At 38.8% G+C, this 72,089-nt stretch overlaps 1 protein-coding gene across 5 annotated transcripts; it reads right to left on the reverse strand.

Moving 5' to 3' along the window:
• Window positions 1-7,468: 7,468 nt before the first annotated feature.
• On the reverse strand, window positions 7,469-35,625 carry STRIT1 (small transmembrane regulator of ion transport 1). Of its 5 annotated transcripts, none has more exons than XR_005722267.1 (7): window positions 35,505-35,625; window positions 28,199-28,346; window positions 27,663-27,813; window positions 11,294-11,391; window positions 10,370-10,813; window positions 7,687-7,782; window positions 7,469-7,600 (listed from the first exon to the last, which is right to left on the reverse strand). XR_005722267.1 is itself a non-coding variant. In XM_040247323.1 (3 exons), exons 1-2 carry the CDS (start codon window positions 10,380-10,382, stop codon window positions 7,691-7,693), a joined length of 108 nt encoding a protein of 35 aa, XP_040103257.1. In that variant the 5' UTR covers window positions 10,383-10,478; the 3' UTR covers window positions 7,469-7,600; window positions 7,687-7,690. The 5 variants fall into 5 exon arrangements, 1 of the variants encoding a protein (XP_040103257.1); XR_005722264.1 differs by having other exon boundaries at window positions 7,687-7,785; window positions 35,505-35,624; XR_005722265.1 differs by having other exon boundaries at window positions 7,687-7,785; window positions 10,370-10,731; window positions 35,505-35,623.
• Between the last annotated feature and the right edge of the window lie 36,464 nt (window positions 35,626-72,089).

The following is a 72,089-nucleotide window of genomic DNA, read 5'->3' on the forward strand; positions in this document are numbered from 1 at the left end:
GAAAGATAAATGAGGAACACACCCAATGTCTACAACATGCTGATGAGCTTAGCATGTTTGTTAGACTAAAGAACTGTATTTTCTAAATCAAAATGCACCCTATCCTGAGTATACCTTCACATGGTGTAGCTGAGAGAAAATGTGGTTTTGAGCACATTACTATGCAAACCACTGAGAAGCCTATTTCCATTTACTTTTCACTTCCAGACCAATTGCACAGAATAAGTAACTTACAAATACTCAAAACGATTTCTCCACAATGCTGTTTCATTCAGCATCAAGATTCCAATCAATGTCCTATTTCTTTTAATATTCATAGGCATAGACCCCTAAAAGAACTTTGACAGATATATATTTGTGTTGTTTGGAATTTTGAATTTATAAGAGCATATATGCCCGGCCCAAGAAAATGACTGAAAATGAACTTAAATCTAGAATAATAACCAAAGTGTTCAACGCTGGACTATTTCTGACCTGAAAAAATCCACAAGTCTGAGCCCACTCCAGATTCATGATGATTTATAAGAAATTGCATATCCATCTCACTCTTCTCAAACCAAGAAATCACTTTCAAACAAGAGTGGAATGAAAGTAAAATATTCATCCCTCTCAATCTCTGGGAAATGACCAACTCAAAATAATATTCTTCAGCTTTTGGTGTCCTTTCTTTTCCTATAAAGGAATCTTAAGCTAGTACATATTTTTTTTTTAAATTTATTTATTTATTTTTAATTTTTACTTTACAATTCTGTATTGGTTTTGGCATAGATTGACATGAATCCACCACAGGTGTACATGTGTTCCCAAACATGAGCCCCCCTCCCACCCCCCTCCCCACAACATCTCTCTGGGTCATCCCCGCGCGTCAGCCCCAAGCGTGTCATATCCTGCATCAGACATAGACTGGCATTTCGATTCTTACATATTTTAAGTGGAATTCCTCTGTTTGTCCAAAAAGAAAAGAAAGGAAAAATGAGAGATCATGTCTGAGAAACAATAGTAGCAAAAATAAAGGATAGCAATAAAACAGTAAAAGTAGGAGATAATTTCCTCAGAAAATAAAAAGAGAAAATTCATTTAATTACAAGATCTACAGATGGATATTAGAGCAATCCCTGCATATCTGCAGGGGATTGATTCCAGGACCCCTGCAGATACCTAAGTTCACAGATGTTCAAGTCCCCTGTATAAAATGGCATAGTATTTGCATATAACTTATGCACACCCTCCTGTGTACTTTACTTTTTATGCATCTAATTTTATTTAATTTTTATTTTGGGATGTAGTCGATTTACAGTGTTGTATTAGTTTCAGGTGTACAGCATAGAGGTTCAGTTTTACATATATCCATTTATTTTCAAATTATTTTCCCATATAGGTTATTGCAGAATATTGAGTAAAGATCCCTGTGCTATATAGTAGATGCTTGTTGGTTATCTGTTTTATAGTAGTGTCTATATATTAAAACAAAACTCGTAATTTATTCACCCCCATACCTTCCCCTTTGGTAACCATAAGTTTGTTTTTGAAGTCTGTGAGTCTATTTCTGCTTTGTAAATAAGTTCATTCACCCTCTTTTTAAATTCCAATATAAGCTATGCTAAGTCACTTCAGTCATGTTTGACTGTGTGACCCCATAGACGGCAGCCCAACAGGCTCCCCCATCCCAGGGATTCTCCAGACAAGAATACTGGAGTGAGTTGCCATTTCCTTCTCCAATGCATGAAAGTGAAAAGTGAAAGTGAAGTCTTTGAGTTGTGTCTGACTCCTAGAGACCCCATGGACTGCAGCCTACCAGGTTCCTCCATCCATGGGATTTTTCAGGCAAGAGTACTGGAGTGGGGTGCCTTTGCCTTCTCCAAATATAAGCTATACCATATATCTTTTTCTGTGTGACTTCACTTAGTATGATCGTCTCTAGGTCCACACATGTTGGTGCAAATGTCATTATTTCCTCCTTATTTATGGCTGAGTAGTATTCCACTGTATATATGTACACACCTTCTTTATATATTCATCTGTCTTTGGACATTTAGTTTGCTTCCATGTCTTGGCTATTGTAAATAGTACTACAGTGAGCACTGGGGTGCAGGTATCTTTTAGAATTATGGTTTTCTCCAGATAACTGCCCAGGAATGGTATTGCTAAATCATATGGCAATTCTGTTTTTGGTTCTTTAAGGAAACTCTACTGTTTTTCATAGTGGGGTTACCAATTTACATTCCCACCAATGGTGTAGGAGGATTCCCTTTTCTCCACTCTCTCTCCAGCAGTTATTGTTTGTAAATGTTTTGATACTGGTCCTTCTGACCAGTGTGAAGTGATAGTAATATCTCATTGTGGTTTTGACTTGCATTTCTCTATTAGTGATGTTGAACATCTTTTCGTGTGCCTCTTGGCCATCTGTATGTCTTCTTCGGAGAAATGTCTATTTAGATCTTCTGCCCATTTTTTTAAACTTTTTATTTTGTATTGGGGAGAAGGCTCTTGAGAGTCCCTTGGACTGCAAGGAGATTCAACCAGTCCATCCTAAAGGAAATCAGTCCTGAATGTCCATTGGAAGGACTGATGCTGAAGCTGAAACTCCAATACTTTGGCCAACTGTTGCAAAGAACAGACACATTGGAAAAGACCCCAATTCTGGGAAAGATTGAAGGTGAGAGGAGAAGGGGACAACAGAAGGTGAGATGGTTGGATGGCATCACCGATGTGATGGACATGAGTTTGAGTAGGCTCTAGGAGTTGGTGATGGACAGGGAAGCCTGGTGTGCTGCAGTCCATGGGGTTGCAGAGAGTCAAACAAGACTGAGGAACTGAACTGAACTGACTGACAGCCAATAAACAATGCTGTGATAGTTTCAGGTGAACAACGAAGGGACTCAGCCATACATATATACCTATCCATTCTCCGCCCAAACTCCCCTCCCACCCAGGCTGCCACATAACACTGAGCAGAGTTCCATGTGCTAATCAGTAGGTCCTTGTTGGTTATTCATTTTAAGTATAGCTGTGTGTACATGTCCATCCCAAACTCCCTAACAGTTCCTTCTCCCCATCCTTCCCCCAGCAACCATAAGCTCATTCTTGAAGTTTGTGAGTCTGTTTCTGTTTTGTAAATAAATTCATTTGTATCATTTCTTTTTAGATTCCACATATAAGTGATGTCATATGATATTTTCCATTCTTCTACTTACGTCACTCAGTTTGATACTCTCTAGGTCCATCCATGCTTCTGCCCATTTTTAACTGGATTTTATTTTTTATATTGAGCTATCTAAGCTATTTGTGTATTTTGGAGATTAATGCCTTGTCAACCTCTTCATTTGTAAATATTTTCTCCCATTTTTCATTTGGTCCATTGTTTCCTTTGCTGTGCAAAAGCTTTTAAGTTTAATTAGATCCCATTTGTTTTTGTTTTTATTTTCATTACTGCTGGAGGTAGATACAAAAAGATATTGCTGTGATTTATGTCAGAGTGTTCTGTCTATATTTTCCTCTCAGAGTCTTATAGCATCCAGTCTTACATTTCAATGTTTAATCCACTTTAAATCATTTCTAGACTACTTATGATACCTAACACAACATAAATACAATGCAAATAGTTGTAAATACAATGTAAATCTATGTAAATTGTTACTGGCATGTAGCAAATTCAATTTGAGGAACTTTCTGGAATTGTTTTCCAAATGCTTTCTTTTGCAGTTGGTTGTATCCACAACGCAGAATTTGTGGGCACAGAGGGCCGACTGTACTTGAAAACTCTGCTACAGGTCTTGTGCACAGGGATCTCACCTCTAGCCTTCTGTTCTCTAGGGAATCGCCTCAGCTCTACCAGGTTTGTTTGCTCATGACGAGTTTCCTTAGATAGTTCAGAACTCATTGGAACTTCTTTCTTTTCCCAGACATAGTAATAAAAAGCTTTAAGAGGTTCTTATGTTTTATGTCCTAATACAGGGTATAGAGAAATTAACATTTTTAGCTCTGACATCAATATATACCTTGAGAGGGCGGGGCAATGAGTGAGGGCTGTGATGTAAGGTGGGAAGTTATGCAACCAAAATGATGAACAGTTAACTCAGAGTCGTCTTCTCAAATAATTACATCTGCACTTATGTAAGCTGAAGATTTTGTAAACTTAAAGCATATAAGATTCTATGCCTTGTGAAATCTGTATGCTGCCACCTACATAATCCTACTGTTCACAGATCACTAATCACTTCTTTGAGAATTCCAATCCAGCTTACATTGCTCCAAAGACATCTAGAAAGTTCAAAGTTAGAACATCAACACTGTGCATTCAAGAATCTTGGAAGGGGGAAATAATTACCCATTTATTAGTTGTATGACACATTTATTAGTTGTGTATTTTGATATTTTGTGCTATGACTTGGAGAGATGAGAAGTGTATTCATTCATAAAGGGCTTAAATTTAACAGAAAAAATTCACATGTATGAAAATATGAGTGAACAAATAATATGTCATTAATACTTCACGTAATTAAAAAGTATGATGTAATATAAGCTCATACAAAGTGCTGATTTTCTGTTGTAGCATTAAACAGAAACATGACTGAGGTTTACCAATATAAGCTGTCATTGATCAGGGTCTTATGTACCAAAGAAGTAATGCCTACATACACACACATATATATATGATAGGTATGTTTCTAAACTTCTGTGATGACAAAAATTACCTGGGGAATTTATTTCTTAATAGGCCTTCTCTTGACCTACTTAAATGAACTCTTCAGAGCAGAAGTTTGAGAATCTGTCTTTTTAACAAATGATTCCATTGTTTAAGTTCAGGCAGGCTTAGCAAACATTGCAGTCTTCACAACAATTCCATGAAAACATTCTTCTTCTTCTTTTATAGTTGAGAAAACTAAGGTTAAGAAGATTAATTAACTCCTCAAAGGACTCCTAAACTAGAATACAACAATCTGACTTCCAAAACTTTTGTTCTTTTCACTGCACTAAGCTTTGTTCTCTGAGCAAATGATCAGGTTGGATATGAAAACATAACATTAAAATAATTATAGAAAAATTCATTTCTACTACTGCTTGAAAACAACATCACAATCTGTTTTAAAGTATTAAAGAATATTGAGCTCTTGAAGTAAGAAAGTCTTTGTTCAAGGTGGAAAGTTAAGATTTGTGGGAATGCTGAAGCTTTTGTGTTTCAGGGGAAAGTTGGACACACATTTGAACAAGAAACGAGATATCCTATAGCTTCAAAACACTAAGGGAAAGGCCCAGCATGTAGGGAGGAAAAATACTCCAGACTAAAGAAAAGAAAGTTGTTCTGACAAAGTACATAGGTTACCTTGATCTTGTTTTCTAACTTTCTACTCTAATGTCAGAACTCTGTGGTATAGAGGTATAAAAATGCGAGAAACCGGACAGGTCATGCAGGAATGGTATCAGCAAAAGAAGAGAAAAACCCAGTCTCCAGGAATAAAGCTAAAATATGAGACGATGTCCTTAACCCAGGTGAAAGCAGAGCCCAGCTGTAAAGACGCGTGAAGCCTTCCGAAGGTTGGTGAGAGCCCACAGGCTGCTTCACCTAGCAAGTCTTTTAATGGATTTCAGGAAATCCATTGAAATAGCATCTACAGTTTTGTTTGAATGTATGTGTTCTGAGAAAGCTATGGCTTTCATGGGTTTCTCATTAAAGTCTATCATACAGAAAGGGAATAAAACAACCATATTTTTAATTAATTCAAACAATGTGAAGAAAGGGGCAAATGGTAGATGGTTTTGAAACCCTTACAAACCTGTCAGGGAAGTCTAGAGGATTCAGGTCAGCAGTGTCCTAGTGAATGTTTAAAAACTTGCTGTCCAGTGGGGGAAAGCCCTGATTTATAGTACTTGTTGATTTCCATGGCCAATTTAAAGCTGCCAATGAGATGGAGATTAACTTAGAAAATTCCTGAAAATTTAACAATCGGCTTTCACAAGACTACAGGAGCCAGATCCAGCGGTCCTCTGATTCAGGCTGAGTTCAATCTTCTCAAGTCATGAGAAAACTAAGATTAGGTCAAGTTGTTCATGAGAATAGTTGAGCCTAATTTTATATACATTTTCTGTTAGCATTTAAAAAATAAAACAGACTGCTTTAAACAGACTTTTTTTTAAAGCTTTTTTGAGATGTTTAATCAAGTCTATAAAAGTTACTGAACAAAGCCAAAGATTTCCCTAATTTTTTTGATAAGAGATTTTCCTTTTCTACAGAAAAATTAGTTGACTAGAAAAGGATGCTGTAGTTAATGAGGAAGAAACTGGGACACTGATCCCATTCGTGAGGGCTCCACATTCATGCTCTAATCACCTCCCAAACTTCACCCCCACTGCCAAATACCATCAACTTTAGGGTTTAGGTTTTCAACTTAAGAATCTTGAGGGGACACAAACATTCAAACCATACACTTCTAGAGCAGTGGTTTTCAAACTATGGATTTTGGACCAGGACCATCAGCATTACCTGAAAACTTGTTAGAAATGAAGTTACGAAGTCCTCAGCCATTTGTGGCTCCTCTGTTTTGGTATTTTTAATACACGCAGGTATGTGAGCATGTTGGTATAGCCCCTCCTTTCTTCCACAAAAGAGAGCATAGATTGCTTTGTACCTGTTTGGGGTTTTTGTTTTTTCCGGAAATGACATCATATCACTGTATAGAGACCCCCTTCATTCATTCCTTTTTCTACTGGAGTGGGTTGCCATTCTCCTGTGTAAGGGATCTTGCTGACCCAGGGACTGAACCCAGGACTCCTACATGGCAGGCAGATTCTTTACAATCTGAGCCACCAGAGCAGAGAAGCCCTTTACAGATGCTCAAATGCCACAATATGTAGATTGACTACAGTTTATTTGCTTGGTCTTCTATTAATAGATATTTGGCTTTTTCCAGGGTTTTGCTCTAACAAATTATGCTATAATGAGTAGACCTGTGCATATATGGTTTTGTATTTTTACCAGTGTATCTGAGGAAACATCAGTATTCTTAGAAGAGCAATAGCTGGGTCAAAAGTTAAATGCATGTTTAATTCCGGTACTTTGATTGCTAAATACCCCCAAAAGTATTGTATCATTTTGAATTTCTAAAAACAGTATACAAGAGTACTTATTTCCCCACAGCCTTACCAATATATACTGTCAAATATCTTCATATTCCCCATCTGACAGGTGAATAATGCCTCTTCCGTACAGAGTTAATTATAGTTCTGTTATTATGTAAGAGTTTTAAGGGACACGTTTACATTTATGTTGTGTTTTCTATGAACTATCTCTCTTATTTCTAGCTCATTTTTTTATGTTTAATTTACCAAATGTTTTCCTATTGCTTATGCATTTTAAGTCATAGTTAGGAACACTTTTCTTACTCTCAGGTGATAAATTATATTTTCCTATAGTTCTTATTTGTGCCCAGAATTTTTAAATATGTTTCTGAAGAGATTCTTAGGTTCAAAGTAACAGTTTACAAATGCAAGTTTATAAACTGATGTCAAACATTGCAGTTATTTACATGAGAAACATTTAATAATCTGTCATTTCATGCTTTTCTCAATTCTTCTAAATGATGTCAATCTGAAGTCTTCTGGCCTGCATGATAAAATGTTATGTTAGTAATTATTCCTAGAATAATGTATACTCTTAATGAATAAACATTCAATTATTGAAAACTGTACCTTTCTAAGAGAAGACAACATAAACCATTACGATGCATCCTACAATCCAGCCAATTAGGAGAAGAATAGGGACCACAAAGCGAGATAATGTAGCCTCTGCTGAAAAACAAGAGAAATCAGATTAGAATAGTCATGTTGGTATGAAATATTCTGAATCAAGAGGATAAGAGGAAATCTGATATAATATCAAGGGGAAAAATACACTCTCTAATGACACCCATACATGATTATTATTTTCTTTTCTACAAAGGGTACTTGTGACTCAGCTGGGTATTTGAAAGAGAAATGTGTGTTTGAAAGCCTGGTGGCTCAGACGGTAAAGAATCTGCCTGCCACGCAGGAGAGTCGGGTTCAATCCCTGGGTTGGGAAGATCCCCTAGGAAAGGGAAAGGCCACCCACTCCAGTGTTCTGGCCTGGAGAATCCCATGGACAGAGGACTGTGTTCAAACCATATGCCTGCCTTTTACAGTTAGGTGACCTTGGGCAATCCTGAGCTTGAATTTCCCGATTTGTAAAATACAGAGAGTGAAACTCATGATATCCACCTCCAGGAATTGTTCTAAGAATCAAATGACATTGAGTAAATGCCAAGACTTTGTAAACTCTAACCACCATGTGTGTGTTTGCTGTATACAGAACACATTCCTGCATTTGTTCAACAACACAGAGACCAGCTGTTTACATAGAAACATTGGAAAGTGAGGTAATTCCTAATAAATAATCATAAAGTAGGGAAAGGTGTTGAAAACTGTTCTTAGATTTGATAGCTGACTTTATCATAGGAAAAGAAAGCATTACACCTTACGTAATCATGTAATCATTCCTGAACAGAGCACAGGGATTCTACTTTTTCAATTGGTTCAGGATAGCAACCAACACTGATCCAACACACACAAAGAAGACAAAAGTATAATAACTCCTCTTGTGTTTCCTACCTATACCTTTACCTGTACAAAGACAACTTATAAAAGTATTTTTTCACTGCATCTCAATCTTATTTCAGGCCCCACACAAAATAGTTCAAAACACAGAAAGACATCATATAGAATAATGCCCTGTGTTAAAGCCTCAGATATATTAACTGAAAGCACAATTAGATTTTATGCAAGTAGCTAACAAAGAAAATGCACATTCTTAGCAACTGCATTCCTATTACAATTTCTATCAGTCTAAAAGTAAAGTTTTTTTGATGCTGTTAAAATCCTCAAGAAATGAGACACTTCTAAAATTTGGAGACATAATAGAAAATCTCCTGAAATTAATATGACTTTTAATAGCTTATGTTTCCAAAATTGTTGGAGTGTCTCAACTCTCACAAGCTCAACAGCTTTACTTAACTTCTCTGTCACACTGTGACCTTGAACAAAGCATTAACCACAACGTGAAAAAATTTTTCTCTTTACCTGCCATGTGGCATTGCCACATTATGATATGCTCTTTTTACTCTGATTTGGATAAAAGCCTTTTTATGAATCAAGATACCATTACACTGGAAGTCATAATAATTTTTTTTGAACTGTTTCTATATTGATTTACTATTTTTTCCTGATTTCCCGGAACTTAGAATTAATACCAATATTTTAACTGAGCATTTGTATTTTATATAAGCATATTTTAATACAATTCTAAAATGTTCATATATACCACTACTTTTAGCACTTTATAGTATCTCATTATTTATTATTCCTTGAAAAAAACCATTGATTGTGCTTTTAAATACTCAAAGCATACTTGAATTTGTCTTCTGTTAACATTAGTACTTTAAGTTTTATTATAATCTGTAGCATTGGTTCAAAATAGAAATATATAGGAACATAACATTTGCATATGTCACTTACATCAATAGTACAAATAAGCACAAAATCTCTTTTTAAATATGAAGAATAATTTCAAAATGCTTCTCTCCGATCCTGAGCATGCCCAAGCAGGTAGACTTATACATAAAAGAACACTGTGCTCTGGGATAAGACTATCCAGGTTTAAAACCTAGTGTCCCCACGCTCTTGCATATGATTACAAGCAAGTTACTAAATTTTGTTATGCCTCAGTTTCCTTATCTGTAAAATGGAAATGGTGATATCTCATGAGATTGTTGTCAGGTTTAAAAGCATTAATTTCCATAGACATTTAAAGCTTTCTTGGACACTATATATATTCAGCCCGTCTTATCAATTATTTTTCCTAGATGTAAAAAACATTTAAAAACCAGAAGAAAAGAAATGCAGATGTGAAGCATCTTAGAAATGACTAAGCCTATTTTATTTATTTCTGATGGTCAGAAAACAGACACAGAAAGGTAGAGGGATTTCCCCAAATTCACATGGCCATTTAGTCCACACATCCAACACAAAATTAAAATATCCTTAATTCTAGCCCAGCACGCCACCGTACTTCAAATCCAGTACAACACTGGAGAATAACCTGCTTCTAACTCAATTTTCAAAACAAGCATGAACAAATTAAACTGTTTTGTTTCTTTGAACCTTTCAAAGTTACTCATTTAAGGTATAGATACGGTCCATAAATTGCATATCTAATGCATTTCTGCAGTCACACTAACATAATGTGGTTAATGCTCCTTTAGAAGAGATACCATGCTCTTCAGAATAACAGGGAAACAGAAAATAAACCTGGGAGCCCAGAATGGTTTTTGCCAAGAGAGTTGGATGCCTTAAATCTTACCTTTTTCAGCCATTCTTCCTGTTGTTGGGTGGGCTGGTCAGAGCCACACTTACCTCTTTGTTATTGTTATCCAGTGTCTCTTTGAACTTTAAATAGATACGTGGAGAGCGTGGCAGCTGCCTGACTCCTGGCTGCCAACTGTCTGGGTGATGTAAGGCACTGGAAAGCAGAACTCCTCTGTCTTTTTCTTTATCCTATTATTATGGAGGAAACAAGGGAGTACAAGATCTAAAGTTAAGCTGAATAATTCTAACTCAGAGATATGCAGATTTTTTTACTCACTCAATGCCTCAGACAACATGAAGGAACTCTTCAGGGAAGTGGACGTACAGAGGAAAGATGACATTGCAATTAGACAGGTCCTATTAAAGAAGAAGGGTGGTATGATGGAGAGAAAGGACTTTGAAGTTGCAGAGACCTGGCTTCAAATTCCAATTGCTATTTCTGTAATAAATGAAAGTAGCTTAACTGAGCATCAGCTTCTTTAGTTTTAAAATGAAGATACTAATACCTACCCCAAGGAAGAAGTGTCAGAAAGATGAAAAAGCTATATGAAATTTAGACAATTCTTTATTACATTATAGAATGCAAAAGATAAAATAAATGGTGCCCTTTCCTATGAACCAATCTAAAAACAGAAAATTGTAATATAAATGTCCTAGAAATGAAAACAATAAAAAATTGTGGTATTACCTAGACTTTTCAGAGAGCAGTCATAATCTTGTTTTTATTAGCAATGTATCAAGATGGGACATCCCATTTTTCAAGTCCAACCTGGTTTATGTAACATGACCTAGACTATGCTCTAGATTCTTATTGGAGTAACTTTTGGGTCTGGATGGAAAAGTTTTGCAAAATGACCTATAACTGACTTTGAAAAAATCCAGCACAAAACTGAGTGTCCTCCTCTAAAGACAGACTTACCTGATCTGATCCACCTTCAGAGTTCCAAGAGTAATGTTTCCTGCAAACGACCACATCTTATCATTCATCAAAATCTACCAATGGTTCTCCACCATCTCCTAGAGAATAAAAAGCAGGTTTCTTGTTAAGATCCCTAAAAAATCTCACCCCTCTAATTTCCCATTTGCAATGATGCTTCAACCACACTGAACTTGCTATTGTATGAATCCAGGATGCTACCACCCACACAGGCAAGGATAACCTATGAATTTCCACCTACAGATTAGAGTGTGCAGCCAAAAAATCTGGTAAGTTTACTGCATGTTTAACATCACTTAAGCCAAGCTGTCGTCTCTCTCCAATTTAATATTGAAAGGATGACTGGCTTTACCAGATAAGAAGAGAGGTTACATAAAAAAATGCCTGGTAAAGTCAGGAGGTGTTTTCCCAATATTAAATAGCTATATATTGAACAAAACTTAATTGAGGGCAAGATAGAAAAAGAAGAAAAGCATAATGTTCGACCTCATTAAAAGCTGAACACTTTAAACAAATAGGCTCAGATGAATGCTCTTAAAAAAAAAAGATATTCAAAAGAAATAGTAAAGTACCATCCAAAGAACAAACAAAGATACATATCTATTAGGGTAAAATAATCTGCCTGAAATGGATAAAAATAGAATGTATGAAAGTATATACATTAAAAATAGTTATTTCCATGTCAGATGTCTTAAACTCTTTTCTAATGTAGTATATTAACATTATCACACAAATTTTGATTCTGAGGGTGGATTACTTTACAATTCATTATTTTCTATAGTTTTCTATGAGTGAGGGAGTGATAGTCACTCAGTTGTGTCTGATTCTTTGTAACCCCATAGTCTGTAAGCTTCCAGTCTCCTTTGTCCATGGAATTTTCCAAGCAAGAATACTGGAGTGGGTTGCCATTTCCCAGGGGATCTTCCCGACTCAGGAATCGAACATGGATCTCCTACATTGCAGGCAGATTCTTTACCATCTGAGCCACCAGGGTAGCCTACTATTAAGAGACACTTCTAAGTATAAAGACAAGTCAACTTATAAAGTATCAGCAGATACATGCTTGACTTCATCTTATAATCTATAGACAACATATTAGACCCAGGGATTGAACCCAGGTCTCCCACATTGCAGGTGGATTCTTTATCATCTGAGCCACCAGGGGAGCTAGTTTTCTGTAGAGAGAGCAAAAAAAAGAAAAACTAATTCAATGAACATGAATTGCCCAGATCTCAGAGAAAGGTTCAATCTAAAATCTCATTTCCTTGGTATCAGTTTTTTTAAAAGTTGTATAATATTTATTCAGGAAAAAATGTTTTATTCATTATTAGACTAGTTTTGCTTTAAACTCATAAACCCAAGGGCCTATATTTGACCATTTTCTCATCATCTTCTTAGGGCACATCACTTAGGTATATAGGTACATTTTCTAGTTTTAATTTGCAAGTTTTCTTGAATATTTAGATCTCAGTTCCTTTATTATCAAGGTGACATTAGTTTCTTCTAGGGTACTTGGCTCCTTATTCAAAGAAGGCAGAATTCTTCACTTTTCAAACATTTTTTAATATCTAGAATTATAGCTATAATATAGATATTAGCTATTATAGGTCAATATTATAGATCTGCATATGGACAAATTCCTATAAAGACATAAACTTCCAAAAGTGACTCAAAAGGAATAGCATATTTGAATAAACTTATAAAAGTAAAGAAGTTGAAGTCATAATAAAATATCCCACAAACCAAAGTCCTAGAATAGATGGCTTCACTGGTGAATACTACCAAACTTGCAGAGTTAATACTAACAGTTAAAAACTTTTTGCAAGCATAGAAAAGGAAGGAAGACTTCCCAACTCACCCTATGCTGCCAGTGTCATCCTAAAACCAAAGCCAAAGATCTTATAAGAACACTACAGACCCAATCTTGCTAGTGAAATTAGGTGCAAAAATTCTCAGCAATAAACCAACAAGTCATATCCAGTAGCATAAGAATTATACACCATGATCAAGTAGAATTTATTTCAGGAATATGTAGTCAATACAACTTTCAAATACCAGTTAATATTATATGCCACATTAATAGAATAACAAAAACCACATGATCATCTCAGTAGATGCAGAAAAAACATTTGATAAAAATCAAATACTATTTCAAGATAAAAACACTCAATAAATGAATTAGAAATAAATTCTCTTCAACTTCATGAAGAGAATCTATCAATATAAAAATCCCATTGCTGGAGGTGGGATGAACTGGGAGACAGGGAGTGACGTATATACAGTACTATGTATAAAATAGATAACAAATGAGAACTTACTGTATAGCACAGGGAACTCTGCTCAATGCTATGTGCTAACCTAAATGGAAAGGAAATCCAAAAAGAGCTATATGTACACATATAGTTGATTCATTTTGTTGTATAGCAGAAACTAACACAACACTTCAAAGTAATTATATTTTAATAAAAACATAAAGTATATCTTTAAAAAAAAACACCACTGCTAGCATCATACTTAATTGTGAAAGACTAGATGCTCCCCCTTACCCAACATCATAAATTTAACCAAAGATATACAAGGTCTGTAACTGAAGACAAACAAAACATTGCTGAGGAAAATTAAGGAAGATCTAAATAAGTGGATCAAGAGGGAAGAAAGAAAGAAAGTGAAGTCACTCAGTCGTGTCCGACTCTGCAACCCCATGGACTGTAGCCTACCAGGCTCCTCCGTCCATGGAATTTTCCAGGCAAAGTGTACTGGAATGGGTTGCCATTTAAGGGACATATGTATACCCATGGCTGATCTATGTTGATGTATGGCGAAACCAACACAATGTTGCAATTATCTTTTTCAATTTAAAAGGAGAAAAAAATAAGTGGAAAGACTATCCATTATGTTTTCCAATCTATAGATTAAAGCACTTGATAATGTTAAGGATGGCAATACTACCAGAAGCAATCTACAGATTCAATGTCTTTCTGGGCTTCTCTGGTGGCTCAGTCAGTAAAGAATCTGCCTAAAATGTGAGAGGACCTGGGTTGGATCCCTGGGTTGGGAAGATCCCCTGGAGGAGGGCATGGCAACCCACTCTAGTATTATTACCTGGAGAATCTCCATGGGCAGAGGAGCCTGGTAGGGCTGCAGACCATGGGGTCACAAAGAGTCAGACAGGACCAACTGACTAAGCACATATAATGTATTTCTATCAAAATACCAATGACTTGTTGCTTTTTTGGTGGTGGTTGTTTGTTGTTGTTGTTGTTTTGCAGAAATGGAAAACCTCACTCAAAATTCATACAGAATTGCAAGGGACCTTGAGTAATCAAAACAATCTTGAAGAGGAAAATAATGTTGGAGAACTCACATTTAACTGATCTCAAAACTAAACTACAAAGTTACAGTCATCAAGAATGTAGACATTGATCTACAGACATGTAGATCAATGGAATAGAATTGAGAGTTCACAAATAAACCCAAATACTTACAGATAGTTGATTTTCAGTGGGCTGCCAAGACAAAATATTAGGGAAGGAATAGTCTTTTCAACAAAGGGTGCTGGGACAACTAGTTTTAAATATGCAAAAGTATGATGCTAGACTCCCTACCTCATAACATATTCAAAAATTAACTCAAAATGCACCAAAGACCAAAATGTTAGATCTAAAACTATAAAATCAGAAGAAAACAGGGATGAAACAGGCAACTATTTCTTGGATATAACACCTAAGTAGAAGCAATCAAAGGAAAAATAGATAAGTTGACCTTCATCCATATTTAGAACTTTTGTACATCACAGAACACCATCAAGAAAGTCATAAAGCCATCTTTGGAATGGAAAAAATATTGCAAATCATACATCTGATAATGCTTTAGTATCTATAATATATTTTTTAAAAACCTCTTAAATAATTAAGAAAAACCAATTTTTAAATGGGCAAAGAATTTAAATAGACATTTATCCAAAGAAGATATGCAAGTGCCCAATAAACACATGAAAATATACCTAAACCCTAGTCATTAGGGAAATACAAATCAAGACCGTAATGAGCTACCACTTCACCTCCACTGAGATGAGTATAATAAAGACAATAACAAGCACTGGCAAAAAATGTGGAGAAACAAGAACATGGCGATGCTGGTGGGAATGTAAATGGTACAGTCACCTTGAAAAACAATTTTGCATTTCCTCATGTTAGGTATGGAATTAACCTTAAGCCCCAGCCATTTCATCCTTACATGTATAACGAAGAGAATTAAAAACAGGTGTTCAAACAAATACTGTACACAAACGTTTATAACAGCATTATCAAATAGTCAAAAAGTAGAAAAAAGCTGATAAATAAGCCAAATATGTTATAGCCATACAATGTGATATTGTGCAGCAATAAAAAGGAGCGAAGTTCAGGTATATGCTGAAACACGTCTGAACCTTGAAAATATTATCTTAAATGAAAAGAAGCCATATTCTATTATATGATTTCATTTTATGAAGTATCCAGAACAGGCAAATCTATGGGGACAAAAAGAGGATCAGTGGTTACTTGGCAATGAGGGAGATGAAAATGGGGAGTGATTGCTAAGAGCTATGATGTTTCTTTGAGGAGTGATGACAAAATTCTGGAATTAGGTAGTGGTGATGGCATTGCCTTTCTTGTCCCAAAGAAAGACAATGCCAAAGAATGCTCAAACTACCGCACAATTGCACTCATCTCACATGCTAGTAAAGCAATGCTCAAGATTCTCCAAGCCAGGCTTCAGCAATACGTGAACCATGAACTTCCAGATGTTCAAGCTGGATTTAGAAAAGGCAGAGGAACCAGAGATCAAATTGCCAACATCTGCTGGATCACCGAAAAAGGAAGAGAGTTCCAGAAAAACATCTATTTCTGCTTGATTGACTATGCCAAAGCCTTTGACTGTGTGGATCACATTAAACTGTGGAAAATTCTGAGAGAGATGGGAATACCAGACCACCTGACCTGCCTCTTGAGAAACCTCTATGCAGGTCAGGAAGCAACAGTTAGAACTGGACATGGAACGACAGACTGGTTCCAAATAGGAAAAGGAGTATGTTAAGGCTGTGTATAGTCACCCTGCTTATTTAACTTCTATGCAGAGTACATCATGAGAAACGCTGAGCTGGAAGAAGCACGAACTGGAATCAAGATTGCCGGGAGAAATATCAATAACCTCAGACATGCAGATAACACTACCCTTATGGCAGAAAGCAAAGAACTAAAGAGCCCCTTGATGAAAGTGAAAGAGGAGAATGAAAAAGTTGGCTTAAAACTCAACATTCAGAAAACTAAGATCATGGCATCTGGTCCTATTTCTTCATGGCAAATAGATGGGGAAACAGTGGAAACAGTGACAGACTTTTTGGGGGCTCCAAAACCACTGCAGATGGTGATTGCAGCCATGAAATTAAAAGATGCTTGCTCCTTGGAAAGAAAATTATGACCAACCTAGACAGCATATTAAAAAGCAGAGACATTACTTTGCCAACAAAGTTCCATCTAGTCAAAGCTATGGTTTTTCCAGTAGTCATGTATGGATGTGAGAGTGGGACTATAAAGAAAGCTGAGAGCCGAAGAATTCATGCTTTTGAACTGTGGTGTTGGAGAAGACTGTTAGAATCCCTTGGACTGCAAGGAGATCCAACCAGTCCATTCTGAAGGAGATCAGCCCTTGGATTTCTTTGGAAGGAATGATGCTAAAGCTGAAACTCCAGTACTTTGGCCACCTCATGCAAAGAGTTGACTCATTGGAAAAGACTCTGATGCTGGGAGGGATTGGGGGCAGGAGGAGAAGGGAACGACAGAGGGTGAGATGGCTGGATGGCATCACTGACTCAATGGACGTGAGTCTGAGTGAACTCTGGGAGTTGGTGATGGACAGGGAGGCCTGGTGTGCTGCAATTCATGGGGTCGCAGAGTCGGACACAATGAGTGGCTGAACTGAACTGAAGGATTCTTCAATTTATGCAAATCAACCAATGAGACACACCATATTAACAAAGTGAAAGTTAAAGACCATATGATAATTTCAATAGATGGAGAAATAGTCTCTTTCACTTTCATCAAGAGGCTTTTTAGTTCCTCTTCACTTTCTGCCATAAGGGTGGTGTCATCTGCATATCTGAGGTTATTGCTATTTCTCCCAGCAATCTTGATTCCAGTTTGTGCTTCTTCCAGCCCAGCGTTTCTCATGATGTACTCTGCATAGAAGTTAAATAAGCAGGGTGACTATATACAGCCTTGATGTACTCCTTTTCCTATTTGGAATTAGTCTGTTGTTCCATGTCCATTTCTAACTGTTGCTTCCTGACCTGCATACAGGTTTCTCAAGAGGCAGGTCAGGTGGTCTGGTATTCCCATCTCCTCCAGAATTTTCCACAGTTTATTGTGATCCACACAGTCAAAGGCTTTGGCATAGTTAATAAAGCAGAAATAGATGTTTTTTCTGGAACTCTTTTCCTTTTTCCATGATCCAGCAGATGTTGGCAATTTGATCTCTGGTTCCTCTGCCTTTTCTAAATCCAGCTTGAGCATCTGGAAGGTCACGGTTCATGTATTGTTGAAGCATGGCTTGGAGAATTTTGAGCATTGCTTTACTAGTGTGTGAGATGAGTGCAATTGTGCGGTAGTTTGAGCATTCTTCTATTGCACAATTCTTAGGGACTTCCCTAGTGGCTCAGACAGTAAAACGTCTGTCTACAATGTGGGAGACCCAGGTTCAATCCCTGGGTTGGGAAGATCCCCTGGAGAAGGAAATGGCAATCCACTCCAGTACTATTGCCTGGAAAATCCCATGAACAGAGGAGCCCAGTAGGCTACAGTACATGGGGTCGCAAAGAGTCAGATATGACTGAGCGATTTCACTTTACTTTAACTTTTGAGCATTCTTTGGCATTGCCTTTCTTTGGAATTGGAATGCAAAGTGACCTTTTCCAGTCCTGTGGCCACTGCTGAGTTTTCCAAATTTGCTGGCAGATTGAGTGCAGCACTTTCACAGCATCATCTTTCTGGATTTGAAATAGCTCAACTGGAATTCCATCACCTCTGCCAGCTTTGTTCGTAGTAATGTTTTTTAAGCCCCACTTGACTTCACATTCCAGGATGTCTGGCTCTAGATGAGTGATCACACCATCGTGATTATCTGGGTCGTGAAGATCTTTTTTGTACAGTTCTTCTGTGTATTCTTGCCACCTCTTCTTAATATCTTCTGCTTCAGTTAGGTCCATACAATTTCTGTCCTTTATCGAGCCCATCTTTCCATGAAATGCTCCCTTGGTGTCTAATTTTCTTGAAGAGATCTCCAGTCTTTCCTATTCTGTTGTTTTCCTCTATTTCTTTGCATTGATCACCGAAGAAGGCTTTCTTATTTCTTCTTGCTATTCTTTGGAACTCTGCATTCAGATGCTTATATCTTTCCTTTTCTCCTTTGCTTTTCACTTCTCTTCTTTTCACAGCTATTTGTAAGGCCTCCCCAGACAGCCATTTTGCTTTTTTGCATTTCTTCTCCATGGGGATGGTCTTGATCCCTGTCTCCTGTACAATGTTGCGAACCTCCATCCATAGTTCATCAGGCACTCTATCAGATCTAGTCCCTTAAATCTATTTCTCACTTCCACTGTATAATCATAAGAAATTTGATTTAGGTCATATGTGAGTGGTCTAGTGGTTTTTCCTACTTTATTCAATTTTAGTCTGAATTTGGCAATAAGGAGTTCATGATCTGAGCCACAGTCAGCTCCTGGTCTTGTTTTTGTTGACTGTACAGGGCTTCTCCATCTTTGGCTACAAAGAATATAATCAATCTGGTTTCAGTGTTGACCATCTGGTGATGTCCATGTTTAGAGTCTTCTCTTATGTTGTTGGAAGAGGGTGTTTGCTATGACCACTGTGTTTTCTTGGCAAAACTCTATTAGTCTTTGCCCTGCTTCATTCTGTATTCCAAGGCCAAATCTGCCTGTTACTCCAGGTGTTTCTTGACTTCCTAATTTTGCATTCCAGTCTCCTATAATGAAAAGGACATCTTTTGGGGTGTTAGTTCTAAACTGTCTTGTAGGTCTTCATAGAACCATTCAACTTCAGCTTCTTCAGCGTTACTGGTTGGGGCATAGACTTGGATTACCGTGATATTGAATGGTTTGCCTTGGAGACGAACAGAGATCATTCTGTCGTTTTTGAGATTGCATCCAAGTACTGCATTTCAGACTCTTTTGTTGACCATGATGGCTACTCCATTTCTTCTGAGGGATTCATGCCCGTAATAGTAGATATAATGGTCATCTGAGTTAAATTCACCCATTCCAGTCCATTTTAGTTCACTGATTCCTAGAATGTTGACATTCACTCTTGTCATCTCTTGTTTGACTACTTCCAATTTGCCTTGATTCATGGACCTGACATTCCAGGTTCCTATGCAATATTGCCCTTTACAGACAGCATCAGACCTTGCTTCTATCACCAGTCATGTCCACAACTGGGTGTTGTTTTTGCTTTGGCTCCATCCCTTCATTCTTTCTGGAGTTATTTCTCCACTGATCTCCAGTAGCATATTGGGCACCTACTGACCTGGGGAGTTCCTCTTTCAGTATCCTATCATTTTGCTTTTCATACTGTTCATGGGGTTCTCAAGGCAAGAATACTGAAGTGGTTTGCCATTCCCTTCTCCAGTGGACCACATTCTGCCAGACCCCTCCACCATGACCTGCCTGTCTTGGGTGGCCCCACGGGTATGGCTTGGTTTCATTGAGTTAAACAAGGCTGTGGTCCTAGTGTGATTAGATTGACTAGTTTTCTGTGAGTATGGTTTCAGTGTCTCTGCCCTCTGATGCCCTCTTGCAACACCTACCATCTTACTTGGGTTTCTCTTACTTTGGATATGGGGTATCTCTTCACGGCTGCTCCAGCAAAGTGCAGCCGCTGCTCGTTACTTTGGACAAGGGGTATCTCCTCACCACCGCCCCTCCTGATCTTGAACGTGGAATAGCTCCTCTTGGCCCTCCTGCACCTGCGCAGCCACCGCTCCTTGGACTTGGGGTTGCTCCTCCCGGCCGCCGCCCCTGGCCTCGGGCGTGGGGTCGCTCCTCCTGGCTGCTGCCCCTGACCTCAGACGTAGGGTAACTCCTCTTGGACACTGCCCCTCGGGCATGGGGTCCTCCTGGCTTCTACCCCTGACCTTGGACATGGGGTAGCTCTGTGCCGGTTGCAGCCACCCGCGCTAAGAAGAATCCTTACATCCCTGAAATAAATGGTGTATGGGCTTTTTGATGTGTTGCTGAATTCTGTTTGCTAAGATTTTGTTGAGGTTTTTTGCATCTATATTCATCAGTGTTATTGGCCTTTAGTTTTCCTTTTTGTGTTGATTTTGTTTGGCTTTGGTATCAGGATGATGGTGGCCTCATAGAATGGGTTTGGAAGTGTTCCCTCCTCTGCAATTTTTAGAAAGAGTTTTAGGATAGGCATTAGTTCTTCTCTAAATGTTTGATAGAATTCTTCTGTGAAACCATCTGGTCCTGGGCTTTTGATTTTTGCGAGATTTTTGATCACAGCTTCAATTTCAGTGCTTATAATTGGGTTGTTCATAATTTATATTTCTTCCTGGTTCAGTCTTGGAAGATTGAACTAAGAATCTGTCCATTTCTTCCAGGTTATCCATTTTATTGCCATAAAGTTGTTCATAATACTCTCTTATAATCCTTTGTATTTCTGCATTGTCTGTTGCAACCTCTCCTTTTTCATTTCTAATTTTGTTGATTTGATTCTTCTTTTTTCTTGATGAGTCTGGCTAAAGGTTTGTCAATTTTATCTTCTCAAAGAACCAGCTTTTTAATCTTTACTACTGTTTCTTTCATTTCTTTTTCATTTATTTCTGTTCTGTTCTTTAGGATTTATTTCCTTTTACTAATTTAGGGAGTTTTTTCATTCTTTTTTCAGTTGTTAGGTTGTCTATTTGATGTTTTTCTTGTTTCTTGAGGTACGATTGCATTGCTATAAACTTCCCTCTTAGAAATGCTCTTGCTGCATCCTACAGGGTTTGAGTTGTCATGCTTTCATTGTCATTTGTTTCTAGAAATTTTTTGATTTCCTTTTTGATTTCTTGAGTAACATGTTAGTTATTTAGAAACATACTGTTTAATCTCCATGTGTTTGTGTTGTTTTATAGTTTGTTTGTTTTTTTGTAATTGATATCTACCTCATAGCATTGTGGTCAGAGAAGATGCTTGATACAATTTCAATTTTCTTAAATTTACTGAGGTTTGATTTGTGACCCAAGATGTGGTCTATCCTGGAGAATGTTCCATGTGCACTTGAGAAAAAGGTGTATTCTTCTGCATTTGGATGGAGCGTCCTGAAGATATCAATGAGATCCATCTCATCTACTGTATAATTTAAGACTTCTCTTTCCTTATTAATTTTCTGTTTTGAGGATCTGTCCATTGGTGTGACTGGAGTGTTAAAGTCTCCTACTATTATTGTGTTACTGTCAATTTCTCCTTTTTTGTCTGTTAGTGTTTATCTTATGTGTTGAGGTGCTCCTATGTTGGGTGCATAGATATTTACAATTGTTATGTCTTCCTCTTGGATTGATCCCTTGATCATTGTGTAGAGTCCTTCCTTATCTTTTGTAATCTTCTTTAAGGTCCATCTTGTCTGATATGAAGATTGTTACCCCAGCTTTCTTTTGCTTTCCATTTGCATGGAATATATTTTTCCAACCTCTCACTTTCAGTTTATATGTGTCTTTAGGTCTGAAATGGGTTTCTTGTAGACAGGATATATATGGGTCTTGTTTTTGTATCCATTCAGCCAGTCTGTGTCTTTTGGTTGGAGTATTTAAGCCAGTTATACTGAAAGTAATTATTAATACATATATATATATATATATATATATGCCATTTTCTTAATTGTTTGGTGTTGATTTTGTAGACCTTTATCTTCTCTTGTATTTACTGACTATATAAGTCCCTTTAACATTTGTTGTAAAGCTGGTTTGATGGTACTGAATTCTCTTAACTTTTGCTTGTCTGAAATGCTTTTGATTTCTCCATCAATTTTGAATGAGATCTTTGCCAGGTACAAAAATCTTGGTTGTAGATTTTTCCCTTTCAGTACTTTAAATATATCCTTTCATTCCCTTCTGGCCTGCAGAGTTTCTGCTGAAAGATCAGCTATTAAACATATGGGGTTTCCTTTGTACGTTACATGTTGCTTTTCCCTTGCTGCTTTTAATATTCTTTCTTTGTGCTTAGTCTTTGTTAGTTTGATTAGCATGTGTCTTGGCATGTTTCTCCTTGGGCTTAGCCTGCATGGGACTCTTTGCATCTCTTGGACTTGATTGACTATTTCCTTTTCCATGTTGGGGAAATCTTCAATTATAATCTCTTCAAAAATTTTCTCATACCCTTTCTTTTTCTCTTCTTCTGGGACCCCAATAACTCGAATGTTGGTGCATTTGATATTGTCTCAGAGGTCTCTGAGGCTATCCTCAGTTCTTTTCATTCTTTTTACTTTATTCTGCTCTTCAGAAGTTATTTCCACCATTTTATCTTCCAGCTCACTGATTCATTCTTCTGCTTCAGATATTCTGCTATTGATTCCTTCTAGAGTATTTTTAATTTCAGTAACTGTGTTGTTTGTCTCTGTATGCTTAATCTTTAATTATTCTAGATCTTTGTTGATTGATTCTTGCATTTTCTCCATTCTGTTTTCAAGGTTTTGGGTCATCTTTACCATCATTATTCTGAATTCTTTTTCAGGCAGTTTGCCTATTTCCTCTTCATTTATTTGGACTTCTGTATTTCTAGTTTGTTCCTTCATTTGTGTAGTATTTCTCTGCCTTTTCATTATTTTTTTTAAACTTATTGTGTTTGAGATCTCCTTTTCCCAGGCTTCAAGTTTGAATTATTTCTTCCTTTTGGTTTCTGCCCTCCTAAGCTTGGTTCAGTGGTTTCTGTAAGTTTTATATAGGGTGAGATTTGTGCTGCTTTGTTTTTGTTTTTCCTCTAATGGGCAAGGCTGAGTGTGTGGTAAACCTGTCTGCTGATGATTTGGTTTGTATTTTTGTTTTGTTTGTTGTTTAGATGAGGCATCCTGCACAGGATGTTACTGGTGATGTGTGATGCCAGATCTTGTATTTCAAGTAGTTTCCTTTGTGTGAGTTCTCACTATTTGATATGCCCAATGGTTAGTTCTCTGGTAGGCTAGGGTCTTGGAGTTGGTGCTCCCACTCCAAAGGCTCAGGGCTTGATCTCTGCTCAGGAACAAAGATACCACAAGTGGTTTGTTATGGCATTAAGTGAGATTAAAACAAATACCCAGAAATGAGAAAGCAAAGATGAACCCCAGACAAATAACAGTTACAAAATCAGGCAAGTAATAATGAAAATATGGAATATACACTTATACATATATACCCATAAGAAAAATCAAAACAGTCCAACAAAAATAAAGTACAGTAGATTGACCTGGCAAACAAAGGAAATCAAAAATTATATCTACCAGTTAAGAACAAAACTAACTAAATGACAAACTAAAATAAAACTAGAGCAATATGCCAAGAGGAAAGGAAAGAAAGATAGAATAGATATGCAAAGTTAGAGGTAGATAAAGAAGATTTATACACATTAAAGATTAACTGCAAGGGGCAAAGAACAGTAGGAAAAGCAAACAAAGGAATAAACGTAGAAAAAAATGTTTTAAAAAATTAAAATTAAAAAGAGAAGAAAAAAGAGGAAGAAAGAAAAGAAAAGGAAAACCCCACAGAGCTGCAAATGCCCAATGTAGAGGCAGAGGTTTATAACAACAATAAAAAATGTGACTGAGGGGGAAAAAAGCTCAAAAGCTTAGATTTCATAGTGCCAATAAAATCGACAATTACACCAGAGGTTGGGAAAAGGGGAGAAAAGTAAAAAAAAAAAAAAAAAAATCTAAAACTACAGAAGTAGTCAAAACATAAGGATAATGAATGTTTTTCTTGAGTCACTGCTGTCAGAGTCCTTTCCCACGCTGGGAGTCACAGTCCACCTCACCTCCCTAGGATGTCCTCCAACACTGTGCTGGTCCCTGGACCTGCTGTGGGGGCAGACCAGATTCTAATCTGGTCCTACTCCTGTGTATTCTAGCCTCCAATGTCAACCACTATCAAAACTAATGTTTTCTTTTGTGGGAGCTCTCAATGGTCTTTTATATATTCCATAGACACAGAGTGGATTTAATCTGTAGCTTGTACAGCTGGTGGGAAGGTTTGGGTCTTCTTCCTTAGCCACACTGCCCCTGGGTTTCAATTGTGGTTTTATTTCCACATCTGCATGTGGTTCACCCACTGAGGTTTGCTCCTGAGGCTGCCCTGGTGGACCTGGGTTTGCTCCTGTGACAGCCAGGTGTGGAGGTGGTGCAGCTGCTTGGGTTGCAGGGTTTCTGGCAGCACCAGGTACTCAGAGGGGTTGGCGGCTAGGGCAGCAGGAAATATAGTGCTCATGCAGATGACACCACCCTTATGGCAGAAAGTGAAGAGGAACTAAAAAGTCTCTTGATGAAAGTGAAAGAGGAGAGTGAAAAAGTTGGCTTAAAGCTCAACATTCAGAAAACGGAGATCATGGCATCCTGTCCCATCACTTCATGGGAAATAGATGGGGAAACAGTGGAAACAGTGGCTGACTTTATTTTGGGGGGCTCCAAAATCACTGCAGATGGTGACTGAAGCCATGAAATTAAAAGACGCTTACTCCTTGGAAGAAAAGTTATGACCAACCTAGATGGCATATTCAAAAGCAGAGACATTACTTTGCCGACTAAGGTCCGTCTAGTCAAGGCTATGGTTTTTCCAGTGGTCATGTAGGGGTGTGAGAGTTGGACTGTGAAGAAAGCTGAGCACCGAAGAATTGATGCTTTTGAACTGTGGTGTTGGAGAAGACTCTTGAGAGTCCCTTGGACTGCAAGGAGATCCAACCAGTCCATTCTGAAGGAGATCAGTCCTGGGTGTTCTTTGGAAGGAATGATGCTAAAGCTGAAACTCCAGTACTTTGGCCACCTCATGCAAAGAGATGACTCATTGGAAAAGACTGTGATGCTGGGAGGGATTGGGGACAGGAGGAGAAGGGGACGGCAGAGGATGAGATGGCTGGATGGCATCACTGACTCAATGGACGTGAGTCTGAGTGAACTCTGGGAGTTGGTGATGGACAGGGAGGCCTGGCGTGCTGCGATTCATGGAGTCGCAAAGAGTCAGACACGACTGAGCAACTGAACTGAACTGAACTGAACTGAGAAGGGTATGGCAACCAGTATTGGCCAATACACTCCAGTATTCTTGCCTGGAGAACCCCCCTGACAGAGAAGCCTGGCAGGCCATGGTCCACAGGGTCACAAAGAGTTGAACATGAACAAAGCGATCCTGCATGCATAGATGCAAGACTTTGCCTGTGGCGGCTCTGCCCTACTGAGGGCTAAGCGTGCAGGTAGCACGGCTGCTTGGCTTGCAGGGACCCTGGCAGTGCCAAGAGTGCAGGGACATAGACTACCTCCACCACAGGAGTTATGACCTTATCAGAGTCTTTTTTCAAGCCTCTTGTAGCTGGCAATCAGAAGGCCTCTTTGGCCTGTCTTTCTCCATAGCTGTGCCTGTTCACGCACTTAGAGGGCTCCCTTGTCTGGGGTCCTTCTCTGTCGTTATGCATCAGACACATAGAGGAGCCCCCCTGGCTGGGGTCCTACTCTGTAGATTGGCATGTTAGGCACTTACAGGGGCACCCTGAGTGGGGTCCTACTCTGTAGTTCAGTGTGTCAGGCATTTGATAGGCCAACCTCTCTATTGTTCAGCTGCTGATGCTGGCTTATGGGGTGAGAGAGGCGATGGTGATGGCTCCACCCCCTACACGTGACTCAGCAGTATCACCTTGCTTCCATGGCTGCTTGGCTTTCCTCCACAGGCATTTCCTACCACGATCTCTTCCCTCACATCCCCTTGACTAGTCTCTCCACAGTCAACAGCAGCCCTAGCCCTGGGATTGCTCCACAATCCCTAAACTCCAGCTCCCAGCAGCTGCACCTTCTAGGGGACCTGCAGCCCTGTCTGGGGTATGTATGGCTGCAGCAAGGACTGTCTGATTCTCATTCCATTTAGGTTCCCACAGATCAGCTGTTTCAGCCTTAAATGTTTCTCCTTTGACTCAGATAATTGCCCCAATGTGGGGATCAGACTCCTGCTTCAGTTCCCCCACCCACCAAAGGCAGGTCCAATTCTACTGACACTCCTGTTTTCCCCCCTAATTCCTTCATCCTACTGAGTTTTGCGTGGTTTTATATTTTCTTTTCTGCTGGTCAGGTACTCCTATCTACTCTCAGCTGGTGTTCTGCATGCACTTCTGTGTGTGAAGGTGTATTCCTGATGTATCCATGGAGAGAGATGTACTCCATGTCCACCTCCACCTCCATCATCTTGTTCTGTCTAAATTTTTGTTTTTTAAAAAGATGTTTGCGGAGTACCTACTGTGGGCCAGACCCTATTCTAGGCACTTGCAAAACTTCAATGAAGAGGATCCCTGCCCTCCCAGAGTTATGACTCAGAAAGGTAATAATAAATGCTATGAAAAAAGAAAAAAAATAGGGCTAAGGTTAATAATTAAGTTGATCATAGGGCTGGCTTTTCCTGGCAGGACTGTTTGTGTGGCTCCAGCAGGGTGAACAAGGAAGTGAGCTATAAGGGAAGAGGTCAGAAGTGAGTAGGGAGGGCTTTATCAGCCATTGTTAGGATGTCAGATTTTTTTTCTCTCTGAGTGAAACACAGAACCAAAAGAAAGTTTTAAAGAGAGAACTAACATAATCTGACTTAACATTTTTAAAGTATCATTCTGGCTGCTGTGATTGAGAGCAAAGATAGAAGCTGCTGCTGCTAAGTCGCTTCAGTTGTGTCTGACTCTGTGCGACCCCATAGATGGCAGCCCATCAGGCTCCCCCGTCCCTGGGATTCTCCAGGCAAGAATACTGGAGTGGGTTGCAATTGAGAGCAAAGATAGAAGCAGAGAGACTTATATTGTAATAATCCAGACAAGGGTCAGGAGATGATGGAGATGCAGACCAGGGTGGTACTTGATTAATTCTCAAGAAGGGGGACTATCAATGAGGCCAAAGTAAGGTGGGCATTGTGGTGGGTCTGACTTTCCTCTATTATTAGCTGACTGAGTTGCTCTGTGGAGAGGTTTATATATTCAAATTCCAATCAATCAAAGAGTTTAGCAAACTGCAGTAGAATGTATTGAGTAAGATTTATTCAACCTGAGATATCAAAAGTGTGAAATGTATCAAGACTAACAAATAAGAGTCAACAAAAGATTACAGACTACCTGATCTCCTTCTCTGGGATCCCTTATTCATGTCACCAAAAGGGAAGGGTGGTTCAGAGCAGAAAGTGGCATTATGATGATGGAGATGCAGGAACTTGGGATCAATTCAAGTGCAGGGGTCCCCAACCTCTGGGCCATGAACCAGTACCTCCTGTTGGATCAGCAGTGGCATTAGATTAGGAAAAAGTACACAATAAATGTAATGTGCTTGAATTCTCCTGAAACCATCCCCCACCCCCACCCCCCCACCCCAGACTGTGGAAAAACGTCTTCCACCAAACTTGTCCCTGGTGTCAAAAAGGTTGGCAACTGGTGAAGTAGAGGGCTCATATCTGTTGACCCTCAGGCCCCAGCAGAAGGGGGTTGAAGGAGTCTATCTTTTGGCTTCTACTCATTCTTCCATGCAAATTTTCATTTGGCTTCAGCCTGCATCTCTCCATTGAAACAATTTATTTTGAAGACCACTAAGATCTAAGATCATGCGACTTCTGTGTTGCTAAAGTTCATGGAAATCTTTTAGTCCTGATCTCACTTACCTGATGGCCTCTTGGTATCACTTGACACCATCAATTACTTTATCCTCCTTGAAATCTTCTCTTCTCTTGGCTTCTTGGCATCAGACTCTTCTGACTTTTCCCATTTTTGACAGTTCATTCTTAGCCTTGTAGGTTTATCCTCATCTACCTACACAATAAATAATGGCTTCTTGATAAAAATATCAGAATTGAGCTTTGATGATATGGGAAGATGAATTGGAGAGAGGTGGTAAGTGAGATTTATCATGTGTATTTACAGAGCCTGAGACTTCCTCCCAGGGAGAGCTTACCAGGCATGCAACCTGTATAGTCACTTAGGACTCCAAGCTGAGAAGGACCTCATGTTTGTTTTAATACTCTCTGCTCTTAGTGCCTTGTAATTCTTAATAATTTTATATTTTAAGTTTTGTCAGCAGTGATGGAACAGTGGAACATGCACACAAGCATCGGTGGTACAGAGAGGCAGCACATCTGAGCTGTAGTGGTCCTCTAGCAGTCAGTGGGTGTGCAAGCTCAGGCTCCAGGCACTGCAAACTGTGTCCACAGAGAAGTCAGTCCTGGGTGTACATCAGGGCTTGGAATGGTCCAGAGATGCAGAGTGTAAGGATGAGGAACCAGGCCAGGACCTGGGCACAGAATGCCAGTAGGGATGGCAGCAGGCATGCCTGGATGAACTGCTGGTGGATAAGTGGACAGTTTCAGCAGTAAACCGTGAAATCTGTTTTCAAAATTGCTACAACCTTGAAAGACAAAATATTCACAGGTTTCAAAATAGAAATTAAATGTAGAGATTGCCATGTTCAATGGAAAATAACAATATTTTCACAGGAAGCTTTGGATGAACCAAATATTAAGAAGAGGACAAAAATTTTTTCTTATAAATGAAGATAAGACAATAGGATGTATAACAGATATTTTGAAATACATACAAATTGTAAAGCTACTTTTGATTTCTTGCACAACTTCCATAAATTACCAAAAATGTCAGAAGAAATACTGAAATGCCATTGTATAAATATACATTTAAAATTAAATTCAGACTTACACAGAATTGATTTGTATGGAGAGTTAAATCTTTATACTTTTTCTAGAGAATCAGCTCCAGATGTACTAAAATTTATGTTTTGATGGGTTTTTATATAAATTTATCAGAAATGTGTCCTAATACTGTCACCACCTCTCAAATACTCTTCATATTCTCCAGTAACAGTTACATCAGCAGAAAGATATTTTTAAAAATTATCAAAAGTTATTTGCAATCTTGCATTTGTCAAGAGTGACTAACGTTGTCAATTTTATAGTAAATGAAATTGCTTAAAATATAAATTCTGATGACCCAATGTATAATTTGCAGAAAAGTGAGCCAAAATAATCTTATGGTCAATAAATATATGAAATTATTAAAGTGTTATTATATATTATATTACATAAAATTATGGCATCTGAAATATTTTTTGCAGTTTGTAAGTTTATGCTAATACTCATATGTCACAACTACACCTTTACACTTAATGTCATCAAATATTTTTAAAGGAAAACATTTCATAGCACATTTAATGCCACTCTTTAATTTTTTGAACAGCATTTCTGAATTTTCATCTTGCACTGGGCCCTCCAGATCTTGTCATCAGCCCTGATTCTTCCCCTAAGGAAAAGAGACAATAGGGTAGCAAGGAGTCAGGGCCTTCCACATCTGTTTCTTTCTCGTTTCCTGTAACCATAGTGTTCCCCATGCTTGCAAAACTTAGATACCTCCCATCTGCTGCAATCACACATATAGGAAGAAACAAGCTTACAGAAGAATGAAGTGACTTTTCTGTTTTTCCTAACTTAGGGTCAGCCTCCTGACTCCCAACCTCTAACCTTCATGCTATTTTCCTGGTATTCATGACTCATCCTGGTGACATGACATGTTTAGTGATTACATGAGAGCCCCTTTTCTGGGAACCCAGTTTGGAAACCCTCTATTATTAACTTCAAACCCTCTATTATCTACTTCAAATGTAAAAACAAGAAAGAAGGTTGGCAGGAGAAATGCCCAAATATGAGCATCTATTTGTGTATTTCTTATTCCAAGAGACATTCCCTAAACTTCAAGTCACTGATACCAAGATCCCTACCTTGCAAAGCAGTTTATAGAATATGCTCCCTGCCTAAACCTTTCTGGTTCTCAAATGTTTTAATATCGATAAAGACAGAAGTAAAAAACAAAACAAAACAGGTGCCATTTAAGTGCCATTTTTTAAATTAGAGTATGGTTATTACTTAAAATAATAGCTTCAGGTATATTACAGTGGTTCAATATTTTTATAGATTATATTCCATATATAGTTATTATAACATACTGGCTATATTCCCTAGGCCATACATTGCTTCCTTGTAATCAAGGGGTTACTATCCAAAATAGATAATGAACTCATACAACTCAATATCCAAAAGAAAAAAAAAGATTGATTTAAAAATGGGCTGATGTCGAGGACCAACAGGCACGTGAAAAGATGTTCCGTGTCATTCTCACTGCCATGTTCGTGCTCCTGAGATCTATGTTCTCAGCCGTCTCCACTAATGTGGAAACAAAAGGTGCTATTACTTCAGATTGATGTTTATTGATTGATTCAGATGGTTTTGCCATCCAGAGGGCCCTTGTGCTTCCAAGATGCCTTGGCTATGCAAGATAACTGTCTGCACAGACCTGATAGATTCCAACATTCTTTACGAATAAAAAACACGTTAACATTACTGAATCATTACAAAGGGTTGGCTACCAGGGCTGGTTCATACAGTGACAGGGGTTCAAATCTTTGCTCCTCTAACTAATATTGCAGGACCTGGGGGCAGGCTACTGTCAGAAGAATTCTCCAAACTTGGAAAGAAAGCAAAGAAGTGGAGGCAGATTCTTTCAGTATCACAGCAGGGACAAAGGATCACCCAAGGAGTGTCAAGACCTGTACTTAGTTCATCTCATTTTTACTATTGATTAAAGTTTCCATACATAAAAAATTTACTTGCTAACTTGTAGTTTTTTGTCCGGTAGAGATACAAATAATTTCCATGCAGTAAAACAGATAACCCCCCAAATCAAGGGCCAGCTGAACATTAAATAGTTCTATGTCTAACTCTAGGGGCTTCCCTGGTGGCTCAGATGGTAAAGAATCTGCCTGCAATGCAGGAGACTGCGGTTCAATCCCTGGGTCAGGAAGATCTCCTGGAGAAGGAAATGGCAACTCACTCCAGAATTTTGCCTGGAGAATTCCACAGACAGGGGAGCCTAGTGGGCTACAGTCCGTGGGGTCACAAAGAGTCAAACATGGCTGGGCAATTAATAGATCTCACATGTCTAACTCTGCAATCTCACCCTAACAATTCTTTAAGTTACCAACAAATACACTAACTTCTTACAAGCTCTTTGAACTCATCACATCTTTTCCCCTCCTTAACTAATAAATTCAATAAAGTATTTGATACCTTGCCCTTTTTATATTAGGGCTTCCCTGGTGGCTCAGATGGGAAGGAATCTGCCTGCACTGTGGGAGACCCAGCTTTGACCCCTGGGTCGAGAAAATCCCCTGGAGAAGGGCATGCAATCCTCTAATATTCTTGTCTGGAGAATCCCATGGACAGAGGAGCCTGGCAGGCTACAGTCCATGGGGTCACAAAGAGTCGGACACAACCGAGCAACTAACCCTTTCCCTTTCCTTTCCTTTCTATATTTTCCCATGAGTTCTGATTTTATCTTTTTGAAAAGTACACTTTGGAACGATTAACTCTCTTGGCCTCAGTTACTTATCTGTAAAATTAAGATAAGACCTACAAGAATTGAGTGGTAGGGCAAGCCAGACACTTAGAACAGCACCTGTTGACAAGGAAATGCACATGAGACCTGGAGCTTTGGAGCTTGAAATCTGAGTTTCTAACGAGGGTATTAAGGCAGCTGGAATCAGGGCTATGGTCCAGGCCCTCACTGGTTGACTTCTGCTCCTTTCCTGAAACACATATTACAAACTTGCCTGAAATGACTCTTCTGCTTCCATAAGCACATTCTTTAAAATCTTATTTGCTGACTCTCTACTAATTATATACCTCACACCTCATGGAAATAATGCCCACTGGGAACTATGTGTAAGAGTTGGGTGACCTTCATCACTGAGAGCTTTCCAATGCTTGTTTCCAATAGGGCTCAGGCAGGCACAAGGTTTAAAAAGCCCACAGTGTTGACAGTGAAGTACTTTTAAACCAGAAGACAAGAAAGGATTTTCTCAGAAACTTTGCACTAGCATTTCCATATTTCAAATGGAAAGTTTTCAAGAGACAAAAGGGTGGCATGAGATATAATATTTTCAATGAAGAAATGCTGAGAAGATATATTCAGTTGAAATCATATGCTGTACAATGTTTTAACACTTTTCCCTCACTGAGAGCTCTCAAAACTACACTATGTGCTGTGCTTAGTCGCTCAATTGTATATGACTCTATGCAACTTCATAAACTGTGGCCCACCAGGATCCTCTGTCCGTGGGATTCTCCAGGTAAGAATACTGGAGTGGGTTGCTATGCCCTTCTCCAGGGGATCTTACCAACCCAGGGATCGAACCCATGTCTCCCGCATTGCAGGTGGATTCTTTACCATCTGAGCCACCAGCGGAGCCCTGGAAGCTCAAAACTATAAGGTCCTCATATATTCAAATTTCCGAAAATATATTTCCCTTTTCCCACCAAAATGTGTACACCCTTTCCCACTTCCACACTGCAACTAAAAGAGCCCCATTTTACCCATCAGAGTCTAAGCATGTCTTTGAGGTTGAGAATACCTGGCTGTTTCCACCTGGCAGCAAAGTAACAACTGCCAGGAACTGGGCTGAGTTCCCTGGAACCCCACTGTTTCCAAACTCTACACGGAACAGCAGAACAATGCTCCTTCCAAAATACCCACTCCCTGCAGTCTTTGAGAAATATACATATAGGTTGAGTAGCGTAAAACATCAGAAGACAAACAGTTAAATAATAGCACTTTATGAACTACTCCAAACTCCTGAATAAACTGATATAACTTCTTTTAAGGTAAAAAAGAGCCACTTAACAAAAAACTGAAAGGAGTGAATAGTCACCATGCTTGAACAGCAGAACCGTTCTGGGCTGAACAACATACACTGATACAGTGACGCATTTTTCTCCTAGACCTTTAAATACGTGTATCCCTGAGGATCAGATCGCCTCTTGCTAACCCACATGGTTCCTGGCTGGAAAGCCTCTGCCCAGCAGAGAACTCTCACAGGAAGTGGAGCCAACTTTCTGGGCAGCCTTACAGGTCAGGACACCAGGACACATTAGACAATCTGGGAAATTCACCCCAGGAGCAACTCTGCTCCCCACAACCAACCCTTCCCACTGGCATTCTGGTTCTTGAAACTATTACAGAGACAGAAGTCTTTCATTCTATAATGAAAGTTATGCTCTAAAGATCCTACAGTTTCTTTATTCTAAATTTCTCTATATACTATACATGATGAAAATTTTAACGTCATGTCAATGTAGAGATAATTTTACTAATTACAAAATTTTCATTTTTGCAATCTGCTAGTCTAGTCAATCATCAATCCATCTTATTTTCTGATTTGTTTCAAAATAAATTACAGATATCAATCAGTGCACTTTGCTCCAAATGCTTTAACAACAAGGTACTACTGTATAGCACAGGGAACTATATTCAATATATTCAATATCTTGTAATAAACTATAATGGGAAAGAATCTGAAAAATTACATATGTATATATGTTTCTGAATCACTTTGCTGTACATCAGAAACTAACACAACATTGTAAATCTATACTTCAATAAAAAAATTTAACATAAACCAAATATTTTAGTAAGCATGTCTTTGGACTAAAGTCTAATACATTTTCATGGATTTTTTTCTTTCAAAATAAACTTCACATACAATGTGCAAGAAATGTACAGATCTTAACCATACGTTCATTCAGCTCTGACAAATACGTACACCTTTGTAACCCAAACTTCTGTCAAGATCTAAAACTGAATCTATTGACTTGCTAGCTTTTACTAATGATCAGCCTCTTCATACCCTAATAACAATCTGGTTTAAATACACCAGCTTTCCAACCAACAAGGGATTAATCTCCAAAATGTACAAACAGCTTATGTGGCTCAATATCAGAAAAACAAACAACCTTATCAGAAACTGGGAGAATATCTAAATAGACCTTTCTCCAAAAAAGACATACAGATGGATAAAAAACATATGAAAGGATGCGCAACATCACTAATTGTTAGAGAAATGCAAATCAAAACTACCGTGAGGTATCACCTCACACCATTCAGAATGTCCATCATTAAAAATTCTACAGTCTACAAGCCATAAGTGCTGGAAAGGGTATGGAGAATACATTGCTGGCGGAGATGTAACTTGGTATAGTCACTATGGAGAACAATGGAGGTTCCTTAAAAAACTAAAAATACAACTACCGTTATCATATGACCCTGCAAGCCCACTCCTGGACGTCAACCTGGAGAAAACCACAACGTGAAAAGTTACATGCACCCCAATGTTCAGTACATCACTATTTATAGTAGCCAGGCATGAAAGCAACCTAAATATCCATTGACAAAGGAATTGATAGAGAAGATGAGGTACATACATACAATGGAAAATTACTCATCCATTAAAAACAATGAAACAATGCCATTTGCAGCAACATGAGTGGACCTAGAGATTCATGCTAAGTAAGTCAGAGAGAGACAAGTATAGGATATTACTTATATGTGGAATCCAAAATATGACACAAATGAACATATTTACAAACCAGATACAAGCTCATAAACTTCAAAAACAAACTTGTCATTACCAAAGGGGAACAGTGAGGAAGGAGGAGCACATTAGGAGTTTGGGATTAACGTATACATACTGCTATACATAAAATAGATAATCAACAAGGACCTACTGTATAGCACGGAGAACTCTCTTCAATATTCTGAAAACAACCTATATGGGAAAACAATCTGAAAAAGGATGAATATATGTGTATGTATAACTGAAACACTTTGCTATACATCTAAAACTAAGACAACATTGTAAATCTATACCCCAATATAAAATAAAAATTAAAAACATAAAAATTCTAGCTTTAAAATGTTTTAAAATCTGCATCTCATTCCTCTTCATTACTCTTATTTTCAGAATTATTTTGATTATTATGGCATGCTTAATTTTCCTCTTAAATTTTCAAATCACTTAGTTCAAAAACAGTAAAGAAAAGCAAAGGAAAAACTTGTTATTTTTAATTGACTTACATTAAGTAGAGTGATTAATTTGGAGATACAAGAAACATTGTAATTTTCAGTCTTCCCTTTCAAGAATCAGTTCAGCTCAGTCATTCAGTCGTGGCCGACTCTTTACGACCCCATGGACTGCAGCACACCAGGCTTCCTTGTCCATCACCATCTCCTGGAACTTGCTCAAACTCATGTCCATCGAGTCGGTGATGCCATCCAACCAACTCATCCTCTGTCATCCTCTACTCCACCTGCCTTCAATCTTTCCCAACATAAGGGTCTTTTCCAATGAGTCAGTTCTTCGCATCCAGTGGCCAAAGTATTGGAGCTTCAGCTTCAGCATCAGTCTTTCCCACGAATATACAGGACTGATTTCCTTTAGGGTTGATGTGTTTTATTTCCTTGCTGTCCAAGGGACTCTCAAGAGTCTTCTCCAACACCACAGCTCAAAAGCATCAATTCTTCAGCTCTCAGCTTTCTTTATAGTCCAACTCTCATATCTATACATGACTACTGGAAAAGACATAGCTTTGACTATACAGACCTTTGTCAGCAATGTCTCTGCTTTTTAATATTCCTTCCAAGAATAGCAGGTACTTTTCCATTTATTCAAGCCTTCTTTTGTGTGTTATAATTTTCTTCATAAAATTCTTACACATTTCTTAAGATTATTCCTTTTCAAAATATTTATTCATTGTTATTATTAACATGCTTTCCCACCATACTTTTTATATGAATTTTGTATACAAACAACTTACCAATTTTCTTTATGGTCAATAGGAATTTTTTAATTGATTCTCTTAGGTTTTAATATATAAATTATTGCTTATAAACATTAATTTTACCTCTTTTAAATTTCTGTCTTTTTCTTACCTTTATAATTGTATCTAAATGCTAATGCTCTCATAAGGAATCATTAGTGCTTTAAACAAATTTCATCAATCTCTTGTATTGTAAATGAACTCTGAATAAATGGCCTTCTTCTGAGCATGGTTTTAGCAGTTTACCTATTTCTAAAAATTATTCCATTTCACTTCAGTTTTGAGTTAAACAAGAATCAATTATTTCCATTTCCTCTGTATCTATCATCATTTATCCATTCTTTTTTTGGGGGGTGGGGGGAGAAGAAAAGTTTTAATAATGAAAATACAAACTATCATTTACTGAAACTTTATCTCATTACAAGATATTCTGATAAATCCTTTTTAAGGATTAGTTTCCTTGTTCTCACCATGACTCTATGAAGCCATTATTATGAACATCCCCATTTTTTCAAGTGGGGAAAATTGAGACTATGAAGATTTAAAAAATAGTCTGTACAAGTTAACATTTACCCATCCTTATTTTTTATTTTGTGCTTTTCTCCTTTTAACCAGCTTTTCAAAGAACCAGTTCTTGAATTAATTTTTCAGGCTTATGGTTTTTCTGTTTTGCATTTCATTAATTTTTGCCTTTAACTTGTGAATTCTTTCATTCAATTTTTCTTTAGGTTTATTGTCTCGTCTTTGACTAATTTTTTAAACTGATGCTTAATTCATTTAGTCTCCTTCATCTGTAAAAACACTGAAGGTTGTGTTTTTCCTCTAAGCATGGTTTTAGCTGTATCCCATGGGTCCTGACATTTAATGTTTTAATTAATGATATTTTCTAGATATTCTGACATTTTGCTTTGGTTTTTCTCTTTGACCAAGAATTGAGAGAATTTTTAAATTTCCAGGTGGCACTTTGCTTTTAAAACGAATCTGTGACATTTTGTAGGACAAAGACTTTAGTGTCAGGTACTATGTACTTATGCATCTATTTAAGGAGTTTTGTCTCCTATAAGGATTTTTTTTTTCTACAAAATACTCCTACTTAATGTATGCATATGTATATGTGCATACATAAATATAGGCTTCCCTGGTGGCTCAGCTGATAAAGAATCTCCCTGCAATGTGGGATACCTGGGTTCGATCCCTGGATTGAGAAGATCCCCTGAAGAAGACAATGGTCACTCAGTATTCTTGCCTGGAGAATTCCATGGACAGAGGAGCTTGGTGGGCTACAGTTCATGGGATTGCAAAGAATTGGACATGACTGAGTGACTAACATTTTCACTTTCATACTTTAGTATATTTTAACTAATAGATATTAAATACTATGTGCTAGCATTTTATCTGTGACCTAAATACAATGATTAGTTTTTTTCTTTAACTGTCCTCCTATATTTGGAGGAGGAAATGGCTAGCCACTCCAATATTCTTGCCTGGAGAATCCCATGGACAGAGCAGCCTTGTGGGCTACAGTCCATGGGATTGCAGAATCAAACACAGCTGAACGACTAACACACACACATATCCTCCTTTATTATAGAAGATTAAGTCTCAGAGGGATGAAGCAACTTGTCAAACACCACACAGTGAGCCTCTGAATCAAAACAGTAGAACGTGGATGCCTGCCAGGTATGTCTGATTTCAAAGATGACACAATTCTACCTCCCAGACTATATCACTGGAACCACGTGAGAAAGCAAAGTACAAACTGCAGACCATCTATAGAAAATATATACCGAACACGCCACCACCACACGTGATCCTTTAGCATGTTAGGAATGCCTGTTGAGGAATGTAGATGTGTTATTTCACACTTCTGGAAAGCTTAAGGCTTTAGTAGATTTCAGATGTGGAGAGTGCTGCAGGAGAATCATTCTGCTTTCGGAGTTCTTTCAGATTTTAAGGTATTCCTTTCAATGTTTTACTCTCACCATCAGGAAATTCCTCTTCATACCAACCTAATTATTTCATGCTGAGGCTTAGCCCTCTCTTTGGGATTCTTGAGAGATGGAGAACAGCTGGTCCCTATTCTCTGCAATAATAACCCTTCATAAACTTGAAGCCTTCCCTAGGAATTGTCTCTGAGATAAATACTCCTAATCTCTAAATCCGATCTTTTTCTTTCAAAAATGTTTTCTAAAAGTGGTTATTTTTCATGCCAGGAGAGAAGGATGCTGTTTATGAGGCCTACATAAAGTTGTTTTGTTGACCTGTAAGGGGCTATTGCATAGAGAAGAGATGAGGTGGCTGTAATATGACTACTTTATGATATCTATGAGTCTAGTCTGTTCATGCCTCTTGAGGCCTTTTAACCTAGGTCAGAAGATTCCAGACACTAGCCATCCATCTCTCACACTCAAGGTGCTGAGGAAAATCAAAACTGCACATGTCTAAGAAAAGCATATGAACAGCAAATGAATTTGAGAGCTTTGCAGTGTTTTGTAGAGTGCATTTATTCTTATTTTTAAAAGTCAGAAAAATTTGAGAGCAGAAAAATAAAATGAACACCCAAGTTCTATAATAACAGTAGAAAAACACTTTTTAAGTAAAGGAAAGAAAGATAGTCCACAAAGTTGCTTCCCGTTTTGAAACAATAGAATGATCTCTGAGACATTGGCATCTCTAGAAATAGTCTGTTAATGATGGAAATCTAGTCACATGTTATTGACAACAAAAAGATGAAGAGATTTATTGGGACTGAGTCACTATACAAAAAAGAAATTATAATTACAAATTTGATTTTTATAAAGATAAAATCATCGGTTCTTATAGCATACTGCTTGAAAGAATAAATTAATTCTATAAGGTATCACAAATAAATATTAATAAGAGATAACAATTATCAAGAGCTTTACTAGGTGCCAGGCAGTGTTTTGGGCATATGACAAGCATTAACATTTAATTCTCACAGTTCAGTTCAGTTGCTCAGTTGTGTCTGACTCTGCGACCCCATGAAACAGCACATCAGGCCTCCCTGTCCATCACCAACTCCTGGAGTTTACCCAAACTCATGTCCATTGAGTCGTGATGCCATCCAACCATCTCATCCTCTGTCATCCCCCTCTCCTTCTGACTTCAATCTTCTTTCCCAGCATCAGGGTTTTTTCAAATGAGTCAGCTCTTTGCATCAGGTGGCCAAAATATTGGAGTTTCAGCTTCAACATCAGTCCTTCCAATAAACATCCAGGACCGATTTCCTTTAGGATCATAATTCTCACAACACTCTATCAAATAGAGTTTCTTGATCCAATTTTTACACATAAGAAAACTGAAACAAAGAAGTTTAAATTATTATATGGTGAAAGTCACATGGGAGTACATGGCAGATTTTGAATCCCAACACTGGTGGTCTGACCAAAGGGTCTTTAATCACACTGTCTACTAATATCAGAAGACTTAACCAAAGACTGATCTATTGAATCCACTAATTCAACAAAACCATTTCCAAGCATTCAGAGAAATGAATTTCAAATGCAATATTTTCTGTGCTCTGATCACAGGTTTGATTAAGGAAGACCATACTTGTAGTTGGGTTCTAAAAGAGGACGTCCACCAAATCTGTGCTGCTGGTTCAGATGGAGATATTCTTTTAACCCTCTCCACTAGAAAGCACTTGGATACCATACTTCAACCCCAGTATTTCTAGTTTGAATTTAGTCACTCCAGTGTCCCTGTCTTTTTACCCAGTTCTTCTAAGTATTACTTGAGGCTGCATCTGTTTCCATCACTAAATGGCAAATGCCTAAAAGAACAAGGACTCTGCCCTCTTTATCCTTGTATTATCAGACATTCAACTATCTATAATGTTTCTCCGCAAAAGCAGGAGCCAATGGAGGGTGCTCCCAGGCAAGTGTTCAACTTCAGGGAGAGCAAAGTGCCTTAAGCATCAGAGGGACCTGGTGTATAAGATCAGGTGCTCAGTACTGAGACCTGAGGATGCCTCTGCTGAGCCATACAAATAGTCCAAACACTATACTGCCTAGTCCAGAGACTGAGGTGGGAAAGAGGAAATAAACTCAGCAAGGGAGAGACCAGGCATAGGAAAAATAAATTAAGACTAAGGAAGGTAAAAGTAAAATGTACTTTTGTATATTAGCAGACAAGTGTCTATCTCATTCAGTCTCCATAGTGAACAGTTCAATGAAAATCAAGGACAGGTCATGGAAGAAAGACAAGATGGTGAAGTAGAAAGACTTGAGCTCACCTCTTGTCACAAAAACATCAAAATCACAATGAACTGCCAAATAATCACTGACAAAAAAGACTCAACCCTACCAAAAAAAGATATTCTACATCCAAAGCAAGAGGCCACAAGAGATGATAGTAGGGGCACTTTCTCAATATAATCAAATTCCATACCCACTGGGTGAGCAACACCCCAAATGGAAAATAATCATAGCAGAGAGGTTTTCCCATGGGAGTGAGACTTCTGAGCCCCACATCAGGCTACCCAGCCTAGGGGGCTGGCATTAGGAAGAGGAGCCCCCAGAGCACTTAGCTGTGAAGGCCAACAGGGCTTATGTGCAGGAACTCTACAGAGCTGGTGAAAACAGAAACTCTGCCTCTGAGGGTGTATATAAGGTTTCACATGCTTTGGGACCCAGGGAAAACCACAAGAGTCGGGGCCAGACCTATCTGTGGATCTTGGAGGGACTCCTGGGGAGGCAGTGGATGGCTGTGGCTTACTGTGGGGCAAGAACACTGGTGGCAGAGGTCCAAGGGACTATTCATTGACATGAGCCATCCTGGAGGGCTCCATTTAGCTAGTGAGACCTGGCCCCACCCACCAGCCTCTAGACTCCAGAGCTGGATGCCTCAGGCCAAACGTCCAATAGAGTGGGGACACAGCCCTACCCATCAGCAGTTGTTCAGTCCCTAAGTTGTGTCTAACTCTTTGCAACCCCATGGACTGCAGTCAGACTTCCTTGTCCTTCACTCTCTCCCTGAGTTTGCTCAAATTCATGTCCACTGAGTCAGTAATGCTATTTAACCATCTCACCCTCTGTCATTCCCTTCTTCTTTTGTCTTCAGTCTTTCCCAGCATCAGGGTCTTTTTCAATGAGTCAGTTTTTCACATCAGGTGGCCAAAGTATTGGAGCTTCAGCATCAGTCCCTCTGATGAATATTCAAGATTGATTTCCTTTAGGATTGACTGATTTTATCACCTTTAAGTCCAAGGGACTGTCAAGAGTCTTCTCCAGCACCACAATTCAAAAGCATCAATTCTTCAGTGCTCAGCCTACTTTATGGTCCAGCTCTCACATCCATACATGACTACAGGAAACCATAGCTTTGACTAGGTGGACCTTTGTCAGCAAAGTAATGTCTCTGCTTTTTAACATGCTGTCTAGGTTTGTCATAACTTTTCTTCCAAGGAGCAAGTGTCTTTTAATTTCATGGCTGCAGTCACCATCTGCAAAGATTTGGAGCCTAAGAAAACAAAGTCTGTCACTGTTTTCATTCTTTCCTCATCTATTTACATGAAGTGATGAGACCAGATGCCATGATCTTTGTATTTTGAATGTTGAGTCTTAAGCCAGCTTTTTCGCTCCTCTCTTTCACTCTCATCAAGAGGTTCTCCCGTCAGCAGATAGGTTACCTAAATTCATCCTGAGCCAACAGCCACCTATAAGCTCACTCCTTGACATGGCCCTACCCACCAGAAGAACAAGAACCAGGTCTACCGACCAGTTGGCAAGCACCAGTCTCTCCCACTACGAAGCCTGCACAGGCCTTTTAGACAAGCCTCACTCACCAGGGCACAGACACCAGAAGCAAGAGGAACTACAGCCTTGCAGCCTGAGGAACAGAGACCACAAACACAGAAAATTTCCTCACAGAATGAGACAGCAGAGATATATGTTCCAAACAAAAAAAACAGTCTATAACTCCAGAAGAATAAGTGAAGTAGAGATAGGTAATCTAGCTGAAAAAGAACTGAGTAGTAATAGTAATGATGATCCAAGATCTCAGAAAAAGAATAGAGGCAGACAGAGAGAATACAAGAAGCTTTAATAAAGAGCTAGAATCTTTAAAGAACAGAGATGAACAATATAATAACTGAAGTGAAAAATACATTATAAGGAATCAAGAGTAGAATAAATGAGGCAGAAGAATGAATAAGTGAGCTGGAAGACAGACTGGTAGGAATTACTGCGGCACAACAGGGAAATGAAAGAAGAATGAAAAGAAATGAGGACAGTGTAAGGGACATCTGGTACAATATGAAACATATCAACATTCACAATATAGGGTCCCAGAAGGTGATGAGACAAAGGGTCTGAGAAAATATTTGAAGAGGTAATAGCTGAAAACTTCCCTAACATGGGGAATGAAACACTCAAGACCAAGGAGCACAGAGAGTCTCATACAGTATAAACTCAAGAAGGAACACACTGAGATATTAATCAAATTAAGAAATTAAAAACAAAGAGAAATATTAAAAGCAACAAGCGGAAAGAAACAAATAACAAAATAACATACAAGGAAATTCATATAAGGTTATCAGATGATTTTTCAACAGAATCTCTGCAGACCAGAAGGAAGAGGCATGATATATTTAAAGTGATGGAAAGAACCTACAACCAAGAATACACTACCCAGCAAAGCTCTCATTTATATTCAGTGGAGAAATCAAAAGTTTTACAGGAAGCAAAAAAGAGAATTTAGCACCACCAAATGAGCTTTACAACAAATGCTAAAGGAACTTCGCTAGGTGGAAAAGAAAAGGCCACAACTAGAAACAAGAAAATTATTAATGGGAAAGCTCACCATTACATCAATTGTACATGCATGTCAGACAAAATAGACTTTAAAATAAAGACTGTAATAAGAGACAGAAAAAGACACTATCTAATGATCAAGGAATCAATCCAACGAATAGGACAATTGTAAATATATATGCACCCAAGGTAGGAGCACCTCAATATAAGGCAAATGCTTACAACCATAAAAAGAGAAATCGACAGTAACAAAATAATAGCGGGGAACATTAACACTCCACTTACATCAATGGGCAGATCATCCAGACAGAAAGTCAATAAGGAAACAAAAGTCTTAAATGACATATTAGACTGCTACTGCTAAGTCACTTCAGTCGTGTCTGACTCTGTGCGACCCCATAGACAGAAGCCCACCAGGTTCCCCGGCCCTAGGATTCTCCAGGCAAGAACACTGGAGTGGGTTGCCATTTCCTGCTCCAATGCACGAAAGTGAAAAGTGAAAGTGAAGTCGCTCAGTTGTGTCCGACTCTTAGCGACCCCATGGACTGCAGCCTACCAGACTCCTCCGCTCGTGGAATTTTCCAGGCAAGAGTACTGGAGTGGGGTGCCATTGTCTTCTCCAGATATATTAGACTAGATGGACTTAATAGATAGTCATTCCATCCAAAAGCAGCAGAATATACATTCTTTTCAAGTGCACTTGTAACATTCTCCAGGGCAGATAACATGTTGGGCCACAAAGCAAGCCTTGGTAAATTTAAGAAGATTGAAATTATATCAGGTATCTTCTCCAACCATAACACTATAAGATTAGGAATCAATTACATGAAGAAAAAAAAAACCTGTAAAATACACAAACATGTGGAGGTTATATAATATGCTGCAAACACCAATGGAACACTTAAGATATGAAAGAGGAAATCAAAAAATACCTAAAGACAAATGAAAATGAAAACATGCTGATAAAAAATCTATGAAATGCAGCAAACACAGTTCTAAGAAAGAAATTTATAGTGATACAAACTTACCTCAGGAAACAGGAAAAATCTCAAATAAACAACCTAACCTTACATATGCAGGTCAGGAAACAACAGTTAGAACTGGACATGGAACAACAGACTGGTTCCAAATAGGAAAAGGAGTATGTCAAGGCTGTATATTGTCACCCTGCTTATTTAATTTACATGCAGAGTACATCATGAGAAATGCTGGGCTGGAAGGAGCACAAGCTGGAATCAAGATTGCCGGGAGAAATATTAATAACCTCAGATATGCAGATGACACCCTTCTGGCAGAAAGTGAAGAGGAACTCAAAAGCCTCTTGATGAAAGTGAAAGAGGAAAGTGAAAAAGTTGGCTTAAAGCTCAACATTCAGAAAACGAAGATCATGGCATCTGGTCCCATCACTTCATGGGAAATAGAAGGGGAAACAGTGGAAACAGTGTCAGACTTTATTTTTTGGGCTCCAAGATCACTGTAGATGGTGACTGCAACCATGAAATTAAAAGATGCTTGCTCCTTGGAAGAAAAGTTATGACCAACCTAGATAGCATATTCAAAAGCAGAGACATTACTTTGCCAACAAAGGTCGTCTAGTCAAGGCTATGGCTTTTCCAGTGGTCATGTATGGATGTGAGAGTTGGACTGTAAAGAAAGCTGAGCACCGAAGAATTGATGCTTTTGAACTGTGGTGTTGGAGAAGACTCTTGAGAGTCCCTTGGACTGCAAGGAGATCCAACCAGTCCATTCTGATGGACATCAGCCCTGGGATTTCTTTGGAAGGAATGATGCGAAAGCTGAAACTCCAGTACTTTGGCCACCTCATGCGAAGAGTTGACTCATTGGAAAAGACTCTGATGTTGGGAGAGGTTGGGGGCAGGAGGAGAAGGGAACAACAGAGGATGAGATGGCTGGATGGCATCACTGACTGGATGGATGTGAGTCTGAGTGAACTCTGGGAGTTGGTGATGGACAGGGAGGCCTGGCGTGCTGCGATTCATGGGGTCGCAAAGAGTCAGACAAGACTGAGTGACTGAACTGAACGGAACTGAACCTTACACTGACAGATATTAAAGAAAGAACAAAACCCAGAGTTAGAAGAAGGAAAAGAACCATAAAGGTCAGAGCAAAATAAATGAGCTAGAGACCAAAAAAAAAAAAAGAAAGAAAGAAAAGATTAATGAAACTAAAAACTGGGTCTTTAAAAAGATAAAATTTGGAAAATTTAATTAAACTCAGCAATAAAAAAAGGGAGAGGGCCCAATCTATAAAAAGAACTTACAAGGGAAGTTGCCATAGAAGTTACCATAGAAATACAAAGAATCATAAGAATCATTCTTTATGATTTAAAGAAACTCAAGCAACTATATGCCAATAGATGGACAACCTAAAAGAAATTGGAAAATTTTGAGAAAGGTACAATCTTCCAAGAATGAACCAGGAAGAAATAGAAAATATAACAGACCAATCACAAGTCTGAAATTGAAACTGATTTTTAAAAACTTCAGCAAACAAAAGTCGAGGACAAGATGGCTTTACAGGAGAATTCTATCAAACATTTAGAGAAGAATTAACACCTATCCTTCTAAATGTATTCCAAAATACTTCAGAGGAAGGAACACTTCCAAATTCGTTCTATGAGGCTGCCATCTACCTGATACCAAAACCAGACACAAAAAAATACCACACAAAAAATAGAATATTAGAGGCCAATATCACTGATGAAAATAGATGCAAAAATCTTCAGCAAAACACTAGCAAACCAAATCCAGTTCAGTTCAGTTGCTCAGTCATGTCCAACTCTTTGCAACCTCATGGACTGCAGCACGACAGGCTTCCCTGTCACCAACTCCTGGAGTTTACTCAAACTCATGTCCATTGAGTTGGTAATGCCATCCAACCATCTCATCCTCTGTTGTCCCCATCTCCCACCTTCAATCATTCCCAGCATCAGGGTCTTTTCAAATGAGTCAGTTCTTCACATCAGGTGGCCAAAGTATTGGAGATTGAGCTTCAGCATCAGTCAAGTATACATTAAGAGAGTCATAAACCATGAAGAAGTGGGATTTACCCTAGGGATGCAGGATTTTTCAATATCTGCAAATCAATTAGTGTGATATACATTAACAAACTGAAGGATAAAAAGCATATTGAATAGATGCAAAAAAAACTTTTGATTAAAAAAAGCTCTTCAAAAAGTGGGCATAGAGAGAAACTACTTTAACACAATAAAGTCCATATATGACAAACACACAGCTAACATCATACTCAGTGGTGAAAAGCTGAAAACATTTCCTCTAAGATCAGGAACAAAACAAGCATGTCCATTCTTGACACTTTTATTCAGCATAGTTTTGGAAACCCTGGCCACAGCAATCATAAAAGAAAAAGAAGTAAGAGAAATACAAATTGGAAATTGGCATCTATTTGCAGATGTCACGATACCATACATAGAAAATCCTAAAAATGCTGACTGAAAACTTCTAGAGCTCATTAATGCATATGGTAAGGTTGCAGGGTACAAAATTAATACATAGAAAACTCTTGCATTTCTATACACTAACAACAAAACATCAGAAAGAAATTAAAGAAACAATCCCATTTACTACTGTATCAAAAAGAAAATACCTAGGAATTAACATAGCTGAGGGGGCAAAAGACATGTATTCTGAAAACTATAAGATGCCAATGAAAATCAAAGAAGGAAAACAGAATTCTGTGGTCTTGGAGGGAAGAATCAATATTGTCAAAATGACTATACTACCTAAGACAATCTATAGATTCAATGCAATCCTTATTAAATTACCAATGACACTTTTCACAGAACTAGAATTAAAAAATTTTAATTTGTATCAAAACACAGACGACCTCAAATAGCCAAACCAATCCCAAGAAAGAAAAATGGAGCCGGAAGAATCAGGTTCTCTAAGCTCAGACTATACTACAAAGCTACAGTAACCAAAACAGTAACAGCACTGGCACAGAAACAGAAATCTAGATCAATGGATTAGGATAAAAATCCTGGAAATAAATGCATGCACCTATGCTCAATTAACCTATGACAAATGGGACAAGAATATACAGTGGGGAAAAGACAATCTCTTCAATAAGCAACACTGGGAGAACTGGACAGCTACATGTAAAAGAATAAAACTAGAAAATTTCTAATACCATACACAAAAATAAACCCAAAATGGATTAAGGACCTAAATAAATGTAAAATTGGATACTATAAAGCTCTTAGAGGACAACATAGCCAAAACATTCTTTGCCATATTTGGATCCACCTCCTAGAGTAATGAAAATAAACAAATGGGACTTGAGCTTGAAAAGTTTTTACAAAGCAAAGGAAACCATAAACAAAATGAAAAACAACTTTTAACTTTGTATATCCAATAATCTTGTATAACCTATAACTTTGCATATCCAATTATACTCCAATAAAAAATTTTTTAAAAAGACAACTCACAGAATGACAAAAAAATATTTGCTAATGAAGCAACAGACAGGGATTAATCTCCAAAATATACAAACTGCTCTTGCAGGTAAACATCAAAATAACTTAATCAAAATTAGCAGAATATCTAAATAGATATTTCTCCAAAGAAGATATACAGATGGCCAAAAAGCACATGAAAATATGCTGTACATGAAAATTGCTAATACTAGAGAAATGCAAATCAAAACTACAATGAGGTATCACTTCATACCATTCATAATGCCCATCATCAAAAACTCTATGAACAATAAATTCTGGAGAGGGTGTGGAGAAAAACAGAACTCTTCTGCACTGTTGGTGAGAATGTAAATTGATACAACCACCATGGAGAACAGGGCTTCCCAGGTGGCGCAGTGGTAAAGAATATGCCTGCCAATGCAGGAGATACAAGAAATGTGTGTTCAATGCCTGGTCCAGGAAGATACCCTGGAGTATGAAATGGCAACCAGTTCCAGTATTCTTGCCTGGAAAATTCCGTGAACAGAGGAACCTGGTGGGCTATAGACCATGGTGTCACAAAGAGTCAGACACTACTGAGCATCTTTACACACACCCACATACACACTATGGAGAACAATATGGAGGAGCAACTTAATACACACACACTATGAGGAACAATAGTTCTAAAAATATAACTACTATATGACCCAGCAGTCCCACTCCTGTGCATTTATCTGAAGAAAACTGTAATTCAAAAAGATACATACACCCCAATGTTCTTAGCAGTGCCATTTACAAAATCCAAGACATGGAATAACCTAAATGTCCACTGACAGAGGAATAGATAGAGAAGATGAAATATATATACACAATGGAATATTATTCAACCATTAAAAACAATGAAATAATGCCATCTGCAGCAACATAGATGGACCTGGAAATTATTATACTGAGTGAAGTAAATCAGACAAAGAAAGACAAATATTGTATGCTACTACTCATACATGGAATCTTAAAAAATGATACAAATGAACTTATTTACAAAACAGAAACAGACTCACAGATTTCAAAAAACAAACTTATTGTTACCAAAATGGAAAGACAGTTCAGTTCAGTTCAGTTCAGTCGCTCAGTCATGTCCAACTCTTTGCAACCCCATGAACTGCAGCACGCCAGGCCTCCCTGTCCATCACCAACTCCCTGAGTTCACTCAGACTCATGTCCATCGAGTCCGTGATGCCATCCAGCCATCTCATCCTCTGTTGTCCCTTTCTCCTCCTGCCCCCAATCCCTCCCAGCATCACAGGCTTTTCCAATGAGTCAACTCCTCACATGAGGTGGCCAAAGTACTGGAGTTTCAGCTTTAGCATCATTCCTTCCAAAGAAATCCCAGGGCTGATGTCCATCAGAATGGACTGGTTAGATCTCCTTGCAGTCTAAGGGACTCTCAAGAGTCTTCAACACCACAGTTCAAAAGCATCAATTCTTTGGTGCTCAGCCTTCTTCACAGTCCAACTCTCACATCCATACATGACTACTGGAAAAACCATAGCCTTGACTAGATGGACCTTTGTTGGCAAAGTAATGTCTCTGCTTGTGAATATGCTATCTAGGTTGGTCATAACTTTTCTTCCAAGGAGTAAGCTGTCTTTTAATTTCATGGCTTCAGTCACCATCTGCAGTGATTTTGGAGCCCAAAAAAATAAAGTCTGACACTGTTTCCACTGTTTCCCCATCTATTTCCCATGCAGTGATGGGACCAGATGCCATGATCTTCGTTTTCTGAATGTTGAGCTTTAAGCCAACTTTTTCACTTTCCTCTTTCACTTTCATCAAGAGGCTTTTTAGCTCCTCTTCACTTTCTGCCATAAGGGTGGTGTCATCTGCATATCTGAGGTTATTGATATTTCTCCTGGCAATCTTGATTCCAGCTTGTGCTTCTTCTCATGATGTACTCTGCATAGAAGTTAAATAAGCAGGGTGACAATATACAGCCTTGACATACTCCTTTTCCTATTTGGAACCAGTCTGTTGTTCCATGTCCAGTTCTAACTGTTGCTTCCTGACCTGCATACAGATTTCTCAAGAGGCAGGTTAGGTGGTCTGGTATTCCCATCTCTTTCAGAATTTTCCATAGTTTATTGTGATCCACACAGTCAAAGGCTTTGGCATAGTCAATAAAGCAGAAATAGATGTTTTTCTGGAACTCTCTTGCTTTTTCCATGATCCAGCAGATGTTTGCAATTTGATCTCTGGTTCCTCTGCCTTTTCTAAAACCAGCTTGAACATCAGGAAGTTCATGGACAGGGGAGGGGTAAATTAGGAGTTGAGATTAGCATATACACAGTACGATATATAAAACAGATCATCAACAAGGAAGGACCTACTGCGTAGCACAGGGAACTCTACTCAATAATCTGTAATAACCTATATGGGAAAAGAATGAAAAAACTGGACATCTGTATATATAGAACTGAATCACTGCTGTACACCTGAAACTAACAACATTGTAAATCAACTGTAATCTAATATAAAATAAGAATGAAATTTTTAAAAAATGAATGTCACCAATTTGACTCTGGCTTTGTGGCCATCTTTGTTATATAGGGACATTTATTTGATTATTTTGATATTTATTTTCATTTCATAAAAATTAGTGGGAAATGAACTAACCTCAATGTTAACTTCCCCCTTTCTCTTTCTCTCCCCTTCCTCCTCTCCTTTTATCTCCCCTTTCTCTCCTTTAATGATGGGTACTCAGAGGGTACTAAGAGATGATCACTCTCACTCACTGAGAATAATGGATGTACAAATTGATACTGCATTTCTTTAGAATATCTATAACTGTCCATATAATTTATGCTAGTCATCTCCCTTCTAGGAATCTAATTTTAGGAAATAATAAGAGATATGGTCAAATATTTATGCCTAAGGATGTTTGTGAAAATTATAAGTGAAAATTTTTAATAAACCAAATATCCAACAACATCTTAAATGATGATGTAATATTAGGAAGCTATTAAGTCATGTTTACAAAGAATATTTACATGTCTATCAGCAGATGAATGGATAAGAAAGCTGTGGTACATATACACAATGGAGTATTACTCAGCCGTTAAAAAGAATACATTTGAATCAGTTCTGATGAGATGGATGAAACTGGAGCCGATTATACAGAGTGAAGTAAGCCAGAAAGAAAAACACCAATACAGTATACTAACACATATATATGGAATTTAGAAAGATGGCAATGATGACCCTGTATGCAGGACAGCAAAAAAGACACAGATGTGTATAGTGGACTTTTGGACTCAGAGGGAGAGGGAGAGGGTGAGATGATTTGGGAGAATGGCATTGAAACATGTATAATATCATATAAGAATCGAATTGCCAGTCTATGTCTGATGCAGGATACGGCATGCTTGGGGCTGGTACACAGGGATGACCCAGAGAGATGTTGCGGGGAGGGGGGTGGGAGGGGGGTTCATGTTTGAGAATGCATGTACACCCGTGGTGGATTCATGTCAATGTATGGCAAAACCAATACAGAATTGTAACGTAAAATTTAAAAATAAATAAATAAATAAATAAAAGAATATTTACAGTGACCAGTGTTTGTATTTAAGTGTTAAGAGAAAAAAGTAGAATATAAGATACATAATGTAATACAAAAAAAAAATGAGTGGGAAATGGAAGATTGCAATGTACCTTATAAAAACAAAAAGCACAGGTCTTACAAAACTGAGACACAGATGAAAAGTCCTTCTCTATGCTTTCAGTGATAATGCTTGAACTTCAAGCTACAGTTCAATGGATTTATGGTGATCAAATGTGGGTTCAATGGTGAAGGAAAAATGCAGAGTTTGAAAACATGGAAAAATTACTGCAACAACAGCCTCATAATGTGCTACTGAACGCAATGATAAGTTAAAATGTTTTATCTCCCTTTTATTTGTCTTCTATAACAAAACTTTATAACATAAATATATTGCTCATCTTTCAGACTCTGACTTATTTTTCAGAAACTCATTATATAAAAAAGTAGAGAACTCTTTTATAAAACTTTAAGAACAGAAACCTGACTATATTAGACCAGTAGTTCTCAAACAGGGGTGATTTTACCCTTAAGGGGATGTTTGGAATGTCTGGAGACATTTCTGATCGTCACTGATGGAGGAGGACAGGTGCTGTGAGCATCTAATGAATAGAAGCCAGAGATGCTATAATGCATAGCCACCACAGCAAAGATTTACCTAGTCCAATAAGTTAATAGGGCAAAGTAGAGAAAACTTGGCATAGGGCAAGAAAAGAGCTGTTAAAAAATTTTAAAAACTGCCCACAAAAACAAAACAAAAAATCCCTCTGTCCCTGCAATTTGCCACAACAAAGGTTTATTGCCTCTGTAATAATTCAATGTGGATTGCTGGTGGGGGTCTCTGCTCCTTACAGGCATAATCTCTGTAATTATAGTCTCTTACCCCTAAGTCTTAGAAATCTTCTACATCTTTTGGGAGGCAAAGACAGAAAAAGACCCTTTACAGAAATACACAGGAGACCTTTTGGGTTCTCCCTAAGGAGAACATCACTTAGCGACTAAACCACCCACCCAACCAAGGTGAATGTAGGTCAGTCTCCCTACATTCCATCCACTAAAACTCCATCTCATATCTCTATCTAATGCCAAAGGAGCCCAGGAAATGTAACCTAGCTATGTGTTCAAAAAGTGGAATTAAGTTTGATGAGTACCTACCTATCTCTGCCATCATGTCTGGTTATTTTTGTGACTAACAAGATATTTTGCTCATAGGTACTTTTATTAACAATAAATTAATAACAGTTTATACAAAGAAACTTGTATCAATGCAAAGAAATATTTCCTTTTAAAAATTATAGCTAGAAGAATCTGAAAGTAACATTTAATTCAAAGGCATCTACAAATTTTATTTTTAACAATGCATGTCACACTATATAGTGATTTGATTGTTGACTCACCAGATTTTTAAGCACTGTTTCTAAAACAAAAGTGTATATATTACTCAATATTTATTTCATATCTTAGACTTTTCATACTCTTATATTAGCTAATGTCATATGTTTCTTTCCTAATTCATTTTTTAAGATTTCCTTTTTGTGAATTTTTTAATTGCTTGAATTTTAAAATAAAAAGTATGCAACATTTAGGCAAATAACATTATTCTTTTAAGATTAATGTAAAATCAAAATTGGTTTTTCCTATCTACCATTCTAACAAGGAAGAGAGACAAAATAGTGACAATGAACAACAGTTTAATATTTTAATTCGACCTTTTGACATCTTTAAAGAGATATTTTTAAAGCAGTTACTTCCATATGTTTCCTTTAAAAAAGGAAAAAAGGCTTACTTAAAAATTATGAGTCTTATACCATATCCCAAATGTCAGCAATCTGGAATTTTCCAAGCTCAATTCCCAGTTGAATGTTTATTTATATATTAGGGAGAAAAATAAATTTGAGTACCATCAGCAGGTAAATTAAACTACTAGGCAATCATCTTTTCAACTGCCAATATTGACACTGTTCTGAAATTAACTATTGGATTCAATTTGCTGTGAATAACATATTGTTCAAAAATAACCAGTTTCAACAACTTCTATATGATATTTTTCTCTTCATATATGATATTTTTCTATTCCTTTCTGAATGCCAAAGTTCCTCTCACTAATGTATTGCTTATGATATGATAAGGAGTCCATCACCAGGATAAAAGTAGAGATAGAATGTAGTCATGATGAAATTGCTGTATTCCAGCACAGAGGTGATAAAAATGCAGGGTGCCTCACAAATATTTCTGATGCATTTGCTTACAGGGATGGGAGTACTTATGATTTGGAAATCTCTGGCTATAAAAATGTATTCCAGTTTATTCTATGCTATCAAGTAGCCTTTTGTTAAAGTAGTTTTATGAGTAAGTAACTACTGGGAAATCTGCCTTTAGAACATTAGTAATGCAGTAAATTCCATTCAGTCCATCTAGGCTATTTTGGGGAGAACTATGTCTAAATGAGCCAACTGCATTTCACCAAAGCTATTATATTCTATTCAGAGGCTTACATGTGATCTTCATGGTCCTTGTCTTTTTGAGATTAGTAAAAGCGGGAATAGTCACGATGGGAGTTTCTTTTCTTTAGAGAATTTCAATCAGAAAATGACCAAAAATCACTGAACAAGAATGGGTTCAACCAAGTTAAACCAAGTAGTAACTAACTGATCTTTTTTTAGCAACTTAATCATATTGTAACTACTGGAAATAGCATGTGAAATCCATGAAGATATTTTTCTATCTTGAACCCCTTGAATGTGAAGTTTATAACTGATTGTTTCAAATTTGTATGAGCACTATGAAATAATAGTTCTTTGGCTGTATCATATGTGTTTGTTTCCAAATTAGACTGAAATATATTGACAAATGATTGCACAGTCACAAAAGGCAGTTCAGTTTTGGAGTCAGATGTCCTGGGTTTCAGTGATGGCTCTGCCATTGATTAGCTATGTGGCTTTGGACAACTTACAGAGCTATCCTTATATTTCTATTTTGTGAAGATCAATTAAGCATTTGCTCCTATTACTATTATTCTCCTTCTGTATGTTCTGGCTCACAGAGGCCTGCAGAATAATGGCATCTCAGGTGGCACTCAGTTATATTTATTGAATAAATCAGCCACAGTAGATTTTATGTGGTTATAGAGGCATGTAGTAGCCTAGTACCAGAGAAGGCCATGGCACTCCACTCCAGTAATTTTGCCTGGAAAATCCCATGGACAGGGGAACCAGGTAGGCTACAGTCCATGGGGTCGCTAAGAGTTGGACACAACTGAGAGACTTCACTTTCACTTTTCACTTTCATGCTTTGGAGAAGGAAATGGCAACCCACTCTAGTGTTCTTGTCTGGAGAATCCCAGGGACAGGGAAGCCTGGTGGGCTGCCATCTATGGGGTCGCACAGAGTCGGACACGACTGAAGAGACTTAGCAGCAGCAGCAGCAGCAATAGCCTAGTACAGGTGAGAAGAGGAGGGGAGGCAGGAATCGGGAGTCTGAAAGAACTGAAAATCCACTTTATTAGAAATATATCCTTTGCTGAGTAATTAAGTCTTGGTTTTTCTCCTCCGTAAAATGGTGCCAAGAAAATGATCTTAAAAGATCATTGGAACTGGAAACAGTATATGATGAGCATTGGCAAAATATCTGGCACTTAGTAAATGATAGCTATTCCTAGTACCATGATCTGTTTCTATTCTCAGAACACCTTTGACACCAAACATGTGATAGTTTTTCCCACACCAACCAATTCTCCAACACTGTGTCTTACAACTCAGGTCTGACACTCACTACCTAGAGTTAGTATAGACCCCACAGGCTGAGGGCTTGGTCCCACAGGACTAACCCCACTTCAGACACTAATCATAAGCCTTGACTTCCTGTCCTCCTGATTAACTGGCTATAAATCGAGGGCTCCCAGGACCTTCAGGTTTGCTCATTTTATCAGATTTCAGGAAAGCTATTTACTTACTATGACTGGTTTATCATAAGTCTTATAATTGAGGAGCAGCCAAGTGGAAAAGGTGCAAGGGCAAAGTGCAGCAGGCAGAATGGAGTTTCCAGTCCCTCCCTTGGGTGTCCCATCCTCTCAGCACAGGATGTGTTCACTAGCCTGGAAGTTCTTTGAACTCCATTGTTCAGGATTTTTGTGAAGTTTTCATTAGTTCATTACACAGACATGACTGGTTAAAGCATTGGTCATTAATGATCAACTCAATGCTCAGCCCCTCTCCCCTCCCTGGTGACCTGGGGGTGGAGCTGAAAGTTCCCACCCTCTAATCACATGGTTGGTTTCTCTAACAACAAAGAACCATCCTCCAAGAATCACTTCATTATCATAAACTCAGGTATAGCTGAAAGAGTCTAGTTATGAATAGAAAAGGTATTCCCCTCTCCGCAGTCACTCAGGAAATTCTAAGAGCTTTAGCAGCTCTATGCCAGGAATCGGATAAAAACCACATACATATTTCTCACTGTCACAGTGTCACTATAAAGCATGCACCATGGTGCCAAGAAAACGACAACAGTGATCTACAGACACCATTTCACCACATTTTATAAACGTTTACAGTGTGCCTGGCACTTTGGTGGTGATATGGATGGAGAGAGAGAAAGGACAGACCTTCTGTTTCCAAAACAGAAACAACACCCTGTTGTGGATGTGTCTAGTAGTGAAAGTAAAGTCTGATGCTGTAAAGAATAATGCATAGGAACCTGGAATGTTAGGTCCGTGAATCAAGGCAAATTGGAAGCGGTCAAACAGGAAACAGCAAGAGTGAACATTGACATTTTAGGAATCAGTGAACTAAAATGGACTGGAATGGGTAAATTTAATACAAATGACCATTATACCCACTACTGTGGGCAAGAATCCCTTAGAAGAAATGGAGTACCCATCATAGTTAATAGAAGAATTTGAAATACAGTACTTGGGTGCAATCTCAAAAGCGACAGAATGATCTCTCTTTGCTTCCAAGGCAAACCATTCAATATCACAATAATACAAGTCTATGCCCCAACAAGTAATGCCGAAGAAGCTGAAGCTGAACAGTTCTGTGAAGACCTACAAGACCTTCTAGAACTAACACCAAAAATACATGTCCTTTTCATCATAGGGGACTGGAATGCAAAGCAGGAAGTCAAGAGATACCTGGAGTAATGGGCAAGTTTGGCCTTGAAGTACAAAATGAAGCAAAGCAAAAGCTAACAGAGTTTTGCCAAGAGAACACACTGGTCGTAACAAACACCCCCTTCCAAGAACACAAGAGACAACTCTACACATGGACATCACCAGATGGTCAATACCGAAATCAGATGGATTATATTCTTTGTAGCCAGAGATGGAGAAGCTCTATACAATCATCAAAAGCAAGGAGCTGACTGTGGCTCAGATCATGAACTCCTCATTGCAAAATTCAGACTTAAACTGAAGCACAGAAAACAGCTAGGCCATTTAGGTAAGACTGAAATCAAGTCCCTTACAATTATACAGTGCAAGTGACAAATAGATTCAAGGGATTAGATCTGATAGACAGAGTGCCTGAAGAACTATGGATGAAGGTTTTAACACTGTACAAGAGGTGGTGATCAAAACCATCCCCAAGAAAAAAGAAATGCAAAAAGGCAAAATGATTGTCTGAGGCCTTACAAATAGCTGAGAAAAGAAGTTAAAGACAAAGGAGAACAGGAAAGATATACCTATCTGAATGCAGAGTTCCAAAGAATAGCAAGGGGAGATAAGAAAGCCTTCCTCAGTGATCAACACAAAGAAATAGAGGAAAACAATAGAATGGGAAAGACTCGAGATCTCTTCAAGAAAATTAGAGATACCAAGGGAACATTCTTTCAAAGATGGGAACATTTCTTGCAAAGATGGGCACAATAACAGACAAGAACAGTATCGACCTAACAGAAACAGAAGATATGAAGAAGAGGTGGCAAGAATACACTGAACTATACAAAAGAGATCATTATGACCCAGATAACCATGAAGGTGTGATCACTCACTTAGAGCCAGATATCTTGGAGTGCAAAGTCAAGTGGACCTAGGGAAGCATCACTACAAACAAAGCTAGTGGAGATGATAGAATTCCAGCTATGCTATGTGCTTAGTCGCTCAGTCATGTTCTGTTCTTTGCAACCCCATGGACTGCAGCCCGCCAAGCTCCTCTGTCTGTGGAGATTCTCCAGGCAAGAATACTGGAGTTGGTTGCCATGCCCTCCTCCAGGATATCTTTTCAATCCAGGGATCGAACCCAGGTCTCCCACATTGCAGACGATTCTTTACCATCTAAGCCACCAGGGAAGCCCAAGAATACTTGAGTGAGTAGCCTATCCCTTTTTCAGGGGATCCTCCTGATCCAAGAATTGAACCGGGGTATCGTGCATTGCAGGCAGATTCTTTACCTACCAGGGAGCTACCAGGGAAACCCAGAACTCCAGATAAGCTATTTCAAATCCTAAAAAATTATGCTGTTAAAGTGCTGTACTTACTGTGCCAGCAAATTTGGAAAACTCAGCAGTGGCCACAGGACTGGAAAAGGTCAGTTTTCATTCCAATACCGAAGAAAGGCAATGCCAGAGAATGCTCAAACTACCACACAATTGCACTCATCTCCTGCGCTATCAAAGTAGTGCTCAAAATTCTCCAAGCCAGGCTTTGACAATACGTGAACCACGAACTTCCAGATGTTCAAGATGGATTTAGAAAAAGGCAGAGGAGCCAAAGATCAGATTGCCAACATCCAGTGGATCATAGAAAAAGCAAAGGAGTTCCAGAAAAACATCTACTTCTGCTTCATACTACACTAAAACCTCTAAACTGTGTGGATCACAAACAACTGTGGAAAATTCTTAGAGATGGGAATACCAGACCACCTTACCTGCCTCCTGTGAAACCTATATGCAGGTCAAGAAACAACAGTTAGAAGCAGACGTGGAACAACGAATTCGTTCAAATTGGGAAAGGAGTAAGTCAAGCCTGTATATTGTCACCCTGCTTATTTAACTTATATAAAGAGTACATGCGAAATGCCAGGCTGAATGAAGCACAAGCTGGAATCAAGATTGCTGGGAGAAATATCAATAACCTCAGATATGCAAATGACACCATCCTTATGGTAGAAAGTGAAGAGGAACTAAAGAGATCCTTGATGAAGGTGAAAAAAGAGAGTAAAAATGCTGGCTTAAAGCTCAACATTCAAAAGACAAAGATCATAGCATCCAGTCCCATCACTTCATGGCAAATAGAAGGGGAAACAATGGAAACAGTGACAGATTTTACTTTCTTGGGCTCCAAAATCACTGCAGCCATGAAATTAAAAGATGCTTGCTCCTTGGAATGAAAGCTATGACAAACCTAGACAGTGTATTAAAAAGCAGAGACCTCAGTTCAGTTCAGTCGCTCAGTCGTGTCTGACTCTTTGCGACCCCATGAATCACAGCACGCCAGGCCTCCCTGTCCATCACCAACTCCCGGAGTTTACTCAGACTCATGTCCATCGAGTCCGTGATGCCATCCAGCCATCTCATCCTCTGTCGTCCCCTTCTCCTCCTGCCCCCAATCCCTCCCAGCATCAGAGTTTTTTCCAATGAGTCAACTCTTCTCATGAGGTGGCCAAAGTACTGGAGCTTCAGCTTTAGCATCATTCCTTCCAAAGAAATCCCAGGGCTGATCTCCTTCAGAATGGACTGGTTGGATCTCCTTGCAGTCCAAGGGACTCTCAAGAGTCTTCTCCAACACCACAGTTCAAAAGCATCAATTCTTCGGCACTCAGCCTTCTTCACAGTCCAACTCTCATATCCATACATGACCACAGGAAAAACCATAGCCTTGACTAGACGGACCTTAGTCGGCTAAGTAATGTCTCTGCTTTTGAATATGCTATCTAGGTTGGTCATAACTTTTCTTCCTCAGAGGCACTCAAAAAATGTAAATCTGGAACCCAGAAGATGGGTCTAAGTAACATGGTGTAAATAAAATAGAAATGCACTTTTTTATTATAAGCTGCTGAGAACCCACCTACACTCCCCAGTACAGGAGATGGTATCAAACAGTCAGCTCCCAAGGGTGGCTTCTCCAGCCTAACAGAGCCCTGCTTTCACATGGACAGCTGAGGCCAGGGGGCAGCACCCTTCCATGAGGAGCAAGGGTGGTGTCTGAAAGCCCAGTGCACTTACACTGTCATAAATATTTCATTTCCTTGCATCCTCTGAATTGTTTGTCGGTTAGGTAATGAAAAACAACTATGTTGCTCAAGATAGTTGTTTTCAAAAAAGAAAAAGAAGAAAAGAAAGTCATGTTGCTTAATAATTCTCATTGATCCTCAAATATGGGATCTATTAGGTTGGAGAAGCCAGCCCTGGCCGTTGACTTTTGTTGTCTGGCCCATCTTACCAGAAAAGAAACTGAAAGAGGTACAAATTATTTGCATTATTTTAGTGACTTTCAAAGCATTGGAGAAAAAAAAAAATTAAAGCTTCCAAATTCAGTTTACAAAGCTAGAAAAGAGTTTAAAAAAATAATCAAAAACCAAACTATAGGTCAGCATTGCTGAAACTGATCCAGAAATGCCTCTTACACATATGAATGAATAGTGTACACAAAAAAAAGATTTTATGATCAAACAACCTAGAAAAGTGCTGCATATGTCATTACTTTCTTGAAGACTCATAAAACATTTTCATATAAAAGACTAAGAAGTTCTACAGTAAAGAAACCAATGTAACCAAGAATTTCCCAAATTTATTTAAATGATTGTAAGCACTCACTCTCTCTTTTGGGGGCCCTAAACCTTTCCTAAAACAAAAAAAAAAGGTAAAAGACACTACCTTACCTAGGGATGACCAAGTCAATTTAGAAACATCAGATTTCATCCAGAGAATAGACGCAGACCACAGCTCCTACTTCACATGTTTCATGTCAATGTATGGCAAAACCAATACAGAATTGTAAAGTAAAATAAAAAATTAATTAATTAAAAAAATAAAAAAATAAAAAAAATGTTAATAATGACTTGATAATACTTTGTAAGCCTGACAGATATTACACAATTCTCCATTTATATATTATATTAGTCCTTAGATCTTTCAAAGGACATTTTAGTCCCTTAAATGTCAGCATTAGTGCAATTTGTTTCTATGTTTGTTTTCCCTTCATTGGCTTTGAGAGACAGAAGTAAAATTTGGAAGATCCAGAATTAGGTTTGACCTAATCAGAAATCATTTTTGAAATGTCTACTCAGAATCTTCTTTACCTTGACACTCAAGTAGAAAGACAAGGATGGAAGAGAATGAGCTTCCAGACAGGTTGTGTAACTTTTTTTTTTTTTTTTAGCAAATTCTCTAAACTCTGTAAATAGCATGCGTCTCATTGGCTCTATTTCACCATGTCCACAGCCATGATGCCTCTCTGCTGCTGGTCCCGCGCTGGCAGAGGGCAGGCGCTTGCTGGAAATAGCCTTCACAGTAGATGCTAATGATTCAGTGTTTCCTTGCCCCAGCTTGAACAACTCCATGATCTTCTCAATGTCAATGCACTCAGGCAGCTGGCATCTGATGAAGGAGAACATCCAGTATGCGTACTGCAGTGGGCTATGAACACGCTGGGCTTGGAATAAGCCAGATTTTAAAATGTCAAGTATTGCATTCCATGCACAAAAATTTGGAGAGCTTCAGCCTAAAATAACTTTTCAAATGGACCTTGATTTCAGTACTGAAGAGTCATAATTTTATTTCATAAAAGATATTACAAAATTATGAATTCCTCTATTTACCAGAGAAATAATATTTCTGTCTGTCATGTTTATTAATATACATCAATCAGTATGACTCAGGGAACTCAAACTAGGGCTCTGTAACAATCTGGAAGGGTGGGATGGGGAGGGAGGTGGGACGGAGATTCAGGAGGGAAGGGACATAGATATGCCTATGGCTGATTCATGTTGATGTTTGATAGAAACCAACACAACACTATAAAGCAATTATCCTTCAATTAAAAATAACTAAATTAAATTTTTTAAAAGAAGAGATTAATCTCCAAAATAAACAGCTCATGAAGCTCAATTTTTAAAAAATGTACAAAATTTCTAGGCATCACTTGTATATAAAATCTACTTTGTTTTGTTTGCTAATTTCTAAAACTAGCAAAAACCTAACATTTTCTCTAAGCAGCACACATCAAGAATCTCAGTTGATTCTCTCTTTTGGCTTTGTTAAAAAGTGGAAAAAAGTTTCTAGATCAATTATGACCCCCCCAAAAAAATTCCTAAATATTTCCAAAAATTGTCTTTTCATACAAAGCACAAAGTATAGGCATGTGGACTGGTATAATTAGCATGAGTTAGGATGTCTCTTTAAAATTTTCATTGTTTTTCATGGTTGTGATTTGAGTCACAACCATGAAAAAATTATTAGTCATAAGGAAAAAAAGCTATTGTGTGGTTCAGCTATGGTTTTTTTCTTATGAAACTAATATCAAGCATTTTAATTTTTTCTTCTAATGAAGATGAAAAAGGCTAGTGGATAAATCATATAGCAACACTACAAAAAGAAGCAGGGATTATCACATTGAGCAGTATCTTGCAATTTTTGGAAGACTGCTTCAATATTCCCTCAAGAGAGGAAATGAGGTTTTAAGGATACTTGCAATAAGCAAAAGGAGTAATTTTTAGTCCAGAATCATAAAATCACATTTTTTTCCCAAAGAGCTACTAGCCAATGCAGGAGACTCGGGTTTGATCCCTGGGTCAGGAATATCCCCTGGAGAAGGGAATGGCAACCCACTCCAGTATTCTTGCCTGGGAAATCCCATGGTCAGAGGAGCATGGTAGACTACAGTCCATGGGGTCACAAAAGAGCTGGACACAACCTAGCAACTAAACAACAGCTAGACACTGGACTAAAAACCACAAACACTGAATTTAATGTGTTAAAATTCCAGACAGTGAATATTAACATTTCCAGAAGAGTTCACTTTATTAAGATTCAGTGTGGACATGGAAAATTCATGCCATTAAATGGTAAAAGGTCTGTGTCTTTGATCAGTTCTAGGAAAACAGATGCTGAGGCTAGAATTAGCATGCAGAAGGCTTATTGGGGGGCAGAAGACCAGGAGGTAGAAAGGAATGTAACTGGGTAGTGGGGAAAGTTGAATCGTGATGCAGCTGTGATCAAAGCCCCAGCCTGCTCCAGTGAATCCAGTAGGAAACTGAGAGCTGGGATGATCTTTCAGAGCTGTGCAAACTTGAGGCGAGGGAGCCAGGCCGTCGTATCTCCACGTTGACTGGTTTTTGGACACAGAACCCAGGGAGGAAATGGCACTGGGGACAAGCTCACACCCTCTGGCCAAGTGTGATGCTTAGGGAAGGACTCAGCTGTGAACTAGCAGCATGTGGCAGCTGGTGGAACAAAGGGTTCCCAGGCTTTGGAGGGAGCATCCACTACTGGTCCCGAGAGTGGGGACTGTTACTAATCTGTGATATTGAGCTGCAAGAATTCCTGACATTAGTGAAATGCAATGAGAAACTCATTTCATGCTTGTCTACTCAGGTAAAATCCAAAGAAGAAAACTCAGCAGAACCAAAATAAAGAAACGCTAGAGTGTAAGTTTGGGAGGAACAGCAATAGATGTAATTCTGACATAATTGATATCTGCTGTAGACTGATGTTAAGTGTTTATTTAGACTTTTCTCCCTCACGCATATGCACATACCAAACACAGCATGATCCTTTAGTTAAGAAAATTTAGTCTAGCCATAACTCCTGGTCAGAGAAATGTGACACAACTTTATTGAACAGATATCCACAGGCTATTCTTTAACTCGAGTCAAAATGAAAATCACACACTTGTAGGTAATACGAATGCACAGGGACTATTGGCTTAGCAATAGCATTTTATTTTCCCCAGTGATAGTATTTTGGCTGCTGAGAAAGTCCTGTTTCCAAACACCTAACCCAAATAAAAAGTAAAATGTAACTCTCTATTTCCTATTTCTCAGTCTTCATTGCATCTCAAATCTAAAATGGCTCACATCAATCTCCCCACCAAATTCACTCAGATTTTTTTCAAATTAACAAGCTTTAAAATAGACAAGATAGTTACATGATGCTCTCAGTTGCATTCACTAAAATCAACCTGGAAAACGTGAAATCATTAATTATTTCTAAGCCACAGGAACAAAATACTAGAAATCCAATCGATTTTCAGTAGCACAATTTTGGGGTGGAGATGTTGATGAAATATATATTGTGCATTTGTTTCTCAACCAGAAACCTACTCTTTTTCAAGACTAATACACATAGTTTCAGAATCATAACTATAGTCTGGTTTTAATTTTTCCTGCTATAAGACTGGTGTAGGTACCTAAAATACATTGAACTATTACATGTGAAGCATATAGATTCAGAGTAAGAAAGGATCTTAGATCATCTAGTAAAATCTAGCCATTTTACAGATAAGGAAAGTGAGGCCAGAAATGAGAAACCACTCACCAAAGAACACAGAGCTAATCAGAGCCACTGCCACCTAAGACTCCAACTCTCAAAGCAGTGTTCTTTCTGCAACAGTAGCTCTATTGACATTTCAGAAAGTTTCAATGTGTTCTTGTTTTCTATGTCACTGCAATTAACATTTAATCCAGCAGGAGACTGTGGCTGCTAACGTGGGGCCTAATGTTTAAGCTACTTTGGTATTTTGTGAACGATACAGGAAACTGTAGCTAGATTTTGTATCTCAAATAAACATGGTTATGTGTTTTTTATGGCTCGTAAAGCTAGGTAATGTGGTTACCAAATCACAAAATTTTTAATGCACCTAATGTTAGTTCTTTACCTAGGCTCCAGGCCCATGGAAAAGAATTGAGTTCATGAGACCCATATGTATTGATGGAATCAGCAGCTCTAATAACAGCCAGCGATGTTCTGTCTGGCAAGAGGCTTCCAGCTTGAGAGAATGCATGGCTCAAAGCCAGCACCAGTCTTATAGCATGAAAAATTAAAACCAGAATATAGTTTCAAAATCTGTAAAGCATTTTGAATGTCTGGCTAAGTCTGCTTTGTAATTTTCATCCTAGCTTTCCCACTTTATTCAGAATGGGATTTTGTGTTAAGACTTTTAAAGAAAATACAGATGAAAAAAATCCATAACCATATATCTTCCCAACCTCTAAAATTTCTTTTACTACTTTTCGCTTTTGCTGTTATGGGTCTTACATGGGGGGGAAAAGTATGTATATATATATTCTCATATTTCACATAATTTCATCCTCATTTCCAGACACAATACACTTTTGCTGAGCAAATTTTATTTATTATATATGGCATTTTGGCTTCTTCCATGCTGATGGAGCCCAGGTTAAAAGTTCAACTGCAACAAGAGTCAATGACCTTCACTCTGAGCTGTGTCCTTAGACAGTATTCCAGAACCTAACTACCCTCCAGTAAAAGATGTTAGGAAAACCCCATAAAGGAGGGAATGGCCTCCTGGCCCTACTGGAAATTATCTTCAATGGCGCCTTGTCCAATGGTACGATGTCCACAGGCCAGTAGCACTGTTTCCATACACACAAAGCAGAGGCACTGATATAAAAAAAAAAAAAAAAAAAAAACGAACTACATTCCAGGCCTTTCCCTGGACCCTGGGGACAGATACATTAGTGAGAAAGTTAAGTACAATTCCTGGATTCTAAATTCTGCTTTTTCCGGGAAGCTTATTGGAAAATTTTGACTAACTCTGATTCCTCTCTTCTTTGAGCTCCTATAGCACTTAAGAGTGTAACCAGGTGTTAGAGCATGTTCCACTGGTATCTCTTATTGTATTTTCTTCGTTCTGCAACACAAGAGGGTCTCATTACCCCCAACTAGATTACAAACTCCTTGAAATCAAGAACCATCACTCTTTATTCCCTGTCCCACATAGCAGTTAACATGAGTTATTACTCTATTAGGGGCTTCCCTGCTGGCTCAGACAGTAAAGAATCTCCTTGTAATGCAGGAGCCCCAGGTTCAATACCTGGGTCAGAAAGATACCTTGGAGAAGGAAATGCCAACGCACTCCTGTATTCTTGCCTGGAGAATTCCACGAACAAAGGAATTCCTGGCTGGCTACAGTCTATGGGGTCGCAAAGAGTCCAACACGACTAAGTGACTGATACGTCACACGCTTCATCAATCTACTGATACCAATTGATTGTTGCTTGTTTATTGCTCTTAAGCAGCTAAAAAAAAAATTATAGTTGAGAAGGAAGATGGTGATTTCAGATAAAATTTTGATGGAGAATTTATTTCCTTGAAAATTCTCTCTCAAAACATTGACAATAACCTTTAATCCACACAAAAGGCAAAGCCTGAACATAAACCAGTAAGTAATATATTCATACATGAATGTTAATACACAGTCTCTATATAATATGAAGTGAAAACCAAATTATTATCACTATATGTATAGAAAAATAAGGACAGATATTACATTAAAACATAGGAAATTGTGTTTTTTTTTTTTTTCCTCAGTAACGTTCAGCTGGGCTTCCCTGGTTGCTCAGTGGTAAAGAATCTGCCCGGCAGTGCAGACACATTTTGATCCCTGATCCAGGAAGATCTGACATGCTGCAGAGCAAATAAGCCCATGCTGCACAACTACTAAGCCTGTGCTCTAGAGCCTAGGAGCCGCAACTCCTGAAGCCTAGGGCCCGTGCCCTGCAACAAGGGAAGGCACCACAATGAGAACCCCATGCGTTGCAACTAGAGAGTAGCTCCCTGTGTCCAGGGAAAGGCCCACGCAGCAACAAAGACCCAGCACAGCCAAAAATAAATAAATGTTTAAAAATTAGAAAAGAATATTCAGCTCCCAGAAAGTCCACATGGCTAAACCTGTTATTAATTGTGTTTAGTTCTAGATGTGAACAGTATAGGTAAATTGAAATGTTCTTTGTATTTTGAGGTATTTCTATTACTTTTTCTATTTTTCTACCTTGAGCATTCATGTTTAAATTAGAAAAACAATTGAAAACGTTTTGTGGTTTATTCACCTTACTGGGAAAGATTTTTTTTTAATCTATGAAAAGATGGCTTTGCCACAGGGAATCTGGCATCTAGTCTCCCAAAGTCTTGGTCGGATTTCCTTCATTAGATTCCGCTCAATGTGTCTTGAGAAGGCAGCTCTTTAGTATCTAACTCCCTCTAGTGAGCAAACTGCAAAGTCTCAGCTCACTCTTGGAACTGCTTTTGAAAGCAGAGAACCCAAACATGAGATGTTAGCCTTCTTTCTAGCAGTTTTTAATTGCAGAATATTCCAAGCGCATTCCAAAAGGAGTTGTTTTTATTTTCCTAGGTCAACATGTCCAATATCTCCTTTAGTAACAGGTCCAGTCCTTAGCTTCAATTCAATTTGAATTGCAAAGACTCAAAGAGTTGAGAATGGTATCACAGTGTTAAAGACATCAGGGTTAGCTGGATGGTCCCCTGTCAGGGTACATTTAACTTTAAAGGATCCGATATGTTTTCTTCCTTTGTGTGCCGTTTCTCAAGGACTCTCTGTTCCTTATCAGTTCCTGGAAAACAAGAATGAGCAGAGCTGCACGCAGTTCTCAGGACCGAGATCGTGGGAAAGGGCACCTGTTTGGATTCCCTTCGATGACTCTCTTCAGTGACCTTGTACTTAAAAGACTATCCATTTTGTTGCAACTGGTGAAATTTCATTCTTTTTAATGGCTGAGTAATCATTTTATTGAAGATATATAAGCATGCGTTTCTGCAAGTAAAGTACCCTTGTTTCACTCGAGACTTGGGTCCACTGCGTCTCCTCCTTCTCGTCGACTCCAGTCCCCAGGTCCCGGTCTACAAAGACCGTGGCAGTCCCCCACCTTTCTCACTTCGGTGCAGCCTACCTCTGTTACCTGTACACATGCCACAGGGAGAAGGTCTGCAGAACTGACAGGAAGAACCAAATATGTGACCTAGGACAGATGGGCTGAAGGGTTAAATGCTACACAATGAAGCTGGGGGCTGATACAGAACATAACTTTTAATGTTGGCACATATTTATTCAGCAATTTTATCAATATCAGTCATTTACAGAATTTCAGTTTATCCTTTGGTTGAACTACTGTGGTTTTAGCTCATTGTGAAAATTCTAATTTGATGCTTCAAATGAATAAATGAACATCTAATGTATGTACTCATCTGTAATTATACCTTACCCACTTACTAGATTTATCATCCATTAGCTTCCAAGGTTGACTCACTCCTGATGGAGATGCTGTTGGCACATCTACGGGGTAGCTCCCCTCTGCCCCAGGAAGGTCCCAGCAGCAAGTCCACACAGTCTTTTATTTCCCCTTAGACATATGAACCTCGGGCTGAAAACCATCTCACATCTACTACATCTGTTGGTTCAACAAACACTATGATCCCTTTAGAAGTTAAGTTATTGTGATGTATTGAATGTAAAGATGAACTAACCTTTTTTTGAAATGGAAAATTCCCCCAGGCCAACTGCTCATCTAGAAAAGACACTCACATCTGTATGTAAATAACTGTAAAGCAAGGCAGATGTAGCAAGAGGCTCCCATGAAAGTTGCAAATGAAGCAGGTTGTGAAGAGGCAATGGTGCCATCGTCATAGATGACTTCAGGGAGAAGGTGGCCCAAGGTCTTAAACAGCAACTCAGCAAAAATCTTTCCTCTGCTCATTCTTACCCCATGCTCCTCTGCACCAGCCTCTCCTCTTCCAGCAGATTCCTTGTGTGTGTGTATGTGTGTGTGTGTGCCCATCACCCTTCAGAACTAAGTCATAGCTAGGGGTTGATCAGAAGTCAAGAGGGAGGTGGACATAGGGGAAAAAACAAACAAAAAAGCACGAAGGACAGGACAAGAGAAAGACAAAATGCTCCAGGGAGACAGGCAAAGGGCTCAAGGCAGGGGCAGCAATACCTGCTACAGGTTCCCACTTTCAATGTGTAACTTGGGGCAGGCCCAGGGGCAAGGGTATCATGTAGGTAAAACACATCTTCACCAAGACATGTGCATGCTTAGGGCTCCAAGTAAGCATGGCCCTTCTATTGGCCAAGTAACAGATACAGTGCAGAAAAGAAGAGTTTGTTTCATGATGACCAGCCCAGGGAGGAAGCAACATTCCCAGCAAATTCAAATCCTGAGCTCAGGCTCACTTGGTTTGAATCATCACATTTCATGTATGTTGAGAAAGTAGGAAAAGACTGACCCTTCTTAAATTAGGGAACAGAATGGACTTTTTTTCCCAACATCCCTAATAGTTTCCTGTTGTAAGCATGAGATAGGGTGAAATAGACCTGTGGCCACAGTCCTTCAAGGACACAGCCCCACCTTTATTGTTTAGTCACAAAGTCATGTCTGACTTTGCAATTCCATGGACTGTAGCCCACCAGGCTTCTGTGTCCATGAAATTTTCCAGGCAAGAATACTGGAGCGGGTTGCCATTTCCTCCTCCAGGGGCTATTCCCAACCCAGGGACTGAAACTGTGTCTTCTGCTTGGCAGGCAGATTCTTTACTACTGAGCTACCAGGGAATCCCCACATTACAACCTGACATCAACAACAATAGAAACTGGAAAGGACTCAAACCATGCAGAAAACAAGCCAGCAGGCCACTTCTCTTCTCTTATTGACACCACTCCCTCCTGCATGGTCCCCTGCCTATAACCTGCATCTGTGTCCATGCCCACCTCGCCCTCCAAGCTTTCAAACTCTGCCCTCCAGAAAGACTGGGACTATCCAAGAGTCATTTAATCTAAATTCCTCCCTTCCTTACAGTAGAATGGAAATAATAAAGACTACTTTACAGAAATGAGAGGATCTCATGAGATGATATTTATAAAATTATGTTATGTATGTAAATGATTATAGGTGAGGCCGTCCGTACATGTTTAGATAATGTTGTCTAGCACACAATGGTTCTTTGGCCCCCTTGCTGCTGTCACTTTGGATTTGCTGTGTCTCCCCTGATTGGTGTGGCTCCCCTGATAGCTCAGTTGGTAAAGAATCTGTCTGCAATGCAGGAGACCCTGGTTCAATTCCTGGGTCAGGAAGATCCACTGGAGAAGGGATAGGCTACCCACTCCAGTATTCTTGGGCTTCCCTTGTGGCTCAGCTGGCAAAGAATCCACCTGCAATACAGGACACCTGGATTTGATCCCTGGGTTGGGAAGATCCCCTGGAGAAGGGAAAGGCTACCCATTCCAGTATTCTGACCTGGAGAATTCTTGTGGTCGCAAAGAGTTGGACACAACTGAGTGACTTTCACTTTCACTTTTCAGATGGTTCCAAACACTTTGTCATAAAGATGGGATGTAATAGTCTTTGAGCATATCTGGTCTCCTTGGATTTCCACCATCACATAAGGCCTTTTATAGCTGTGCAAGTGTACATAAGGCCTCTCATAGGTGTGTAAGTGCAAACACACACACATGCTCTCAGTCCTGCAACACTGAGCCTGCTTCCCTCCAAACTCTGCTCTCCATCAGAAACTGCAGAAGGGAGTGTTTCTCTTTGCATTTAAGGATCAGAATCATTCACTAAGGAAGCTTTCATTTTACACACATAAGTGAAGGTCAGAAAGGCCACACAGCTAAGGTTGAACCAGTTCAGAGAGGTCCATATCCAGCTGGAATCCAGGCCTCCTCTTCCTCTGCCACCCCACACCCACACTGCCTCATGCTGGCTTCTGGGTTTTAGTCTGGGGTCTAATTAACTGGAGGAGGGTATGGCAACCCACTCCAATATTCTTGCCTGGAGAATCCAATGGACAGAGAAGCCTGGTGCGCTCCAGTCCATAGGATTGCCAAGAGTCAAACATGACTGAGGCAACGTAGCATACACACATGCTAAGGTGAACCCAAATGCCAGCATCATTAGCCATTTAAGCTATTTTAAGGGAGAAGTTTTGGGTAAATTATGCTTGTTTGGGTTTAATGCAACACTGATTCCAACAGATGGTAATGAAGAACTTTATTACCACAAATGGATGAGGAACCCAGTTTATGCTCTTCAGTGATTTACAAATTTTTTAAACAAGTCAATTTTTAATATATTAATAGACTCATGCCACCATCACCAACATCAAGTTTTAGAATATTTCCATCATCCCCAAGATTTCTCTATGCCCATCTAAGGTGAATCCCTGTACCCACCTCCAGCCCTAGGCAACCACTGATCTTCCATGTCTCTACAGATTTGTTCATTTCTGGAAATTTCACACAAACTGAATCATACAATATGAATCTTTTGTGTGTGGTTTCTGTCATGTAAGGAAAATATGTTTGAGGATCATCTCTGTTGTAGCATGGTTCAGTACTTTATTCTTGCTCTTTACTGAGCAGCATTCTACTATATAGGTAAGTCATATTGTGCTGATGGACACTTGGATGACAACAGGTTTTGTTCTGATCTAACCAATGTTTAAGAAGAAAACTGTTTTCTTCTGAATGACATTTATTTTTCCCTCTTTGTCTGAATAAAAATAAATCTGAAATCTAACTTTATTCATTCATCTGACCCCAAATATATTACACTATGGCTCCTAACCAGGTACAGCAGAGGCTCTGTGGAAGGATACTGAAATAAACATCTGTGATATACCATCAGATCAAAACAAACAGGTCTGGTCCATCCACACTGGGACACTGACAGACAGTCCAACAACCGGAAGTTAAAGAGAATAAATTTTAAGGAGACCTGCTTACTTCCGGGCTTCAAAATCACTGTGGACAGTGACTGCAGCCATGAAATTAAAAGACACCTGCTCCTTGGAAAAAAAGCTATTACAAACCTAGACAGCATATTAAAAACAGAGACATCACTTTGCTGACAAAGGTCTGACTAGCCAAAGCTATGGTTTTTCCAGTAGTCATGTAGGGATGTGAGAGCTGGACCATAAAGAAACCTGAGCACTGAAGAATTGATGCCTTTGAATTGCGCTGGAGAAGACTCTTGAGTCCCTTGGACTGCAAGGAGATCAAACCAGTCAATCCTAAAGGAAATCAGTCCTGAGTATTCATTGGAAAGACTGATGCTGAAGCTGAAGCTCTAATAGTTTGGCCATCTAATGTGAAGAGCCGACTCATTGTAAAAGATCCTTTTGCTGGGAAAGATTGAGGGCAAGAGAAGGGGGCAACAGAGGATAAGATGGTTGGATGGCATCATTGACTCAATGGACATGAAGCCCGGCATGCTGTAGTCCATGGGGTCACATAGAATTGGACATGACTTAGTGACTGAATGATACCTTACTTCTGACTCGAAATGTGAAGACTTAATAAAATCATGAAGGTGGTTGGACCACAGCAGTGGTTCCCAGATCTGGCTGATGTTTTTTCAAGACCTTCCTCCAGATATTCTGATTTACAAGGCAGATAGGCATGAAAAGTATGTGTTTTTAAGCTCCCCAGGTGAATCTGATAAACCTGATGTCAGGAATGGGTTTGTCCTGTCGCTAGACGACCTTTGATGTCCCTTCCAAGATAAAGCACCCTCATCACCGTGGGAGACAGCCAAGGGCAACAGAACCAGCTCCTAATGGGCCCTTTATCAGCTGAAGCCAGAGCTGGGAGCCCTGTGAGTTTTGAAAGCAGTCTATTTGGAAATAGAGGTGGGCCTTCTATTCTGCTTATGGGCCTCAAAACATGTTTTCTATACACATATGTCGGAGAAGGCGATGGCACCCCACTCCAGTACTCTCGCCTGGAAAATCCCATGGATGGAGGAGCCTGGTAGGCTGCAGTCCCTGGGGTCACTAAGAGTCGGACACGACTGAGCGACTTCACTTTCACTTTTCACCTTCCTGCATCGGAGAAGGAAATGGCAACCCACTCCAGTGTTCTTGCCTGGAGAATCCCAGGGATGGGGGAGCCTGGTGGGCTGCCGTCTATGGGGTCGCACAGAGTCGGACACGACTGAAGTGACTTAGCAGCAGCAGCAGCAGCAGCATACACATATGTATCCAAACACTGGTAATATATATATCAACCAAAGGCAATTATCAACATGAAGGTTAGAAAATGCTATTATGTCATTTCCAAAAAAGAGC

The sequence above is a fragment of the Oryx dammah genome, unplaced genomic scaffold (assembly GCF_014754425.2).
Source record: "Oryx dammah isolate SB20612 unplaced genomic scaffold, SCBI_Odam_1.1 HiC_scaffold_2, whole genome shotgun sequence".
Lineage (NCBI taxonomy): Eukaryota > Metazoa > Chordata > Mammalia > Artiodactyla > Bovidae > Oryx > Oryx dammah.